The sequence below is a fragment of the Mustela putorius genome, unplaced genomic scaffold (assembly GCF_011764305.1).
Source record: "Mustela putorius furo isolate JIRA1106 unplaced genomic scaffold, ASM1176430v1.1 tig00000174_pilon_pilon_pilon, whole genome shotgun sequence".
Taxonomy (NCBI): Eukaryota; Metazoa; Chordata; class Mammalia; order Carnivora; family Mustelidae; genus Mustela; species Mustela putorius.
In genome coordinates this window covers 34269165-34333880 of record NW_025421304.1, presented here as the reverse complement: position 1 = coordinate 34333880, position 64716 = coordinate 34269165, and the positions used below count along the sequence as shown (strand labels likewise).

The 64716-nt window shown below is 40.6% G+C and overlaps 1 protein-coding gene across 1 annotated transcript; it reads right to left on the bottom strand.

Moving 5' to 3' along the window:
- Positions 1–7180: 7180 nt before the first annotated feature.
- On the bottom strand, positions 7181–45483 carry LOC101691317 (metalloproteinase inhibitor 1-like). Its single transcript, XM_045076593.1, has 5 exons — positions 45165–45483; positions 37414–37537; positions 8196–8310; positions 7849–7970; positions 7181–7560 (listed from the first exon to the last, which is right to left on the bottom strand). Exons 2-5 carry the CDS (start codon positions 37456–37458, stop codon positions 7324–7326), a joined length of 519 nt encoding a protein of 172 aa, XP_044932528.1. The 5' UTR covers positions 37459–37537; positions 45165–45483; the 3' UTR covers positions 7181–7323.
- Positions 45484–64716: the final 19233 nt, after the last annotated feature.

The window sequence follows — 64716 nt, the reverse complement described above, 5'->3', positions numbered from 1 at the left end:
AAATAATATCAATATATACGTATATGTAAATATATGTACGTATATATACTAATCTTTGTATATAAGCATGTCTATAAAATTTACGCATCTGTGTATCTGAATATATAGTAAAATAAACATGAATTCATACTGTACTCATATCTCTAAGCTTTGCCACAGGATACAATGGGTCTTTCTCCCTCTTGCTTTGCAGGGAGATTGGATGAGTTCATGGATGACACTGAGAGACCCTATTAGTGCATGGGGACAAGCAACTGATCCTTGACCTATTTGTGACCTTCTCCTGAGGCAAAAAAGCCTGGGCATTGGTTAAAATCACGGCCTGAAAAAGAACATATGTTGTATATTAGAGGCATGGCTGTAGGCCCCTGATCTGCAAGTAAGGTCTAGCTGCTGCATTATCTGCTTGGACTTGGAAATTTGCAGAAGATGGGGGGGTGTGGAAGATTAGGTCATGTCCTAATGATCATGGCCTCTCTGGTGAGAAGTGTGGGGTGAGGATATAGGAGCATGTATTATCCTGTAAGAGAAGTTCTGTAATTATTCATATTTCACAGTTGAGGAATCTGAGGAAAAGAGCTGTTGAATGAGAAGAGTTGTTGAATGAGCTATTCTGAGGTCCTACAGCCAAAAATTAATGCAGTTTGGATTTTAACCCAAGTACCTTGAGTCCAGGTACCATTAAGTTAACCTTTATGTTTCTCATGATAATTAAAGGGATACTTATCACAAGCCTCTAATATTATTTATCCACATTCTGTTAATATTATAATGTAATATCAGTAAAAACAGAAGAACTGTATGAAGGTCTTGGCCTAACTCCTTCATTGTCCTCCAGGCTCCTACCTGGCTCCCACCTTCCTGGTGGTTTCTGTATCCTCCTGGATATCAGGCCATGACTGGATGAGTCTGCTCTTAGGCACTATTATACCATTGGATTGTTTACTTGGAAGTTGATGAATCTGTTAAGAAGGCAGAGTCCCTTGCTATGGTATTTCACCATCTGGTCTTAAGGGGTGAGAATTCTCCCTGCTGTGCTGTCAAGGATGGGATCGTGGACATGGTGCAGTGGACTGCACTTTCTGTCTTTTTGAGACTTGGCTGGAGACACACACAAGTGAAATGTTATACCTAAACATGAGGGGTGCTATGCATACTCTTTGCAACCAATCAATATTCCTTTATTCTAGAGCCATTTCATCAGGAAAACACGGCTCTATGAAATCATATTTACCAGGTTAACCCTACCAACTCCTCTCCATACATACCTCCCCGTAGCAACAGAAAATTTTCCATCCTACTCTGACTGAATGTGTTTGGGTCTGACAGGTCCCAGTCAAACATCAACAGTGCAGCCACCCACCTACACCTAGTCCTCAGTGCCATATCATTTTCCCTCTTTCCTCTGAAGATGATCAAGTCTCCTGAGGAGAAATTTCAATTTACCTGCACATCTGTTGAGGAAAAAAAAAAAACACGGTTACATTCGTGAGTGGGTATTTTCCAGACAAAAATACTCTATCTAGGGTGAGCTCACACACATGAACCCTTTGTCTTCTTTGACCCCTCTGCATGGAACCCTTAATTTTGGCCAAAAGACCAGAAACACAGTCATTGTTTCTCCTTATTAACTTAGGACGCTGTGCTCCCAGAACTGCCCATCCATGGCTGATTTGCTTCCTTTCCCAAAGTATCGTGAAGGCCTAGGGCTGGGTTCACTCAAACTACAGAGGGAACACAGTATGCTGACCCTCCAAGGTTGACTTGTCTCTTCATGAGCAGTTCTGAACAACAATAAATTAAAATTGAATAGATGTAGCATGAAATATGGGTATGTATTATCAGAAGAAAGAAGGCATCTTTGATATCAACCACGAAGAAGGTAATTCTACCAATTCTACCATGAGTGACCCAAGAGTTGTTTTTTTTTTTTTTTTAAGATTTTATTTATTTATTTGACAGAGATCACAAATAGACAGAAAGGCAGGCAGAGAGGGAAGGGGAAACAGGCTCCCCACTGAGCAGAAAGCCCGATGCAGGGCTCGATCCCAGGACCCTGAGATCATGACCTGAGCCAAAGGCAGAGGCTTAACCCAATGAGCCACCCAGGCGCCCCGCCCCTCCCCACCAGCTGTTCTTTCAGGAAGTATTGCTTCCTCTCTCTCACTGTATCTTGCCCCCTCTTCCTCTTCATTTTATTCTTCTCCTTTTTTCTATCCTCATTGTCTTTCCCTTGTCCCTTATTTTCTTTGTTTTTGTTTTTGCCCCCCCCCTTTTTTTTTCTATTTGGTGAGCCTCTTCAACTTTCCTTTTCCCTATCAGCTCTACTTGCACCAAGCCTTTTTCTTCACTTACAACTCCTGACCTCCTGGTGGACAGAGACAAACCCAAATTAGTTATTAGATGGTTTGGCTTGGTATGTTGGAACAAGGTGAAAATGCGTGGCTACCATATGACATGACAGCTCAAGGGTGATTTTGAAAGAAAGAGGTGAGGAAAAAATTCTCCCAATATAAGGAATACAGGAATTGTTCTGGTCATATTGTTTTTGTGGAAAGACAAATGACCAGAAGTTTAAAGATTCCTGTATTAGTTTTCTAGGACTACCATAACAAAGTACCACAGTCTGGGTGGTTTAAACACACAAATTTTCTCACAACTACGGAGGCTAAAAGTTCAAGATCAAGCTGTGACTACTGCTAATTTCTTCTGAGGCTTGTAGATGGCTGTCTTCTCCTGTGTCTTTACATGGCCTTTCCTCTGTGTGTGTCAGTGTCCCAATATCTTTTTATAAGGATGCCAGTCGTACTGGATTAGGGCCCCCCCTAATGACAGCAGTTAATCACAGTCCCCAGATTGTGTCACATGGAGGGGAAGCTCCACCTAGAGAACTCATGGAATCACAAGTAATAAAATGATGGCTACCAATTTAATCAAACTTTTAAGGGATATGGATACACAGTGCAACTTGCACATTTCAATCATATGGTCTAAAGAATTTTTATGAGTAAATATACTATGTAATAATACCTCAATCAAGATACAGAAAAACAGCATTAAATACTCCAAATCTCTCATACCCCTTTGGAGCTAATCATTCTCTTATGCCAGCTTCAAACATTGACCTAATATCTCTCTCTCTCGACCTAATATCTGTAACTATAGATCAATTTTGTATATTTTAGAATTTAATATAAATGGAGTACTACAGAGTAATATCTGTGACAAATGGTTTCTTCCCCTCAGGACAACACATAAAATTCATCCATGTTGTTGCCTATAATAGCAGTTCTTTCCCTTTCTTGGTGGTTACTATTACATTGTATGAATGAACTAAAATTTATTATTCAATTACTGATGGAAAATGTTTATTCCCCAGGATTTTGGCCATTATGAATAAAGCTGTTATATACACTCATTACAAGTCTCTTTGTTTCTAAACAGGCTATGTTTTCATTTTTTATATAAATAATGGGGCACCTGGGTGGCCCAGAGGGTGAAGCCTCTACCTTCGGCTCAGGTCATGATCTCAGGGTGCTGGGACTGAGCCCTGCATCAGGCTCTCTGCTCAGCGGGGAGCCTGTTTCCCCCTCTGTCTCTGCCTACTTGTGATCTCTGTCTGTCAAATAAATAAATTAATAAATAAAATCTTTAAAGAAATTTATATAAATACTAAAACTGTAATCTGTTGATAAAATAATTGTCATTAACTTCATAAGAAATTATTGTACATTTTCCAAATTGGTTGCAATATCTTGTACTCTCAAGAGCAAATTGGAAGACTTCCAGTTACTTCAAATTCCTGTCAACACTTGGTATTGTCAGTTTTTTCAATTTTAGCCATTGTAATGAATATGAAATGGTTTTATAGAGGTTCTACTCATGTTTTCCAAATAATAAGTACTTTTAAGGACTTTTGGCCATTCACGTATCATGTTTTATGCAGTGTCTATTCAGATATTTTGCTCATTTGTGGTTAATTTTCCTTTTGAATAGTAAGAGATTTTTTTCCCCCTTTTATTATATTCTGGATATAGATAGTTTTTCAGATATATATGTTTTGCATTTAACTCCCTTTGCTGGGGCTTACTTATTCTCTCTCTCTCTCTTTTTTTTTTTTTTTTTGGAATTGCAGCTTTTGAAGAATTAAAGGTTTTAAATTTTAGTGAGGCACAATTTATCAGATTGTTTTCTATAGTTTTTGCTTTTGGTGCCCTACGTAAGAAACTATTGCCCATGCAACTGATAAATTTCATTTCATTTAGGTTCTCAGAGCATAAAGCTAGGACACGTATGTTACCTATGTATACACAATTGCGTATAAACATGTTTGTAATTGTGTGTGTGTGTGTGTGGCCTTACAGCCACAAAACATTCCTGTATCCATTTGGATCCCTAAGTCTGCGCCAGGTACACCATCTGTTCTACAGTGTTCTTTTTCCATAATTCTCTTCTGATTCCAAGGTCAATGGCTGGATTCCAGGGAAGGTGAGATCACACACAATTGGTGCATGGATTCTGCAGTCTCCTCTATGCCTACTAAGCACAACTATGTTTGCTTAGATTCTTGATTCTCTACCGGGAGTTCTATGTTCTTCTGAGAGTTTTAAATGGGAATACCTGCTCATTGGGAGGTTGAAATTGGGGGTCTGGATTAGGTTGGGAATGTAGATGTATAAATATCAGGCAGTGCCTTTATTCCTGACACTGCATGCAAGCTCATTCTGATTTCCAAATCTGTGCCACAAGCACCATCTCTTTTTTAAGGCTTTCTCTCCCAGGATGTACCCAGGTGTGCTTGGGAAACTGTGGGGGTCGTCTTAGGATAGAAAATAAGTGCATTTGAGTTTGAATGAGTGGGTTAAGAAAAACTCCATAAACTGGTACTCTAGTTTATAATTTTACTTTACAGGGTGTACCCCTGTACAATGTTAGTAATTCTGAAACTACTTTACATGTAAACTAGAGTTGGACAAATAAATAAATAATATAAAATGAGAGTCTACTGTCAAGAGAAAAAACATACAAATAATCAAGAGTTGAGGGCTATAATGAGCCCTGTGTTATTCTGCAGTTGTTATTAGAATGAAACTCTTGTTCATTGAAATAGGGTAAAAGTTACAACCATGTGGATATACGTAAATTAGGATGCATATATATATTTCCTGGCTCTGTCTACCGAGAAGGCCTGGAAGTAGCGACACCCCAGTGGCAATGAGTAAACCAGAACCCAGACATGGTTTTCTAAGTTACATTGTCCAACTGAGAAACAACGGGGACATGGCCAACGGAGTATACAAAGGGAAAACAGTGCCTTTTTAGTTGAGAAATGTGACAGACACCACCTTAACCAACTGACCATTGTAAGCACTACCAATGATACAATGTCAATGCTATACACCTGTGAGACAGATCCATTAGAAAAGTATCTCCTCTTTGTAGTATTCTTCTCCAATATTGACAGCCCCAGTCTAATCGGGAAAATACATCAGACAAATCCAAACTGAGGGATAGTTTCCAGAAAGCCAGTACCCTGTAAAATTGCCAGGTCATCAAAAACAAGGTTAAATTAAGAAGTTGTCACAGGAGCACCTGGGTTGCTCAGATGGTTAAGTGCCTGCCTTTGGCTCAAGTCATGATCTCCAGGTCCTGGGATCAAGCCCCATGCTGGGCTCCCAGCTCCCCGGGGAGTCTGCTTCTTTCTCTCCCTCTGCCTCTCCCCCTGCTTATGCTCTCTCTCTCAAATGAATTAATAAAATCCTTAAAAAATAAAAACAGATGTCGCAGACCAGGAACACCTGGGTGGTGCAGTCAGTTGGGCATCCAAATCTTGGTTTTGTCTCAGGTCCTAGACTGAAGGGTCTAAGACTGAGGGTCCTAAGACTGAGCTCTCCATCACGCTCTTGCTCCACACAGAGTCGGCTTGAGATTCTCTATACCACTTCCTCTGCCCCTTCCTCTGTGCTCTATCTCTGAAACAAATAAATAAATCTTAAAAAAAAAAAAAAAAAGATGTCACAGACCAGAGCAATTTCTGCAATATCCTGGATTAGATTCTGGCAGAAAAAAAGGGGAAAAGTTGTAGAAATCTGAATCAGTGTCATTTAGTTAATATTATTGTACTCACATTAAAATTTCTTAGCATTAACAAATGTACCAGTGTTGCATAAGATGTCATCATAAGAGCAAACTAGGTAAAGGGTGTATGTGAATACTTTGTACCATTTTGGTTGTTTTTTTTTTTTTTTTTTTTTTTTTTTTTTTGTAAATCCAAAATGGTTCCAAAGTTTAAAACAATTAAGTAAAATAAAATAAAATTACATAATTAAATTAAAAAATAAAACAGAGAAGACACTCTTTCTGGGAGGACTCTGAGTAACTTATAATTAATAAATTATGTTCAAAGGAAAACTTCAACCAATTCCCCCATTCATTGTTCAGACCTATTTTTTTTTAAAGACTTTATTTCTTTGAAAGAGAGAGAGAGCATGAGCTAGGGGACAGGCAGAGGGAGAGGGACAAGTAGACACCCAGTAAGCAGGAAGCCAACTTGGGGTCTGATCCCAGGACCCCGGAATCAAGACCTGAGTAGAACACAGATGCTTAACCAACTGAGCCATCTAGGCTCCCCTGCTCAGACCTAACTTTTACCATAAAGCTGTAAATCCTCTATATTATCAATGTATGTCTGCATCTTCTATTTTTAGAGTGTTTATGGTACTTTGTTTTATTTAGGGGAAGATGTTTTATTTTAAAGTAGTGGAATTTATCAATTTTCCTTCATATTTTGTACCTTTTATGATTTGAAGTCCTAAAAATATTCCCCGTTCTGTTCTTATAAAAGTTTCAAAGTTTTCCATTTTATTTTCAGAACTTTAATATGACAAGGAATGATTTTTATGTTTGCAAGAGAGTCCTGATTCTGAGGGAACAAGGAACATCCTTTCTCCTGTGATTCTTGGCTCTGCAAATCATCTGGGGGAAGGTTAAGGATACATCAGTGGAGTCTGGATCTAGCCCTTTGTTTGGGCCCCAGGCTCTTGCTTTGATAGGATGAGGAAATGTCAGAAACTGGAGAATGAGAAAGATGTGGGTCTGGCATGAAGTTTCTGAAGGAGTAAGAAAGAGAACGTGATTGAAGAACTGAGAAGATAAAGGGTATTTGTCACTAGGGTGGGGTTTATAAACTTGAGCTTTATTTTTGTTAATTTTATTGATGCATACGCTACTTACAGAAAGTAAACAAAACTGAAGTGTACAATTCGAAGGAGGTGTAGAAAAGGAACTCCATTCTGTTAACATCAGCCAGGTGAGGAAACAATACTAAAACCCTACTATGTCATTTTGAGTGAGTAGAGAGTCCTCTGGAGTTGGGGTTTGGTACTGATAGCTCTTCTGGATAGGGGTCCATTCGCAATTGCCAGTCATGGAGGGGACACACATGGAGTACTGGGAATGGTTTCCTTCCCATATTTTGTAGTCACCGTCCTTCTGTGTCCACACACACTCTCTGAAGTCAGGCTGAGGACAGTCACGCTTGCAGATGAGACAGGGCTGAATCTAAGGGTGCAGGGAGAGAGCAGACTGCCCACCTCTTGTCTCTGCCCCCCATCCTGGGCAGAGAGGGACAACAAGGCTCTGGGCACAAGGAGAATCTAAAGGAAACAGGGATGGGGGCGAGGACAGGAAGGCAACGGTGGGAAGAGGCTGGGCCAGGGCATGGAAGGAAGACGAAGGAGCAGGAATCATCCAGAAAGGGAGACTGCAAGGGATAAAGATCTGGGAACAGGGAAAGGGACAATGGCAGTGCCTGGGCTGCAGAGAAAGATCACTTAGGTGGCTACTCACTTCACATTCGCATCCTGCTCTGTACGCTGCCTCGAAACCTAGCTTCTGCTCTCTGGTGAGCCGGTACCAGAAATAGACCAGATGGCATCTTGTGAAGAACACTGTCCCTGCCCTCAGAAAGCCTGCAGTGATGGGCGAGCATGGCCCGAGTTAGCACAGCAGGTATGGACGTCCGCTGTGAAATTAGCCCAGAGGGTCTAAAACCCAAGTCAGCCATGAATGAGGGCCCAGCATTTCCCCATGGAGAAGGGGCCCGTGGGCTTTGGTGGCGCTAGCTGCAGAAGTCGGGAGGTTCCTGCGGGGGGAGGTAGCAAGGCTGAGGGCTGTATGTGGACAGGGACGCTCACCTGCAATAAGTAACAATGACTGCTGGCGGGTTCTCAAACCATAACCACAGTCCACCCAATTGATGGGTGTGTAGATCTCATGGATTCTTGGGGTGCCCCGGGGAGCCTTGAGTACCTGTGATGGGAGAGAAAGAGTAGCCACAGACTTAGGCTTTCATAGAAGCTGCAAGGCTCCAGAGACCACCCAACTCAGCAAGAGAAGACGGGGCAGTCTTGCTTATTTTGACGGAAGGAGGTAAGAAGAAAGGAGGTACAGAGTTTACCTTAATGACATTCACTCTGAAAGCTCGTTTTGTCCTGGTGTTCTTTCCTGGTCCTAGTATGTCAGCTACTATGACTGGGAGGAGGAAGAAATGGGTCAGAGGCCCACGGGTTCACTGATTTGGGTTTGGGTTTCTCCATCCAAAGTCTCATGGAGACATTGCTCAGATCACCAGAGCTCCCGGAGGGTGAGACCTCCTTGACGGAGACTTCTCTGGTGTCTCCCAGACTCACCAATGTCTGATGTGCAGTAATATGTCTGGGGGTGCTGAATTTTACAATTACAAGCACTGCAAGGTGTTGACGGGGCCAGGAGCAAAAGAAAGGCCAGTAGGAATGAAGGATCCATGGTGGGTCCTAGGGGACATAGGGCATGAATTGCAGCATGAACTTCTTCTAATCCACCCCCACCCCATCCACCTCTAGACAGAAACTCAGATGCTCACGGATGGCTGTCTGCATCCCTTCATGGTGAAGGACCAGAGAAAGTTTGGGTCTAGTTCCCATGATCCTGTGGACCAGATGCATGAAGTGTCTGCCCTGCATCTGAAATGCCTTACCTCTGGCAGTCCGAGCCAAGGGGTACCGCAGCTTCTGCAGCACACCTAGTGCCAGGAAGGATAAATAGTCATCTGTCCGCACTGCCTTTTCACCCTGCGGCATACCCACCAGGGGGGTACAATTTGATTACTGGGTGTACTAGTTAGTTAGAATCAGTTTTCTCTCAACTGCATTTCCTTTCATCCCCAGGCATACCCACCAGGCTGGTACAGATTACTGGGCACACCTGTCACTTGGAATCTCTACCTGGGTGGTTATACAAAGATCCACCAAAATGACCCAGTCCTGCAGCAGTATTTTGGGCTGAGCTGTGCCCCCCTAAAATTCACATATTGAAGTCCTAACCCCAGCCCCCATTAATGTGATTGTATTTGCAGATAGGGTCCTTGAAGAGGAACTAAAGGTCATTTGGGTGGACCCTACTTGGATATGACGGGTACCTTCCTAAAAACGGGAGATTAGGACACAGTCACACACAGAAGGCAAGAAAAGCAGAAGGTGGCCATCTATAAATTAAGGAGATAACTCTTAGAATAAAACAACCCTGATGACACCCTGATCTTGGAATTCTATGCTCCAGAACTGGGAAGAAATAAGTTTCTGTTGTCCAAGTTACTCCATCTGGGATACTCTGTTATGGCAGCCCTAGAAAACCAACAGACTCCTTTGTTTTATTATTCAAAAATATATCTGGGGTCTCTATACAACTTAAATTTGCATTAGGATTTTGAGAAAACAAAATAACCTGCAACACCAAATCTACCAAACAAAGTTCATTCAGTCATTCAACTTCTATTCCTTTCCCACAGCTGTATTCTCTGCTTACCCCCCAAACCCCATGCCTCCAATTACTATGCTGTGGCTTATCCTCCTGTTGCTCTTTTAACTGAAATACGCATGAGCACTGAACAGACCCCAGCACATCCACTGTGGCACACTACATACAGCTTTTGTCATCTTGCCATTTTTATTTTAGGGCATACCTGATGATGACAGTACAAAATTTCAAGTATATTCTAAAGCTACAGTAACAAAATATGGTCTTAGCATGAGAATACTTATACAGATACTAGAAGAAATATCTAGAAACAAACTCACACTTAAGAGGGTGAGCTGATTTCCAACAAAGAGGCCAGGGTAATACAGTAGAGAAAATGTGCCTTTTCAAGGAATTATGCCAAAACAATTGATGTTATATGGAAAATAATTAACTTTTATTCTTTCCCCAGGCCACATACAAACATTACCTTGAAATGGATCATAGACCTAAGTGTAAAAGTTTCTGCCTACAACTTCTAGAGTAAAACAAAACATTTTTGCAAACTTGGCGTAGACCAAGAATTCCCATACTAGAACAAGAGCAACAACAACAACAAAAACCCATGAAGGGTTTAAAAAATAACTTACTTAATTGAAACAAAATATTTGTTATTCAGAAGATACTGCAAGGAAAACAAAACAAACCAGACTAAGAAAAAATAGTGAATATTTTATGCAATAAAGTTGAAAAATGAAACAACTTGACATATAGCAGCGTGGTTCCATTTGCCTGGAGATGATACTCCCATGAAGGGCCACACAACGCATGAAAAGATGGAGTGTCTGGTGGAGCTCTGATTTCCTATATCCCTGGGTAGGAAAATGCGTGTGTGTGTGTGTGTGTGTGTGTGTGTGTGTGTGTGTGTCTGTGTGTCTGTGTATGTGTGTGAGAGAGAGAGAGAGACCCCAACCGTAGCCAAAATAATGCCCCTACAAAGATAACCACATCCCGATCCTTGCAACCCAGAAATGTCACACTAAATGGCAAAGGAGAATTAATGGTACAAATGGCATTAAGTTTGTTAATCAGCTCACTTAAAAATAAAGAGATTATCCTGGCTTATCAGAGTGGAGCCAGTGTAATCACAAAGATCCTTTAAATGTGGGAAAAAAAGGCTTTTTAGAAGAGTCAGTGTCAGACATTGTGATATGAGGAAGACTTGACTTGCCATTGCTGGCTTGGAAGCTGGAAAGGCACCATGAGATCAAACCTGGGGGCATCCTCTAGCATTGGGAAAAGTAAAAAATGAAAAAGAAAAAAATTCTTCTCTAGAAAAATATTAAAATATATAGAATAGAGGCGCCTGGGTGGCTCAGTGGGTTAAAGCCTCTGCCTTCAGCTCGGGTCATGATCTTAGGGTCCTGGGATCGAGCCCCACATCGGGTTCTCTGCTCGGTGAGGAGACTGCTTCCTCCTCTCTCTCTCTCTTTGCCTGCCTCTCTGCTTACTTGTGATCTCTCTCTGTCAAATAAATAAAATCTTTTTTAAAAATCTAGAATATATTCAATTATGTATTAACATTTCTGTAATGTGGTACCAATGAAGGAATGGACAGATAGGCAAACTGAATAGAAAAAAAATATATAGTCTCAGATGCATGTGCAAATTTAGCATGCGATAAAGGTGGTATTTCAGTTAAGTATGGAAAAAGATATCTTTGTAACGGAGGTATTGGGTTAACTGGATATCCATCAGGACAAAAATAAATTGTGTTCATGCATCATAGTGATACTAAGAGAAAGCCCAAATGGTCTAGAGGTCTAAATATAAAAAGCAAAATGATGGAAAGAATTGTGAAATCTAATGCCTGTTAGAATTGCTAACTGTGACTCGAATTCCAGATGCAGTTAATCAAAATGTTGTTAAACCAATTATGTGTTTTTTAACTTAAGAGGAGTAAAATGTTACATGAGAAAAATAATTGCAATTATACATGAAGAGTTAATATGCTTAATACACAGTTTCTAAAAGTAGAGAAACAGTCAATAACCCCATAGGAAAAATAGGACAATATAGACAAAACACAGAAAAAAATTGCAAATGGCCCTTACTGCAGTCCTGTTTCTAGAAATCACTTATAAAGATATATTTTTATGTCTGTATTATACAAAGCAACCTACACATTTAATACAATCCCTATTAAGATACCAACAGCATTTTTCACTAAAGTAAAACAAACCATCCTAACAATTTTAGGGAGCCATAAATGACCCCAAAGAGCCAAAGCAATCTTGAAAAAGAAAAGCAAAGTTGGGGGCATCACAATTCTGGATATCAGGTCATGTTACAAAGCTTTAGTAATCAAAACAGTATGGTACTGGTACAAAAAGAGACACATAGATCAACGGAACAGAATAAAAAATCCAGAAATAAACCCAGTTAAAGTCATTTAATCTTCTACAAAGCAAGAAAAAAATATCCAGTGGGGAAAAGTCTCTTCACAAATGCTGTTGGGAAAATTGGACAGCAGCATGCAAAAGAATGAAACTAGGCTACATTTTTACACCAAACACAAAAATAAATTCAAAATGGATTAACAGCCTGAGCGTGAGACCATAAAAATCCTAGAAGCAAGCACAGGCCGAAATTTTTTCAAATGTTTTCTTTTTTTTAAAGCCACATTGGCTATTTCCACTGAACAGAGAGCCCACTACATATACAGATACTTCTTGATGGTATCTACAAAAATGCCTGTGAGGCTTTTGACTGGAACTGATTTGGATCTAGAGATGTTTTTAAAGAAAACTGATACCAATATTGAGCCTTTCAAACCATAAGCATTTTATCTCTACTTATTATACCATTTTAAATTTCTCTCTACAATGTTTTGTAGTCTTGAGTGTGGCGCATATTTTGATAAATTTCTTATTTTTCTATTATTGTAGTGGGTATTGGTTTTTAATTTCAATCTGTATTGTTCCTGTCATATACAAACCAGTACAAGTGAATTTTGTACATTGTTCTGTCCCTGCAACCTAGCTAAATTCACTTATTGGTTAAAGAAGCTTTTCTTTAGATTTCTTTAAGAAATATTCATACAAAGTTATGTCATCCATGAGTAAAGACTGTTTTGCTTATTCCTGTTTTTTAAAATTTATTTTATTTTTTATTTATTTCTTTTCAGCATAACAGAATTCATTGTTTATGTTCCTTTCTAATCACTGTGACCTCTATTACTTTGAATTGTCTTATACAATGACTAAAACTTTTGTTACACTGAAGAATAGTAGTGATAAGAATAGAAATCTCCATCCTGTTTTTGATCTTGTGAAATCATTCAGTCTTTCACCATTAAGTATGATGTTAGTTGAAAAGTGTTATTAGGCACGCCTGGGCGGCTCAGTTGGTTGGATGACTGCCTTCGGTTCAGGTCATGATCCCAGAATCCCGGGATTGAGTTCCGCATCAGGCGCCCAGCTCCATGGGGAGTCTGCTTCTCCCTCTGACTTTCTCCTCACTCATACTCTTTCTCACTGTCTCTTTCTCAAATAAATAAATTAAAAAAAAAGATTTTATAAAAAGAAAAGTGTTATTATACCTTCTTTAATAGGTTAACAAATGTTCTCTTCTATTGGTATGCTGCTGAGAGGTATTAGCAAGAAGAACTGTTGAATTTTCCTGGATTTTTTTTCTGCATCTACTTATATAATTAGATTCTCTTTAACCATTTATTTGGTTAATGAAGTAAACCACATCACCTGGTTTTCATAAAGTTGAATAAACTTTAAGGCACATTGCTGAATTTGGTTTGCTAATATTTTCTGGTGAAATTTGTGTATATGTTCCTGAGAAATACTGATGTTAAAGAGCGTGTGTATGTGTGTGTGTGTTGTCTTTGATTTTAGTGGTATAATTTTTCACTGACAAAACGATTTATGAAAAGACTTATTTCTCTCCTCTTTCTTAAAGATTTTATAAACGAATGTGTTATTTTTGCCTTAAAAGTTTGTTAGGTTAACCAGGGAATCAAAGTTTATTTGGACTGGAAGAAAAATTCAGTGAACAATGTCAATTCCTTTATTCCTAATTTTGGTATTAAAACTTCTATTTTTTCTTTTTTAAAAGATTTTATATATTTATTTGAGAGAGAGAGAGCATGAACATGAGCTGGGGGAGGGGCAGAGGGACAAGCAGATTCTTCCAGATTTAGCAGGAAGCCCTATGTGGGGCTCAATACCAGGACCCTGAGATCATGACCTGAGCTGAAGGCAAACACTTAAACCAAGCCACCCAGGCACACTTATCTGTTCTTGTGTATATTTTGGAAATTTTTATCTTTCAGGAAATTTGTCTAATTCATCCAAACTTTCAAATTTATGAGCATAAATTTCTTTATAAAATTCCATAATTTCCTTTTTTTATATGTAAGATGTAGTGATGTCCTTTTTTCATTCCAGATAACAGTAATTTGCACATTTTCTCCTTTTACCTTGATAATGTATCCACTGAGTTGTTAATCTACTGACTTTTCAAAAGACAACTTTCTGGTTTAATCAATATTCTCAATTTTTCTACTGATTCCCATTCATTTTCTGAAAGAGGGGAAGAAAAGACCCTATTTCTGATCTTTCCAACTTATCCTAGAAATAGTGCTCCTTCTTGCTGGGTCAGTCTGTGTATTAGATCTGGCAGATTTGGACATAGAGAAGGTCTTTCAGAGAAAAAAAAAGAGAGCAGTAGCATTAACAGACATTTGCTGTGCACTCACAATGTTAGCTACCCAGTGATATGAACATTAATAAAGGAAGGCTGACTTTGTTTCTTCAACTTTATAGCATCTTTCAGTTCTCATTATGGCAATGTGAAATTGCCCAGTGGTTTTGTTCTTTTCTTTTTAAGATTTATTTATTTGAGAGAGAAAGAGAGGGAGAGAGAATTCACTCAAGCAAGGGGGAGTGGCAGAGGGAGAGGTAGAGAAGCCCACTCCTTGCTGAGTGTGGACCCCTGAGATCAGGACCTGAGTCAAACTGGGAATCAGATGCTTAACCGACTGAGATACTCAGGCACCTGGAGATTGCCCCATATTTTAAGTATTACTCTAGACTCACCTAATAATAGGTCTTTGATCACCTCATAGGCATAGCAAGTATTATCTAACCAAAGTCTATCATTGCTTGTTCCCATTTACCAGTATCTTGGATCAAAAACGAACAGGAACATAGGCTGGGCAGGAGAACTTGTCACTGTAGCATCTAATGTTTCACCCTCCAGTCTGGTTATCTAGAACTAGTTTTAGTTTTGCCATGAAATTGCTTTATGATAAGGAGCTCTTTGATTCAGCTCTTTTCTAAAAAATTAAGAATGATGTGCTACAAGTTTTTTGCTCCTACAGTGGAAATATCTGTTTCATAGCTATTAGATATATAACAATATATATACAGCAAAATTAAACCCCTTTTAACAGTCAGTAAAGCTGGTTTTGGACAGCGAAGCTCAACCTTGAGTTGGGAAACTCAGAACTTGACTATTTTGCAATATTTCACCTAGACAAGAACAATTAGTCTCAAGGAAAGGCAAAAGTACTAATTAATACATTAAAAGGTGGAGAGTTTAAGATGTTTAAAATGAATGACAAAGTTTGGTAGAATGATTGAAGGAAAACTATGAGGGAGGGATGAAAGATGCTTTGAATTAATTTTTAATTTTATATTTGCTTCATTGACTATAATAGTGTCCATACTTCATTCCTTGATTCAGGTGTTACTTATGGAGTGCCTAATACATGCCAGTCACTTAGGAAACAGAGGACAAAGACATCCTTTGACTTTAAGAACTCCAATTTACTAGAAGGTAACTTGGTTGCCTTCTAGTAGGTTGGTGGTAGGTGGCAGGTGGTAGATGTCCCAGTGCATTTGTCACATAGAAAAGATACCTTGTATGGTCTTGGGGGTAGGACAGAGCATGGGAGGAATTTATTCTAAGCCTGAAATTCAGGGAAACATGCAAAAAATAGTAAGAGAACAGGGGTTTTAATAGTTAATCACTACATTTGCTGAAATGGAAGATAAAATTGATCTTACTGGTGACAAGGAACTTGTCTTCCAATTGTTATTTTATGTATCTATAAGACAAAAACAGCAAGTAAAAAAAAAATTCAAGGTCTTGTTTCTTTATAAAAGATTTTTTTTAAACAATGAAGAACATAAAAAGGAAATCAAAGACATGGAAGGTGAAAGGTTTTGTAGGTCAAGATAACAGGGACACATGACCATGACAACCAACAACAAGTTTAAATAATTATTAATCATAATTAACATCCAAAACTTAGAAATAAAGGAAAAGATGACAACATATCCTTTTTAAAATAACACTAGGTCATCATTAAAAGAGCTCATCCAAGGATTGTTTAATTATCTCAGAGAATGCATTCTGTGTTGACTTTGTTCTTTATTATTTGATGGGAGCATTGATACTATGATTTTATATGTTCAGCTATAGATTTCTGTCTAATCAGAAATCTAAACTCCAAAGGTTTTACGTTATGGTCACAAAAAGCAGTAACCAGTTTTTCATCTATTAGCAAATTCATTTCAGCATTCCTTGAATGATTTTTTAAATTTCTGTTCCTTGAATTCTGCTTTAATCCAGGCATATCATTTGATTGATTCCTTCATTTAGTAACAAAATGAATTAAACTATTGGCACATCCTTAACATATGTTTATATAAGTTCTGCATTCAACTTTTTAAAAATTATCCCTCAACAAAAGTCATTACTACAAAAGTCCAGCAGGAATATACTGATACTGTTAGACATTATTTAATAACAGACAACTCAGAGTCCCTGTTAGAGCAAACTGAAAGCCTGATTTGCTACTGGCTTACAAACTGAATAAAAAAATCTAAAGTTCCCAGTGGGTTCCACCCCAAAGGTAAGGACCTAGAGGTAAAATGATCCACCATCACATCAATGTCAAATCTTGTTGTTAAGTGAAAAATCCATTATTTTGTTCTAGCACTATTTTTATATTTTTACACAGATAAATTTGAAGGGATCATTAATATATCTCAGAGCAGAAAGGTAAAAAATGATACAGGACTTTCATTTCCCACTTTATACAACTGTATCATTTAAATATTTGAAAATGAGCATCTATCAGCTTTAATAAAATAATTAAAACAATAAAAATATCACACATTGGAAAATGACAATTTCATATTATTTATATTAACTATTCCTACTGTAATCCTTTGTAATCATCATGGATAAATTGGAATGGAATATTCTGATTAAATGTTTTCTTCCTGGGGAACCTGGGTGGCTCAGTGGGTTAAAGCCTCTACCTTCGGTTCAGGTCATGAACCCAGGGTTCTGGGATCAAGCCTCGCATCGGGCTCTCTGCTCAGCAGGGAGCCTGCTTCCTCCTCTCTCTGCCTGCCCCTCTGCCTACTTGTGTCCTCTCTGTGTGTCAAATAAATAAAAAATATCTTTAAAAATTTTATAAAAATGTTTTCTTCCATTGGTTGAATATTTAAAGCCCTATAATAATACCACTACTGGAAGTACCCCAACCTCCCCCCATGCTCTCCCCCCAAGAAGCGCAATTCATAGAACCAACATTGTATATCACATACAAGAGATAGGTGATACATATTATCTCATTTAAACCTCAGCACTCCTTTAGAATGGATGTAACTATCCTATTTTAGAGAGAAGCTAAACAGAAGCTTAGAAAGGTTAAACCATTTAATCAAGATGAATTGGAATTTGCATCTCCAGACTTCATGGCACCCAGTTCCAAGCCTCATCTACCATTCCACACCAGCTCTGCTCTACTCTAGTGCTCATATTAAAATGTGAAAACATGAGTAATTCTCAGAACTGCCAGACTAGAATGCAAGACCACATCCATCTTATTATTCCTTTGGATAAACCCAATCTCGTCACCCAAAATTCAGAGGATGTAAATTGCACGAGGGTGATGGGTGGGTGCCTCTACTTTCATAGGTCCCTGGATCCCAGATCTGTTTCCCTGTGGAAGTAATGAAGCCAGTCAGCATCATCACTCGTCAAAGAATTAGAAAACAAGAAGGAGCACAAAATCATTTCCAAGTCACCTGCTGCCAGTTAAATAAGATTTGAATGGATTTTCTAATGTTTCAAAGTACTTCCTTGCAGACGGCTAAGAAATTCATAAAACCAGCCATGAGAGTTATATTGCCTATAAGAGTAAACAGTTATGATAGAGGAGTAAATGCCTACACCCAGAGAGCCTTTTAAGAGGAGACTGATAAGAGTTTATATATCTCAGACAGAGGGAAAGGACCCCTTTGATCATTTTCATGCAAATCCCCAACAGCTGACAGAAAGCTGCTTTAGGTTGTGCCATATTTTTCTTTTTAAAATGCATATGGAACAACTAGCTTGGAAGTAACACTTTCCTTTTGAAGATTTTTTTTTTCTTAAATTGGAAACAATTATGGGAGTTAGACTCTTCCTTTTTTTAAACAGAAATTTTCTTTGTAACTTTTTTCTCTGAGATTCCTTTAAAGGTATAGGCAACAAAACAATGCAATTAGCTTCTGGATTTGTTTATCAGAACGGTTCAGGGTTCCCTCTCCTTTTTCTACATCTTGTATGTAATCAGAAAAAGAGGCACACAACATCAGCACAGCTGCCTTCATTTCCTATTCCTTGGATTTCCATAGACACACCAAATGGTCTCCCGACTCAGCTGAAGGAGGTAGAAAGCTGCAGTTAGGGACCCTTTTGTTTGTTTGTTTGTTTAATTTTCTCTGACCTCTTTCTCTGAACAAAATCTCTTCCTGGTACTCTCTACTTCTCTCGTCATTGTGATGGGTCTTGGGTTTTCAGGTGAGGTGGGGTTCCTTATTAATTGCGTCACTCTGATGCTCCAATGATTTGAAAACAGTGATATAATGTACACAATACAGTAGTACTGTCAAATTAGGCAGGGATGTCCAAACACCTGCCTCAAGCTCCTCTCCCAGCCTAGAAGGCCCTACTCCCTTTCTTCCACCTACACTTCAAGGTACAGCGTTAGTGCTAGCTCTCGCACTGACAACCTATCATTCTCACTGGCAGACATCACAGAACTTCCTGGAACTTTTGATAAACATGATCATCAGGCCCACAGAAGACACTGGGACTGAACTGTAGTTATTTTTGGATAACTAGCTTTCATTTATTTCTTCATTAATTGAGCAATCTTTGGGGCCTTCTGAGGGACAGATGGAAGATGAAGGGCACATAGTCAATGCCCTCAAGGACCTGCCAGGTTCCTGGTGATGGAAGACACCAACGTTGAGACAGCAGTCAACAACCTCTGAGGCTCAGTTGGGTAATTCTCAAATCCAAATTGTTCCAAACTGAATTTTGTCTCCTTTCTCCCATTTCTTCGTCTAGTTAATGGCAATAGCAGTCAGTCACAAAGTGACTCAGGTCTGTCTCCATGGGGGTCACACTTTCCTCTAGCTTTTCCCTCACACCAGGCCCAAACTTTAACAACCAAGCCAGCACCCCCAGAACCCCATGAGAACTTCTGGGCCTTCACTCACACTGTCCCTTCTGCCTGAATATTTATTCTCCTTCAGTCTGGTAAAATTGGAAGGAAAGAGTCCATGAGGACTAGTACAAAATGTATGGAGAGTCTGCAGGGGATCATACAAGTTATGAATTATTATTATTGCTATTGTCCTTGCTATTGCTTCAAAAGCCAGAAAACCCAATTTAAACTGCCTTAAATAATAAATGTGCTTTGCTAACTGAAGGCAAAGGAAAGACTAGCTTCAGGTGAGACTTGGTCTAGGACTCCAGTGACCTGACTAGGATTCGAGTTCTTTCTCTTTACTGGGGCTTACAAATTTTCAGCAGTTTCTTCCCTTTCATTCCAAGATGGTTTTAGCAGTTTCTTTGGCTATATAAGTCCTGTTTAGATCCAAAAGTGTCGAAGAGAGTCTCTTTCTCAGAAGTCTCTCTGGAAATCTCATTGACTTGGGTTGGATCATGTGTCCACCCCTGAGCCAACAACTGTGGCCAGGAGAAGAGTCATTTAGAGTGGCCTAAGTCAATAAAGATTCACTCTGGCCTTGGAAGTGAAGTCAAGACTACTCAAGGCATAGCAAGTACTTTTCCAAAGAAAGTTCAGGGTGCTGCAGCTGGTGGGTGGTGGGAATGCAGAGGAAGTAATAAACAAATGTTCCTTCTAGGGCCCAAAGAATGTTTTGATGGCAGAATGTAGGTTTGGCCTTAACAATGGCAGCAATGGGGGGCACGTGGGTGGCTCAGTAGGTTGGGCCTCTGCCTTCAGCTCAGGTCATGACCTCAGGGTTCTGGGATAGAGCCCCACATCGGGCTCTCTGCTCAGCAGGGAGTCTGCTTCCCCCTTTCTCTCTGCCTGCCTCTCTGCCTACTTGTGATCTCTCTGTCGAATAAATGAATAAAATCTTAAAAAAAAAAAGAAATTTTCTAAAAATCTTTAAAAAAAAAAAAACAATGGCAGCAATGGGACGTCAGTGGGACCTTCAGATAGTTGATTATTTTCAGATTTCCTCTCCTTTAATCATCGAATAAGGTAATGATGAAGTTTTTAGAAGCAGGTAGAATGCTAAAAAATATATGGTAGTTCTTCCGGAAGGGATCAAGCCAGTGCTGTGTCTTGGCAAATGGAGAAGTCTAAGTAAATCCAACACATGAATAAATGACTGTGTATTATAGGTGTGATTAGCTGTTCTAGCATCCATCAATATGCTAGTATTAAAAACAAGACACCTGTTCATTGCTCTTTACATTTTACTTATGGCCTTTAGAGGAAATTAATCAGTAAACAGCCTTTAGACAGCAATTAAAAAGAGTTTCACCAAGAGGAAGATGATGTCAGAAGCATTATCCTTACCCACTTTATCACTGAGTTGTCCTAAGGAATGGTAGATTAGTTAATTGTCTAAATGTTATACTTAATGAAGAACAGATACATTTTAAACAAATATTTGCAATTCGAGAGACACTAGAACACCAAATTATTAGAGCTAGTGGGGACTGGACAGTGTGACCCATCTGACACATGAGAGGTGGGGTTGGGGGAAAGAAGTGGCAGGCCTGAGGACACCTAAAGAAGAGGTGGCTAAGAGAATGGTCTTCGAATAGCCAGTCTGGGGCTCCAACCTCCCCGCACATCCAGGCCTTTGTGTTTCTTTCCACCTCACATAGGTTCTGAGCCTCTAGAAGGTGTAAGTTGAAGAAGATGCTTGGGAGTTGCTGCTGCTTTAAATGGCTTTATTAAAATATAACTGATACCAAAGTCCACACATATTTAAAGGTAAGATTTGATGAGTTTGGATAGATATGTAAACATGTGAAATCATGATTCCACCTACAAGAGCTATGTAAAATAGTCAAACTCAGAGAAGCCAGTGAGATTCTTATGCAGGTACCCAGGATGGGACCACGCCGATTTTGCTGACAAAAAGGCAGTTGGCCTCAAAAGCTGACCACTAGATGGCAGAAAAAATCCATGTACCTAATATGGAGGCACCTGTTCTTAAGATTTTGGAGCTCTGAGTATCTCTGAGGAGACTAGCTCATCTGCTTGGTGAGTACAGGAGAGTTAGGGATCGGCTCACTGCCATGTCAATTCTGTAAATCTGTACCTCTCTCAAAAGTCTATTGGTTAATACCATCCTTCTTTTCATTAAAATATATTAGAGGGAAATGATATACTTTTTAAAAAAAGATTTTATTTATTTATTTGACAGACAGAGATCACAAGTAGGCAGAGAGGCAGGCAGAGAAAGAGGAGGAAGCAGGCTCCCCGCTGAGCAGAGAGCCCGATGCGGGGCTCGATTCCAGGACCCTGGGATCATGACCTGAGCTGAAGGCAGAGACTTAACCCACTGAGCCATCCAGGCGCCCCAGAAATGATATACTTTGAAAAATATTTTAGAAAAGGCTTGAATGACCATTAGATAGTATTTCCTATTGCTTACTAGAATTTTCTGCATTATAGGAGAGATTATTTGACAATACAGAGTGATGCATTTCTAATGGCTAGAGTGGCATCTGAAATATTTTTAGGTAAGCGGGAGCTCATCGGCCTCTGGAAACAGGTCAATGGAGGCAGCCAGAAACTTCTAGCAATTATAATAGAAGTCTGTATTGTTTGGCACCTACCATGTGCCAGGCACTGTGCTAAGCACTCTATATTGGTAAATTTAATATTCACAACAAACATGAAACAATGCTTATTAAATCTGTTTTACAGAAAAGCATATAGAGGTCCAGAGAGTTTAATTTGCTCAAGGTCATATAATTAGAAAAATGTGACTTAAAAAATGTACTTAGACTGCACAGAATTAACAATATGGTGCTTGATGTTAGCATCATTTAGGGCTTTATGAATCCAGATGAAAATTAATTGCCCCTTTGGCCCTGTGACTCACGTATTAAAAACATCTCATCATTGGAACACTGGAAAATGTGGTTTTGGAAAACAGTTTTAGCTGATACTCTGAGTTAGGATGAACATAAATTCCTAAGGGAGCATGTGAAATATCTAGGCTCCTCTTAGCAGTGGATTAGAGATGAGGGCTGTTCTGCTGGCTTCAGGTTGCGTGGTCCTCTGTGCAAGGGAGTAGTTAAAAAACACAACATGGCTTCTCTGAGAGCCCAGCTCAGGTCTCTCTTCCATTTTCTCCACAGGTAAAACACATCCAGCCTGATATATTTCTTGGGTGTATATCTTAATGTTCAGGAATTTTGTTTAACAAGCCAGTACCCTTGGGATAGGGTGAGCTTTGTCGGTGATGTGGTGTCCTGTGCCATGTCCTAACATTCATTACAGTTCTTAGGATTCTCAGTACAAAGTAAGAGAACCCAAATATAGCCAGCTAATCAATGGAATATTGTGCAGCCATCAGAAAGGATGAATACCCAACTTTTGTATCAACATGGACGACTAGAGGAGATTATGCTGAGTGAAATAAGTCAAGCAGAGAAAGTCAATTGTCATATGGTTTCTCTTACTTCTGGAGCATAAGGAATAACATGGAGGACATTAGAAGAAGTAAAGGAAAAGAGAATTGGGGTAAATTGGAGGGGGAAATGAAAGATGAGAAACTGTGGATTCTGAGAAACAAACTGAGGGTTATGGAGGGGAGGGAGGTAGGGTTGGATGAGCCTGGGGGTGGGTATTACGGAGGGCATGGATTGCACGGAGCACTGGGTGTGGTGCATAAACGATGAATCTTGGAACATGAAAAAAAATAAAATTAAGACATTAAAAAAATGTGACTATCAAGTCAATTTAAACACACCTCATGGCATGGAATGGAATGGAAAGCAGCTGGACGTCAAGAGGTTTGGAATTAGAAACTGGAGAGATCCTGAGATCTCTCTCTCTGTCCACCTCCAGGGCCCACTTTTATTTCTCTGTACATCTTGATCATTCTTATTCTTAGCCCCAAACTCTTCTTGCTTCTCAGTAAAAATCCTGGCCATCCCCTACAGCTCTGAGATCCCCATGTTATGTGTTCTGCTAAACAAGAAAATCTGACTTCCAAATTTCTCACGAAAATATACGATGGGCTCATACTGAGGCCATATTGGGCAAAGACTTTAATTTTTCTGTCTCAGGCCACAATACGCTTTAGAAGTTTTTTGTTTTGCTTTTCCATCATGATGGGGCTGGTCTTGCTCACTTGCAGATAAGGCTCTATCAGCTCTGCTAATATAACCTGTTCATTTCAAAGGACTTTGTAAGTTGGCTGTAATTCACATTCTCAGAATTGGGAAAATCTGTGTTTTTTGAGATAGAAGAGTTCTTTTCTTTTTCCTTTTAACTTTTGTTTTATTTTTTTTCCCCTAAAATATCAGAATGCTATTTTTCCAGGTGCCATGTGGCTCTCTGACAAAACACAGACTGCTTTAGCTGTTTTTAATGAACGTTATCGCCAGCTGCTCAGCTGTGGCAACTTTTGTTTTAAATTCTTTTTTTTTTTAAATTGTGGGAGGTGGCAGAGAGCTTGCAGTCTGCGTCACTGATGTTCTTCTGGGTACCAGGAACTCTGTGCTGCAAGAGGCGCCAGCAGCCATCCTCTCTCTAAGTGTGCACACAAGTAAAGCCTCAGGTAAAATTGCCAAGTGCCCACCACATATGTTTGGACCCCTCCTTGGGTTGCCCCTTCTCCCCCGAATGCCTGCCCTTGTGTGATGAGATGACGGTCTGCAGAACTTGTCTGGTTGCCTATGAAGTGATAAATGGGACCCAAAACTGAGGGAAAAAAGGCATCGTAGATCAAACAACTAGAGGTAGGTCCCAGATCCTCACAGAAGTCTCCAAGCTGTCTCTGCTGCCTTAGTCTCATCCCTCATCCTTTCCTGCCAAGCTTATTCAAACAGAAGATTTGGAAGAGGGGCAGGATGTGCTGTGGTTCTTCCCACTGTGCTCTCACCTTTCAGAAAGTCTCCAAGACGGTCCTTTCTGAAGGATGCAGGCTTCAGAAGACAGAGAAGCAATCTCTTTCCCTGGCAACGTATATCTGTTCATACAGGAGACTAGCTTGAAGAGCAGGAAAGAGAACTGACACAGGCAGCAGGAAGGACAGAAGACAGTGCAGTGGAACCCAGTAATCTTGAGCGGTCAAGGAGATGACAGTGTCCCATGGATCAAGAAGAGTCCACTAAGAATGAACTGGTCTAGAACCTTGTGGGCTTGACCTTAAGCCCAATAGTTATCAGGAATTCTTTCTTACACCAAAAAACAAAAGTCAGTTTCAGGTGGATTGTAGATCTAAACATGAGAACTAAAACAATGATGATTTCTTTACACAATTTAGGAGAAGGTCCCCATGACCCCGTGGCTGTCAACAGTCTCATCAACCGGACCCACTCAAGCTGTGTCAGTGCTACAGAGTGCCAGGTGTTTTACCAAATTTACATTCTACTCCTCATACAATTCTGGGAGGTAAGAGTAACTCTCCACTTTCCACATCTGAATGGCTGCCAGTTTTGAAAACTTGATGGGCATGTGACGGGAAGTCTGTTTGGAGTGCTCAACTCAGTGCGCCTCTCAGCCCACAAGCTGGCTCCAGTGATATTGCTAGTTAAAATTGGGGTTCTTTTCAAAATATCCCAAATTAAGAGAAAACAAATTGAATATTCATTAAGTGCCTAGTGTGTCAGAGACTAAACCAGATTTATACCCTTATTCTGCTCAATCCTTACAATAGTCCTGTGAGGCAAATATTAATTATGCCCATTTTTATAGCTATAGAACTGACTGAGAGAGAAGTAAAACATCCTCCCCCAGGTCACAAAGCTAGAAATCTGAGGAGCCAGGACTGGATCCAGATAGTCGCCTTCACTTACTACCCATGAAGTGAAACGATTAAGGGTTATCTGGCTTAGAAAATTTTCAGAACATATGCTTTACCCACTGTTGGCCTCCACTATGGGATGATCTTAGTTTTCTTTCCATGGAAACACAGGGTTTCCACATTCTTCCTTTTCAGAAGCCAGTCAAATGATTATTTTCCAATTATACTCAGAGATGTTTGGGGCTAGATTCACTTGGCTTTTGGACATTTTTGCTTAAGGATTTTAAACAGAATGTCCAGCTACAGGGCTAGGGCTGGTCTATGCTTGGTATTTCGGAGCAGTGATCCATGCTTCCTTTAAAAACTTTAAATTTCACTTTCATCAGATTCACAGAATTGGAAAAATATATGGAAAATGCTATGGGGCATAATATAATATTTGTTTTGTTTTTCAGGAATTTTTTTATTGTCCAAAGTTTTTTTAAACAAAAGGTTCAGAAGAAGAGAGAATATCACTGATGAAGACCATTCATCAAACTTGTTGACTCAAACCTTAATACTTTTTTTACCTTCCCCTAATTCTCCTAGATTACACACAAATTTTTCTGTGAAATCTGTTTTTCACTCAGCCTTCCCCCACCTCCGCCTCTCCACCCCTATCCTCCACAGTAAGCATTGAAGACTTAAGATGTAAATGGTAGACCTGGTATTGTTGGCTTGAAGATGGAGGGAGCCATGTGAAAGTTGTGAGAAGGAAATGAATTCTGTCCCTTTCCCCTCCTGTAACCAGGAACTTCAGCACTGAGAGTGGACCTCATGGCCAGTGTGTGGGACATCTCTGTGGGACAGGCTCGGGTGCAGTATCACAAAATAACCCAGAGATGCTGGAGCATCAGGTGAAAACAGAAATGCCCATCCTCGGAGTGGAGAGACCCACCCATGACTCCACTAGGAAATAATCATACATAATCGTAGGATAAACCCATCCATGACATTTTTAGGAAATAACCATATAACCTTATCTTGAATCTCACATTACTTAGCTGTTTGGTTAAAGTCACAAGTTAGTGTTGCTTCCCTGAGAAGTGGTTCATCCTAGATGGAGAGTCAAAGAATAATAAGGTAATGCTGGTGCTGAAATACTTATTTAGAAGGATAGGATCTAGTTGTGAGAAGTTTGGAAACGTGGGGGTGGGTGGTAATCTGCAGAATTGGTAAGGTTCAGGGGAAACACGGCAGCACAAATCTAGAGGTAAAGTATGCTCAGATCCTTCTTGGGAGGTAAACAACCAACAAGTCATAGAATATGCCCAGATGCGATTATAATGGTCATCTCTGGACCCAGAAACCTCAGGCAGCAGGACCTGGCAGAATATGTCGAGTCTATAGCGCCTGCGCCAGAGGAGGGTTTCTACTGCCAGACAACTTTTATGAGTGGGAACTGGAGTAAGTTTTGAAAAGTAATACCTAACATACCACTTGTTGGTTTACTGTACTTCTACTTGAGGAGGGGTTTGTCTCTTTAACTCTTGTTTCATGTTATTGAAGGGTTAACATAAGGTTATGTTGGTTAAATGTAAGAGCTTTATTTTTTTTACTAAAATGAATTTTATTAAATGGTAAAAATAATACCAAAGAAACAGAAAGACCTAATGGAATTAACTGTTGAAATCAGATATTCCTGGGCTTTGAAACCCTGATACGCCACTTGTTAGCTGGGTAACTGTAGTCAGAGCACCGAATTATTTTGGTTTTCAGCCTTCTTCTTTTTGAAACTGGGATAATGATATCTAACTTTCAGGGCTGTTGTGAAAAACAAATGAAAAAATAAATGCAAAACCCTAGCTTAGTTCTTGAAACAGCATGCAATCAGTAAACAATTCCGTGTGAATGAATATGGTTTCAGTCTTCTGGTTACAAATCAAGGGAGTTATATTTACTCGAGTTCTTCTTCCCTGGCTGGCACCAACCTTTCTAACCAAAACAGAACATATGGGTGCCGAGCTCAGGAAGAAACAATTTCTTGTTAACTTATTTGGTAAATGCAAGGTAATGCTGTTTTATTACCAGTAAATCCACTGCTCAGGGCTGCAAAACTTATATGAAGTTTCTTCTCTTCCCATCAGAAAATACTACAAAAATTTATATTGAGTAACAATTAGAGTTAAAAAGAGTCCATGACCATATCTTTAAAACCACCAAATAAAAGAAAACTGGGGACCCTTTGGGAGGAAAGAAAGCCCTCCCCGCTTAGCTTAGTGAACCAGATGAAACCACCAATATTCTGCCTGAATAACAAAAGTAGCTGAAGTTGCATATTCAGGTCATGAGAAAAAAAGGTGCTTCCTGGCAGTTAAAATTTAGCAAGTACTTTAAAGATAATCTAGAGATGTGTAGCTTTAGGCACGACATCAAACCGGTTTCACAAGGGACAGCTCCGGTGAAAACTCACTGTATTAGTGTTTACAAAGTGAAAGGTTACAGAGGCTGGGCCATCCCATTCCTTTAAACTCCCACTTCCCAGCGCTTAGCCCCACCCCTGGCAAGGGGGCGAGGTCTGCAAGAACTGGTGGCACTGAGCTCCATGATCAGTGGAGCAACCCAGAGAACAGGAGGCATTTCAACCAGTTCATCTCTTTATTCCAACCTATCCCTGGGGACAGTAGTATTCGTATCCACGGATAAAGGTTCTTAAATACTTTTTACATCATTTCCCTGTTTTGCTGAATCAGGATAACAACACAGAGGAGGGCTGTGGCTGCAAAGAATGGAAAATGACTCTGCACAGCTCAAAAGCAAAGGGAAGTTATTTCAAGACTATTGGGTAGCTCATCAGATTGAAGGAAGAACTGAAAATCAATCAGACACAGTATCAAAGTAGCTCTAAGAACCCAGGAGCAGGAGTGATCAGTGATCTATGGATGGCTGAGCCACACTCCCCTGGTGTGTCATTCCTCGTAAGACTCAAGTCCTGGGAAAGGGAGCTGAATTATCCTGAATGTCCAGTGGGGAGGGGGAGAGTGTAGGGCACCGCGACTGACACGACCAAAGACGTTCAGCAGTTTTGCAAAAATAAAACCAGAGCAATGTTACTTAAAGAACACGGGAAGTATTCTGGGCAGGCAAAGCTCGTCTCCGCAAGTCACATCATTCTGGCAGGTAATGATTTTACCTGGAGTAAAGCTTTCCCAGTAAATCAGTTGCTAATGATGAGTGAAGTATAACAGCAGCTAATTACCTGACCGACACCTCACTCCTCTTAGAGCTCAAGAACAGCAGGCACTTTGGCACAGATGAATTTACAAGAAGAGGAAACAGCAAGAAAGAAGAGGAAGGAGGGAAGGAAGGAAGGAGAAAGACCCAGTGGTTCACATCAAAGCTACCAGAGCCAGTGAAGGCCGGGGGGTGGGTGGGATAAGTATCTTCAGCCCTTGCATCTTCCCTGCGCACGTGTTTTACCCAGTTCCACTGTCCTGTCACATGGCACCTGGAAGAAAATGCAGGTAGAGCCTATCCCCAGAAAGAAAATCTATCTTCTAGATCAGCACTGCTTAGTATAAATAGAATGCCAAGTGTGTAAGTAATTTTAAATTTTTTTAGTGAGGTACACTAAAAGTAAAAAGTAACAGGTGTAATTACTTTTAATACCATATTTAATTTCACTACATCCAAAATATTATTAGGTCAACACAGAATCAATGCAAAATAGGAATGAGTTATGTTACCTTCCCTTCACACTGAATCTTTGAAATCTGGGGTGTACTTTACACTGATAGCACATCTCAGTTGGGACTAGCCACCAGCCAAAGCCACATGTGGCTACCATACTGGACAATGGAGGCTTACAAGATTCTGGTATTCTGGCTTTGCTTTCAAACATCAGTCACTGAATGACTATTGTACAACTCTACAGTTGTATCCGGGGTGTATGTGAAGGTGGGGTGTTTTGGTTTTCTTTCACTTAAAGCAGAAATAAAGGCAAACACACTTTATTTCCATTGCATGTTTCCCAAGCTAGGATGTTTTTTGTTCTGATTTTCAGTTGCAACTTTTTCTAGTCCTGTTCTGAGAAGAAGTCAATGTTCTGTAAAACTTCAACAATGATTTCTTGGAGACCAAAGAGAAGGCTCCTACACAGATGATGAACACGAGGCCACATGAGGCTAACTAACTTGCCCGGAAGCCTGGGTGGTGGCAGAGCTGGGATAGGAGTCTTATCTGCCTCTTCTGCAGAGTAACCCTGAGCTTGCTTCACCTTGCATCAGACCAGTTCGTGTCTGACCGGCCAATTTCACCAAATCCCCATTCCCTTGCTATTGTAGGGTCTGTAGCTTATTGCTCCCTGAATCTCCAGGTGAGGATGGAGGTGATCAAAAAGACAGGTGCCCTGCTTGAGACTCGGGGAAAGAGAAAGCTGCCTGTGTCTTTCCTGCTCAGAACCACATTAGTCTACTCTCTACAAAGGTAGATTCAGTGGCCTAATGACTAAGTGTCTGATGATGCACTTTTAAAGCTTAATTCTCTTGGTTATAGGGAAGCCATCTGAGGGGCACAGGAGGGCTTGGAGAATGACTGTTTGTTTTTTTTTAATCAGTTACTTAACATATAGTGTATTATTCGTTTCAGAGGTAGAGTTTAGTGATTCATCAGTTGCGTGTAATCCCCAGTGCTCATCACATCCAGCGCCTTCCTTAACACCGTTCACCCCATTACACCACCCCCCACCTACCTCCCTTCCAGCAACCCTCAGTTTGTTTCCTATAGTTTAGAGTTTCTTATGGTTTGTCTCCCTCTCTGATTTTGTCTTATTTTTCCTTCTCTTCCCCTAGGTTCATGTTTTGTCTCTTAAATTCTACCTATAAATGAAATTGTATGATATCTTTCTCTGACTTATTTTACTTAGCATAATACCCTCTAGTTCTCCACATCACTGCAAATGGCAAGAGTACATTCTTTTTGATGGCTGAGTAGTATTCCAGCATGTCTGTGTGCATGCACATGCAACAGCTTCTTTATCCATTCCTCTGTTGATGGACATCTGGCTCTTTCCATAGTCTGGCTATTGTGGACATTGCTGCTATAAACATTACGGTGCACGTGCCCCTCTGGATCACTATGTTTGTATCCTTTGGATAAATATCCAGTAGTGCAATTGCTGGGTCCTAGGGTAGCTCTATTTTCAACTTTCTGAGGAACCTCCATGCTGTTTTCCAGAGTGGCTGCACCATCTTGCATTCCCACCAACAGTGTAGAAGGGTTCCCCTTTCTCTGCATCCTTACTAATATTTGTTGTTTCCTGAGCTGTTAGAATTTTAGCCATTTTTACTGGTGTGACATGGTATCTCATTGTGATTTTGATTTGTACATCCCTGATACTGAGTGATGTTTAGCATTTTTTCATGTGTCTGATAGCCATTTGTATGTCTTCTTTAGAGAAGTGTCTGTTCATGTCTTCTGCCCATTTCTTGACTGGATTATGAGAATGACTCTGTTCTTGGCTCATTAGTCATACTCTTCCAACCACCGGCTGAAGTGGATCATCCACAATTTTTTTAAACTGTAGCTTTTTCTTCTTACTATGACATGCTTAATGGAGAAAATCTCGGAAAAAAAAAAAGGTCTGCATCACAAACACAAATGAAAATCACCTGTAATCCTAACAGTTGGGAAAGAAAGGCCCTAAATTTTGGAATTTTTATATATCTCCTTCTGGTATTTTTTTCAAAATATATGAATGTGACATATCTAGTTTGCAGTTTTAATGGGATTACATGGTAAAATTTGTTTTAGAACCTATTATTTTTGTCCTTCGTCTCATTGAGTCCTGTGGGTAGACAGTAGTTTCCAGTCTTTCTCCTGGGCTGCCAGGATTGTTTTACACAAGTCCTTTCTCACTGGCCTCGTGATCTAGCTGAGGCTGGACCCAGTGCCCCACGTCTGCATGGACAGAAAGCCTCCATTAGCTACTCTAACTCCTGTTGGATTCCCTAAGGAGCCATAGGATGGAGTATTCTAATAGGTTTATTTTTCAAAATATACACAAACTTGCTCTGGCCTGCCGAACAGCTCCAAATACAGCTGGAAGGATTTCAAAGGGCTGTTTGGAAGAAGGATGTTGACCACTCTGGTGCTTTGGAGGATATGTTGGAAGAGGACAACAAATGTAACACATGTGAATAGATGTGAATTCTCAGCCCAGTTTGTGGTGGGCAGACACGGTTATGTGAAATGTAGGATGCTGCCACCTCACCAGCTCACACCTGGTTCTCTCCACCCTCAATGCCCACCCCAGCAGGCCCAAGGGAGGCTTAGCTTCCCTCTCTTTAGGGGTAAGAACCTAGACTGGCCTTGAGAGGAGTTGGTTGTCCCGGTGGTGTATGTGGGGACAAGGGGCAGTGATGGTGATGCATGTCTGCTCCTGTAAGTTAGTGTTCCCATTCACTAGGTACATTGGCTAGAGCAAAGAGTTCCCCTTCTGCTGAGGGAGAGATCTTTTGTTTCCTTCTCCTAAGAATCCAGAAGCAAATGATTATCTTTTCACACTCACGAGCACCAGAAAGCAGTAAACATTTCCTTTACTAGTTCTTACGGATACTCTTGCTGACCTACTCCCCAAATTCATCATAACATGTGCCAATAACAGCAAGAGAGATGGGGGGGCAGATTTTTCCAACTGTGAACACATGAATCATGGCATCTCCATTTCCTTTACTTAAGAAATAAAATGTATTGTCTACAAATAAGGAAGATGACAGGAGTGTATGCATAGATAATTATATGAATTTAGCTCTCCATTTGTCTAGGGAAATCAGCTCTGTTTCAAAGAAGATTAAAAAACAATGCTTTCTTGGAGTACTTTTCTCCTGTTGATCACCTCCGGACTGCTGACAGTGAGGCTTGCCAATTTCTTTTTCCCAGCAACTTTGTGCTCACGTCAGGATTCTCTCCAGCAGTGTTCCTGCAGAGGTATTGACTGTTCTTTCCCTCAGTAGAAGAACAGCAAAGCCCCCCTTCAGTGAGGCCACTATGGCTCTAGAATGATCAAACATTCTGTCATTTATACACCACGTGGTTCTGGACAAGTCACATCCCCTTCAGGAGCCAGACTCCTCACGTGCAAGACGGGGAACAAGGCTGCCCACCTCCTCGGGATGTGGTGCGGTCACAAGGAGTCCTGACTGCGAGCGCAGAGAAAAGCAACGGTGTTACTGCCATCCCCTCCCCCAGAACAGAAGGGCAGTAACGGTCCCCACCACTTCCGGGCATGTGACGCCAGGCATTCCACCTGCTCGCTCTCGTTTAATCCTTGGAACATCAGAACCATGCGAGGAGGCGAGCATCGTACACTCACTTTAGGGATTCTTTTCATTAGAAATGAAAGAGCCAGAATGTGAGGTCCGACGAGTGAAGCTTCAGACCGGAGCGTCTCTAGCACTGCACCAGAATTCTTCCTTACCGGGAGGTCTTGCTGTCTGTCTGATAGATCCCAAACAAGTGTGCATGTGTGTTTGTGTGTGTGTGTGTTTGTGTGTATTTTACTACTCGGGAGTAAAATACGAGTAAACAGTATGCACAACAATATTCCTCTTTGCCCACAAGGAGACATCGGCTGCTTCCCTCTCTCCGCGTTCCAGAGCGGGCGGAAACCACGTATGGCTCTAGGCTCCCCTCGGCCTGGTGGCTGGCTCCCTTTCAGAACTGAGGAAGCCAGAGGGCTGGGTCCCTGAGCAGCCTCAGCCCTTCAGAGGCATCTGACCACTCAGTCCCTTGCTCTATGAACTCAGGTGAGGTGGCATCACCTCTGGCAAGCAGCGTCTAGCCCCGTGCCCACTCAGAGTGTAGCCCTGGGAGATAGTCCTTCTATACCTCATCAACACATGCCGCCAGTCAGCATCCCCTGCTTCCCGAAACAGCCTGTTTATTTTCATTACTTTACTAATATATGGTTCTCCCTCTGCCACAAGAATGATCTGAGAACCTTTTATTTGAATCCCTGAATTCCTTCTTGGGTTAGGTTCTGTGCTAGAAGCTGGGGGACTCAGTGGTGGCCAAACCAGGCTGCGTGAGGAGTGCCACACTCTCTGAACAGGAGAACAGACACAGTAAACGCCACATCCCAAATCAGTATTTGTAGGAGGTCTGTGTGCAGGTAAGACAAGCACAGAAGGCCGTGCAGACACAAGACCAGGGCCACGGGGATCCTCAGAGCCTCACTTTCCTCATCTTTAAAACTGGTACTGAGAATTTCTTGTCCCACTCAGAACACCAGATTGTTCTGAGAGTCAAATTATAAAATAAAGTGCTTTGTAACCTTTAACGGTCTAATAATTTTTTTTTTTGAGAGAGAGAGGGGGTGCGGGGAGAAGCAGAGAGGACGGAAAGGGCAGGGTAAGTACTGAGCGGACTCATGGCCGAGTGCCGAGCCTGACATGGGGCTGGATCTCAGGAACCTGAGGCCATGACCTAAGGTCATGAAATCAAGAGTCAGACACTTAGCTGACTGAGCCACCCACATGCTCCTTATAAATTTTCTTTTTATGCTTTTTAATAGGAATAATTATTGGGATACCTAAACTATGAAAAAGCACATTACCATTATTGATTATAAAATAATCACATTTAAGATTTTTCTACCTTCTCTACACACAGAGTAAATAATTCCACTTCCTGAATCTTCTTTGAGGATGTCACATTCTATTCAACTGTATAGATGTGAATAGAGCTGTTCCTGGACAAAACTGCTAGGCAGGTTGGGGGTGGGGGGTAAGGGGTCATATGCAGTGAGGGCCAGAGGTGGCAGGAGATTGCTCAAGAGAACATTCCTTGAGTGTCTACTATCTGTGTGCATCTCACAACTGCTTTACAAGATGAGTGTTCTTTCCCTTGTTTTCTGGTAAGGAAGCAGTTTTTAGGGTTTTCACTGACCTGTCCAGGCCGCTCAGCTAGGGGTAGTGCAGCCGCCAGCATCCGGAGCCCTGCTCTCCAGCCAGGCCCAGAAGCCTCCCAGCTTTGCTGCCCTTCTGCCCCCTGGAGGTGCTAACTGAGCTTGCACTTCCCTGGTTTTAAAAAAAATAAACTGACATTCACTGAAGGTGTTTTTGACTTAGCCATGAGTTCCCCATCCTAGTGCAGAGCTCCTTGAAAATGGAAACTCCCTTTTGTGATTGGTTTTTCATACTATGAAGCTTCTAGAAGGTGTGCAATACAAAAATTTAAACTGAACTAAATGACCCCCTCAATGTCATTTCCATTATAAAAAATGACTCCGAAATGGCACTGGCTCCCCTTGGCAGTATTTCAGATGGAGAGAAAGTCTAGAGAAGCAATTAACGGTGTGCATTCTGGAGTCTATTGGGGCACCCTCAAATCTGGCTCCCTACTCCACTGACTCATAATTCTTGCTGAGGCTGGAGCTCTTTTTTGGAAGGCATTTCTCCAAGTTCTACATCTGGCCTTGCTCTGATTCTTGGGGAGCACCATGAGGCCCAAGCTCTGCAGCCTGCCAGGACACGGGCTGGTATGTCCTCCGTGCTTTCTTTCCTCAGAAAAACCATTCAGGGCAGGGAATTAAACATGTAGCAGACGCTTTTTTTTTTTTTTTTTTTTTGGTAGCAGCAAAGTCTGGGATATATCCCCTTCTATAGCAATTAGGTTTCTTACTCGTTCACTTCGCTCTCCAGTAATATCTTACACCTTGACATGATTTCTGATGTGACATTTTCCTGTAGAGATGCAAGGTAAGATACAGATACTCACTTTGCATTTGAGAGGAAGTTGTTATGGCAGCACTTGCTGCTTGGAAGATACAGGAAAATAAGTCATCTTTGCATGATTTATTCCCAATGCCCATTAAAACAAAAAGCCCCCGATAATTCAAGTTCATATTAAATTTCTGCCATTCAGAGAAAGAACAATTTGGGCAAATAAGTGCTCATTAAAATTTATTTAGAGGGAATATTTTCCATTAGGGTGTTTCATTATTTAAGAAGAAAATAGAAGCCTGTGTAGTAATGCATAATGCTCGCACCAACATGGCATTTCAGATAAATTACATTTGGATAAAGATGAACGTGTTTGGGTTTGGAAGGCTGATTGATTCCAGCAGGTACGGTAGTCGCATAGTTATAAGCCAGGTTGAGGGAGTTACTACAGAACAAGGATGAGCCCCAAGAAATCCACCAACACACCAATACAAAATCATTCCACGCTGGTCTAATTTTTGTTCCCTTTGGAACTGAGGTTTGGGGCCTGCATGGAGGTGGAGCGGGCCCACGGGATTCACTGAGCCTGGAGTGGTAAAGGGGAAAGACAGGCAGTTTAAAGAGGAAAGAGGGAGTAGTGGGCACCTTTAAGAATATAGACTCTAACTAAGGGCATCACATTTCATTATTATGAAGGAAAAAGGATGACTTGGGCCAGATTTGGGGCTCGGCTCACCAAGGAGCAGCCGTGAAATTAACGTAACCACACGTGTCTGCAAGAGCTGCATTTTCCCACCATAACTGTGGGTTGATAACTTTCTTTCACACAGCCTCACAGCAAGTTCTCAGGATGCCCACTTTCTCCATCAAGGCCTTCTCCCCCCAGACACCTTAGAAGATTTAGCTTTTTCTCTAAATAGGTTCTGATACCAGTGTGTGTGTGTGTGGGGTGGGGGTTCCCATACCAGCAAGCAATTCTCTGGGTACCACCAGGGGGTCCTACAATTCAACTCAATTCTGACACCATCTACCTGGAGATGGCATCAGATGCCACAGGTTAGGCACTAAGTCTTATAAGACTGCCCCACTAAGCCCCCTTCAGACACCAGCTGCAAGCTCAGACTATAATCTGTATTTCCGACTCTCTATTAACTGGAGGTTCCCAAGAGCTCCTCCAGTTTGATGACTTTGCTAGAGTGATCACAGAATTCTAGAGAAATATCTTCCAGATTACCAGTTTAGTATAAACAGATGTAACTCAGGAACGGCCAGACAGAGGAGATGCAGAGGACAAGGACAAGGTGTGGGTAGTGGGCGTGGAGCCCCCATGCCCTCTCTCCAGGGGTGTCCCTCTCCCAGCACCTCCACGTGGTCACCACCCTGGAAGTTCTCTGAACCCAGGTCTGCTGGTTTTTTATGGAGGCTTCATTACATAGTATGAATGATTAAATCATCGGCATTGGTGACTGACTCAACTCCTAGTCCCTCTGTTTGCCTTGGAGGTTGGGGGGGCAGTGACTGGAAGTTTAAACCCTCAAATCATGTGGCTCCCCTGCTAACCAGCCCCCATCCTTAGGTTACCTAAGGGCTTTTCAAAAGTCACCTCCGTAATATAATAAGAGACACCTCTGGCACCCTTCGTGCAGTAAATTCCAAGAGTTTCAGGAGCTGTGAGCCAGGAACAGGCTGATGACCACACAGAGATTTCTCACCGTCCATTACGGTATCATACTCTACATCTCACATCCAGGCTTCCTCAGGGAGCCCCCTTTCTGCCTCCACCTCTTCCCCTTGTGGCATCCTCTGCACACGGCTGCCATGCTCAGCCATCTTCCTGTGGTTCCCACTACTGGACTCCCCACAAGTTTTACATTCCCTCACTCTATTTCTACCTTGCCTACCAATTCCAACTTGTGGATCCCTTCTCCTTCCTCAGCCCAAATGACCACATGCTGCTGAGCCAGAAGAAAGAGTGAACACAGCACAGGGAGGGAGGGTACCACATGATCAGCCCATGCATGGTTTTGGGACCTGGGCCAAGGAAGTCCGTTAACTGCTTTAAGCCTCAATTTCATCATTTAAGAAACAGGCATAAAAAATACCTTTCAGGGAAATTCTGGAGATAAAATGAGATAATGTGTAGGAAAAGGCAAGCAAGTTGCTACCAATTTAACAAATATTAATTAAGTAATGTTTTATGTGCTACACAGGACACAGTGTTTCCTGGTCCTTGTTTTCTTTATAACTCATTGTCTGCTGTCTGGAATGTGGCTGGCAGTCAATTAAGAGTAAGTAGCTGAGAATGACACTACCAAAAAACAAATATTTTCTTTATTCTACGTATTAAATTAAATGCTTAACTTCTTCTTTACTCAACTCTGCATATGATCAACATTTACTTAATATTCGAAGCAGGTTGCCTGCAATAGCTTATAACTTTTGAATGCCAAGGGCCAAATCAGATTCTCATACAAAGAAGCACTTGGTGAAAGCTTCTGATGGATTTCAACCTTATGTCACTTAGCATATATTAGGAGCAAGTCTCACATATCCCATTCATCAAGTGATGTCCAACATGATTAAGACATGAAATATGTACTTACCCAACTGAAATAGACAGTTGCTAGTAAGTTAAAAATTGGTATCATTCTTCTTCGTGTTATTTCCCAAATAAAGTAATTGCTGGCTAGCTTGAACTTCAAGAATAATTGCCAAGACTTATAAGACCTATAAGGTAAAAGGAATTTTAGTTCTAGACAGAGCATGTATTTTCCTTTTCTTGTTGTAATTTTTTTTTTTAGCATCATTTATCAGGTTTACCTAAGTGGCTCTGATTCCTTGGGGAACCAAAATTGATAGTAAGCTTTAGAAATGCACTCTTCAGAAGTATCGAAATAAAGCAGGAAAGAGGAAATCAAGATATTTAATTTTTCCCAAGATATTTCTGGAAAACCTGGAGTTCTAATTCCCATGCTCTTAGTTGATTACTCCTTGTATTTTTTTTAATTTTTTTTTTATTTATTTGCCAGAGAGACAGTGAGAAAGAGCATGAGAGGGGAGAAGGTCAGAAGTAGAAGCAGACTCCCTGTGGAACTAGGAGCCCGATGCAGGACTTGATCCCAGGACTCCAGGATCATGACCTGAGCCGAAGGCAGTTGTTTAACCAACTGAGCCACCCAGGTGCCCTGATTACTCCTTGTATTTACATGTTGCCATCCTAGTGAGGGCCCAGTTTTATATTCTCATGGTCTTTCACTGAAGTCAGGCTTGGGGTGGAGAATAATAATGGGGATAATCCAGGACCTGTCGTGTAGTGAAGACCAGGAGCATATTTTCAGTCATGGAGCTAAGAAATGCTTGGACTTTTGAACATCTTTAGCCCCTATATCTTCAGGTGCCAATCTCTTTACCAATATATGATTAGTTTTGATTTTTTTTAAATATTTTATTTATTTGACAGAGAGGCAGACAGTGCAACAGGGAGAAGTAGGCTCTCTGCTGAGCAGGAACCCTAATGCAGGGCTTGATCCCAGGACCCTGGGATCAGGACCTGAGCTGAAGGCTGAGACTTAACCCACTGAGCCACCCAGGTGCCCCTACTTCTGATTTTAAAGCTTTAACTTCAGAACTCAGAGTTTTATTCTCACATGAGATGCTCATTAAAGTCAAGTGTTATTTTATTCTTACGCAACTATTACTTTTGATTCAACCATAGAGCTTCACTTACATCCTTGTTCATGTTCAACTTGGTTCACCTCATTGTGAACAAAGACAGAAAGGGGGATTAACACAATAGATGAATATAAGTTTTTGTTTTTAATAAACTTCCATTTCCCTTCAATCCTGATATTTTCTAAGACTATATCTTCTTTTTTATTGTTGCATGTCTGGAAAAGAAAATACAGAGTTGGGCATTGTTCCACCCAGAACCACAGAGAAAGTATAACTTTGTATTACTTAGTAATGGTGACATTAAATAGTGTTGCTTCCCCATCACCAGTCATGTATGCTTCAAGTTCACATTCAAAATAGAAAATTTAATTGTTTATAGTTTATAGGTATCAGATACAGAACATTATCATTTCCTCAAAAAAGTTACTGTTTTTAAAATACATGATCGGGTGCCTGGGTGGCTCAGTGGGTTAAGCTGCTGCCTTCGGCTCAGGTCATGATCTCAGGGTCCTGGGATCGAGTCCCGCATCGGGCTCTCTGCTCGGCAGGGAGCCTGCTTCCTCCTCTCTCTCTCTCTCTCTCTGCCTGCCTCTCTGCCTGCCTCCCTGTCTACTTGTGATCTCTGTCAAATAAATAAAAAAAAAAAAAATTAAATACATGATCAACTAGGACATTTGGTTGAGATCCCATAAAGTCATTGCCATTTGGGTAAAGATCTATGTGTTAGGACAAAAGTATAGCAAATCCAACCTAACAAAACCTAAAAGTGGGCCTCACTAGGAGCAAAGAGATCCGCTGGTATTTTAACTCCACCTAGGATAAAAGCCAACACTCGTTAGAGGAAGATAAAATAATTTGGAGTCTCATCCATAATGTCCAGGATGCAATAAAAAAGTTACCATACATGATAAGAAGTGTCCAGTTATAAATAAAACAGTCAACAGAAGCAGACATAGAGATGATCCAGAGTTGTCAGGCAAGGGCTTTAAAAAACTGGGTACTATATAAAACAGGAGACAAAATGAATGTAAAGTTAAATATTTCAATGGAAAATTGTGATTTATAAAAAGAATCAAAACAATATCTTGAAAATAACAAAATACAGTATTTGAAATAAGGAACTCACCTAATGGGTTTAACGGCTGAATGAACACAACAGAAGACAGAATTAGTAAACTGGAATATATATCAAAGCACAGGTCAATATACATGAAGCATGAAGAACAAAGAAAAACCAAAAAAACCCCAGAAGTGAACAAAAAGGAAATGTGGGACACTGTTGATAAGTCTAATATATGTATCACTGGAAAACCAGAGAGGACTAAAGATGTGCTGAAATTGTATTTCAAGAAATAAGAGCCAAGACTTCTAAATCTGACAACAGACATTACTCCATTGATCAAGATCCTCAATTAACACCCAGCCAAATAGCTATAGAGAATACCACACTCAGGTACATTATATTTAAACTGCCAAACACCAAAGATAAAGAGAAAACCTTAAGAGTAGCTGAACTACCTGTACATTTTGTTGTTGCCCTGGTTACCTTTAGTAGTACAGCTAGGTGTGATTTTGTTGTTGCTATGGTTACCTTTTGTTTCATAGAGGTTGAGGACATGGGTAGGGATTTAGGCCTTTTGTACCATCCCATCCTCTGTCTTTCAAGTACCCAGTGATATCCATGAAGAATAAACTCCCTTTGCATCTGAAAACCTCAGGGGTTCTATACTCTTAAACTTGCCTATGCTTGGTCTTCAGCAAGCCATTAAAATTTTTAGCTGAAATCTGACCTACTAGTTTGGCTTATATGGGTGGCCCTAGTGAAGAAATTAGAATGATCTCCTTATTCAAAGTATAGTTGTGATTTCATCAAGTTCTCTTGGACTGTGGGAAGTCCAACCTATGATGGAGAAAGGAATATTTGGCCATCCTTGTCCATGGTGTTAGATCTGCTGGTCTAAACTCAGTCTCTGAACCCAGCCCTAAAGCTGGGCAATTATTGCATTTGGATGATTCCTTTTTTGGGTCCAAGCTATTGATACTTTCCTAAAACTATGTGTTTATTTTGACTTATCAAATCTTATATTCTTTAAAACTAAGTGTGATAATCTATTAAATTCCCGATGAAACTTGACGATCTGTGGGTACATGCAGAGAAAAAGGAATATTCCTAGATCCTTAACAGACACATATACTTTTAATATGAATTGCCCAAAACCACAAGTCACAGTGGCTGAAGCATGACAACTAGTCTTTCTGGAGCAAGTGCACTTTTAAGAGTTGAGGTCCAAACTTTACAGTAATTAATTTTAAAAGATCAAAAGGGGGGAAAGTACTTTTCATGGGGGAGGAGGGATCTCTTTTATCATAATACCAGAACTTGTTGGTTGCTTATTCAATAGCCATTACCTCCAATTTGCTTTTTACAAGACCCTAGGTTTTTCTTAGGTACCTACCTTTCTTGCTATGGTGAGCATCTTCATTAAGCCTATCATAGTATTAATTTCCCTTGTTAAGGACCAGTCTAAGAATGGACATGGGAAAAATTTTGACAGGGAGGTATATGTATATGGAGGAGAAGAGTGATGGGTGGTTTGCCAAGATTTTTGTTGTTGTTATTGTTGGGGATGTTGTGAAAGTAGAGCTTCTTCTTCCATTGGGTTTTGTTTGTTTTTTATGATACCTGGTATGGTAGCAGCCAATCTATGTCCTAGCACAGAAGCAAGAGAGAAATAACATAGCTGCTGCTGCTAAGACACTGTAATACTAATTAAGCAATCATATAAAAATCTAAGCAATATAAATAAATCATGAAATGACAGTGTCTATAACTTGAAAGTTATAGATTATGTGCCCACACTCTAATTTTAGTAAGTATCTTGTTTCCTTTAATAATAAATGAAAATGCATCCTTAGTGAAAAAGATAAATGTCATACAAGTTTATCAACATCAACATGGACCTTTCTCTGTACCACAATCTCCCACTGCTGGGTCCAGTCTCTCTTTACTTCCTCCCAAGTAACCACTGGCCATTGTTAAATATCCTTCTCATTGTTTTACTTTGCATTTGAGTACTAAAAGAGGCTTACAAATACACACAGACTTTTATTTTACAAAATGGAATCACAACATATGTATGTATCTTCACAGTGATTTTTCACTTAATGTCTTTAGGTTGTATTTCTGATTCACCACATACACTGTATATTTATGTACATAAAAAAGGCAATTCAGTAAGACTCCTAGAAGAGGACTTGTGCCATCAGTGGCTATACCTATTTTAATTTTGGCTGATATTAACAGATGGCTATCTAAATCAGCTTTAGCAGGTTTTGCTCTCATCAAAAGTGTGTGAGAAGAGCAAATTTTATGTTCTCTGGAAAATTTTTTAGAAAGCAGAAGACAAATCAGTAGGTTGTCTTCTGACAGGCATCAGATTTTACATTTTTTTACACCCAAATCCATTCTTAGAAATTAATCTTATAGAAATAATTACACAGGTGGATAAAAATATATAAGGATGGCAGATACAGCAATACTTATAATCTTGAATTGGAGACCACTAAATATCTGGCAACACGCAATTTGTTAAGTGAATTATGATATGAAAGACTGTGTGCTTAAGAAGAGAGACTTAAGGGGCACCTGGGTGGCTCAGTCGTTGAGTGTCTGCCTTTAGCTCAGGTCATGATCCCAGGGTCCTGGGATTGAGCCCTGCATCGGGCTCTCTGCTAGGCAGGAGGCCTGCTTCTCCCTCTCTCACTGTGTGTCTCTCTCTATCAAATAAATAAATAAAATCTTAAAAAAAAAAAAGGAGAGATTTAATATGTCACATAACCACCCAGCTCAGGGAATGTATGTTCAAAGAACATAAACCCTAAAATCCAATGCTCTTCAGTCCAGTGTCTTTGGGTAATTCCATGAACATTTACCCCACAGGTAAGGGGTTAAGATCTAGCAAACGAGGCAATAGAACACAGGATTTCAAACGTATACTCTTAAATGTTTTCTTGTAATTAAAAAAGAAAAGACAAAAAGCCCACAAACTACTTAAGCTCAGGACTTAAAAGATGAGTACCAAAATCAGCCAGTAACATTTAGGAAGAAAAATGAACTCAGATGAAAGCTATGAAAATTTTAAGTAGAAGTGAAAGCAGAAACGTTTGATAGAATACACAACACTAGAACAGGAGCTCCCAGTTCTACTCCATATTCATTCTTGTCCTCGCACACTGTAAGAGAACTTTGACTTATTTTTTTTTTTTTTTAACCCCTGATGGAGAGCTACTCAGGGTGTGTTCCTAGTGCTTCCCGGCATCTTGCTGTGGATCTATGCCTAAGTTCTGGCAGATGTGTTTACGAAGTTACCGTCAGGAAGTTCTGGGAAGGCTAAGAGAGGGGCTGGATCATTGGCAAACTGATCTTTCATTTTGTCCTTCTACTTGCTGCTGACCAGAAACATGAATCTGATCAGTAGAGCTCCACAGTCATTGTGAATAATAAGGCTCATAAGGATGGAAGCCAGATGTTAAGTTCTGGAGCATGATTATAAGTCTGGGTTATAGCAGCGTGCTGACACACCGGTCCCAAGCTGCACATCTTTGGCCTTATTTTACATGAGAAGGAAATGAACTTTCATCTTAAGATATTGCTCCTTGGCTTAGTGTAATATGCTACAAGTTCTATGTTCTATGATACAAAATACCCATTTTATTTTTTAAAAAGACTTCAATAAAAAGGGAAATCCCAGGGTCCCTGGGTGGCTCAGTGGGTTAAAGCCTCTGCCTTTGGCTCAGGTCATGATCTCAGGGTCCTGGGATCAAGTCCTGCATCGTGCTCTCTGCTCAGTAGGGAGCCTGCTTCCTCTCCTCTCTCTCCCTGCCTCTCTGCCTGCTTGTGATCTCTGTCTGTCAAATAAATAAATAAGATCTTAAAAAAAAAAAAAAAGGGAAATCCCTGGCAAACGTAATAAGCACGGAAAATGAATAGACAGTATTAATAATGAAATATAATATTCAGACACAAGAAAGCTTAAAGATTTATATTAAAGCAACTTGTACAAACTTACCATAATAAATTTGGGAAGTCTGAGAGAAACAGGTAACTTGTTATCAAAACATAAAATACCTAATTTGAATGGACACTGGGGAGGGTATGTGCTATGGTGAGTGCTGTGAAGTGTGTAAACCTGGCGATTCACAGCCCTATACCCCTGGGGCTAATAATACATTATGTTAATAAAAAATTAAAAATTTTAAAAAAACCCTAATTTGACCCAAAAAGAGAGAGAAAATTTGAACAGTCCAGTAACCACAGCCAAATTTGGTGGCAGATTCAGATGGTTCTACTGAGTTGAAGCTAAATCCACATATCGTATAATTCCTGTTATTTTAAATACTTCTAGTCCTCAGAGAAAAACTAAAGTTCCCGAATTCATAGTATAATGTATATAAAGACAGCACACAAGAGAAAATAAGATGAATTCCAATTACAAATATAGAAGCAAATATTTCAAATAAATTATTAGAGGTCTGAATCCAGCTATTCATTTATAATATTATGATATAAACAAATGGGATTAATTTCAGTAATGCAAGGACTTCAGAAATAGGAACTTCATCAACCTATTTCATTACACAACAACAAACCAAAGGATAACAATAGATGCTGAACGCTAGTCAATAAATTCTCAGCTGCACTGAATAACTACAAGGAGACTAGCGTCAGAATGAAGCCACTTAAATGCTATTTACCGAAAACAGCAAACACTATTCTAAAAGCTGTAATATTAAAGCCCTTTACTGTTAAAAACTGAAATCAGTACTAATCCCTTCTCACATTTACTCATTTAATCTTTCTGTTGGTCCTTTGAGGAAACTTATGAATGCCCCCATTTTATTTTTTAAATTTTATTTTTTCTTACTTTTTAAAAAATTTATTTTCAATGCAACAGTATTCATTGTTTTTGCACCGCACCCAGTGCTCCATGCAATCTGTGCCCTCTCCAATACCTACCACCTGGTTCCCCCAACCTCCCACCCCGGCCCCTTCAAAACCCTCAGATTGTTTTTCAGAGTCCATAGTCTCTCATGATTCACCTCCCCTTCCAATTTCCCCCAACTCCCTTCTCCTGTCTAACTCCCCATGTCCTCCATGCTATTTGTTATGCTCCACAAGTAAGTGAAACCATATGATAATTGATTCTCTCTGCTTGACTTATCTCACTCAGCATAATCTCTTCCAGTCCCATCCATGTTGCTACAAAAGTTGGGTATTCATCCTTTTTGATGGAGGCACAATACTCCATAGTGTATATGGACCACATCTTTCTTACCCATTCATCCGTTGAAGAGCATCTTGGTTCTTTGCACAGTTTGGCGACCGTGGCCATTGCTGCTATGAACATTGGGGTACACATGGCCCTTCTTTTCACGACATCTGTATCTTTGGGGTAACTACCCAGTAGTGCAATGGCAGGGTCATAGGGAAGCTCTATTTTTAATTTCTTGAGGAATCTCCACACTTTATTATTTTTTTTAATTTTATCTTTTTTATTTCTTTTAACAGATTTCATTGTTTTTGCACCACCCCAGTGCTCCATGCAATCCGTGCCCTCCTTAATACCCACCACCATTTTAAAGACAGAAAGTAGGCAGAAAGCGATGAAGGTAACCTACTCACGCTAGCTAGCAGTGATCCGGGGTCTGTACTCAGGCGATCCGGTTCCGGACTCCTTCCACATCCAAGCGGTTTATTTGGTCTCTCGCACACTCAGGCCCGCATCCCCAGCAGGCTGGCCGCAACTTCTTGGCCTGCGGCGTCACTCCTGAGCCCCTGAGGTCAGCGCTGCCCCAAGGAGGCCGAAGCTGTAGGTCTGCGAGTTTCACCCGGTTTCCGGGGTCCACACGTCCTTCACTATCAGCTTCCGCCCGCGCTCAAAGGGGACGCCACGCCCCAGGCCAGAGCACCTCACTCTGCGTGACTTCGCTCAAGGGATGCCGGGCCATGGCGCACGCGCAGGGCTCTGGGAGCGAGGTGAACCTCACGCGGTGCACGGAGGCGTCAAGCGACAGGAAGCGCACGCGCGTCCAGTCTGACATGCGCAGTGGCTTTTCCCACGTGGGGCAGATCCCTGTGTGCTTAGCAGTCGTGGTGTTAGGGCTCAGTGACAGAATTCTGAAGCTGGGAAGCGCTTTGTCATTTTTATGGCTTGCAGGTTGAGCATCGTCTTGGCCGCTCTGCTCCTCCGGGGCAGGCTTAGGCAGGAAAGGGTTCCAGGAGGGCTCACGATGGCTGCCTCTGATCCAGGAAGCCGGAATTTGTTCCTTTCCCACGGGCCACGGGAGCTCGTTCTGCTGCTGCCCAGCCTCCTGCTGCCCTCCTGGGGCTCCAGCTGCCGGCGATCTCCAACTGCTGGTGCGGGATGTACTCCAGGTGGTGGCGAGGCCAAAGAGTTGCAGCCACAGTCGAAGTTCTTGATGGCATTCCGGATCTGTTGGCAGTTCTGGGACCCGTAGCCTGAGCCTGCTGTGTCCCTCTCATGGTAAGTGTAGACCGCGCCTGGAGTGCCGTGCTTAGCTCGGGCAGGATCTTCCTCACAGGGGACTCCGCGTTTTTTCCTGGCTTTTTCCCCTGTGCCCCTGCAATGGCGAGACACCAGGAAATGTTCTCTCATATTAATTTAGTCAGTTCTCTGGTTTGGCATTTTCATATTGTATCTTTTCCCATCCTTTTACTGTTAACCTGTCTGTTCTTTATAGTGAAAGTTGGTCTTTTGTGCATGACAAATATTTCTTCCTTTTTATCCTGTTTGACCATCTCTGTCTTTTACTTGCGGTGCTTAGAGAATTTACAATTAATATTAGTATTGGTATGGATGGGTTCAAATTTCCCACTTTGCTATGTGTTTTCTGTTGGTTCTATCTATTCTTGGATCCTTCTCCCCTCTTTTCCTGTCTTCTTCTGGGTTAAAATTTTTGTTTTTCTGGGTTTTTTGTTTTGTTTTGTTTTGTTTTATTTTGTTTTGTTTTTGTCTGTTTGTTTGTTTGTTTTTAAGAGAGAGGGTGCACACTGGAGTGGGGGAAGGACAGGAAAGGCGGGGGAGAGGGAGAGAATCTTAAGCAGGCTCTGGCCAGCAGCAAACTGGGGGGGGGGGGGCTCTAGCTCCCACCCTGAGATCATGACCTGAGCCCAAATCAAGAATTGATGTTTAACTGACTTAGCCACCCAGGCACCCAATACAGTATTTTTTTTTTAATGCCAATGTTCTAATAAGCTCACCATGTTTCCAGATGAACAAACTTTTATCATTATAAAAGTTGTTTTTCCAGATGTGCAAACTATTTGCAAGAACTTCCTGAAGATAACAGTGAAGCTTTATTAGGTTGCATTCATCTTTTTTTGCACGTGCTCTCTGGGAGCAAATAGTTAACATGTTGTTGATTCACGTCTTCTCTCTTCACAGCCCAAAGCTCAGTTTAACAAAATACACAGGGGTAGGAGAATGGATAAAGTGTAACAGTTTTACACATTTGAATATTATAAAGCAGTGAAAATTAAGTAGCATTATGAATTAAAATGAAAGTGAGGAATCTCAAAAGCTGAGAAAAGCAAGTTGTTAGTCAGTATGATGAGGGAGCAGGAGGCTGGCTGAAAACAGAGCAGGGGCTGGCACCTTGCACCCCCTCTCCAACCACTCCCCTTGGTAATATGTGTGACATTTCACAGGCACCCCTGACTGCCCTAAAAGAAGAGCAAATGGTTATCTTGCAGAGATCACAGTCCTGCAAGGCAGGAGTCTCTCTTGGTTTACAAATGTCCTTGAGATTTACAACAAAGAAGTTGCCTTATCAATAGCCCAATTTCCAAAGATACATAACTCAGTTCCTCAAGCCCTAACGTCACCCTCCCCTCCATAAAAAAACCGAAGGAGATGGAGGTAGAAGGAAAAGTAAATAAAGTTAAATTTCTTTTAAGACCTAAATCTCACTAACAAGGACGTTTGATAGCAGGAATGTAACATTCCACCAGGAGACTCCCAATTGTCTTTATGTTAGTGCCTCATTAGAGGGAAAGTGGCCTTGGCTTGATAGTAACCAGGCCTTCCATATCCTGACAGTCTTCTTTATCTCAATAGCCCTTCTGAACAACCCTTTGTCCTCACCTACCCAACTCCTGTGTATATAACCAGCCACTCCTCACAACCCGGGGCAGCAGCTCTTCCTGCCCACGGGTCCTGTCCCTGTGCTTTAATAAACCACCATTTTGCACCAAAGATGTCTTTAGAATTCTTTCTTTAGTCATCAGCTCCGAACCTCACCCCACCGAACCTGACTTAGGTTCTGGGACTTCATCAAGTACTTACAGTAAGAAATCACTGATATAAATTTGAGAACACATAAATGGTAGAATTATAAATTAAAAAAAACAAAGGAATGGTGAAAACAAAGTTTGGAATAGTTACATACCCATTTTTCACCAGATGAAATAAGAGAGAGTGGGATTGGGAAGTGTGACAGTGAAAGCTTAAACAGTTCCTGCCATTTGTTAAGGTAAGTAGCCTCTTCACGGTTCTTTAGCTTATGCTTGTTTAAACTATATACATGATCTATTTTTAATTTAATTTAATTTAATTTTTATATTTTTTATATTTATTTTTATTTTTTATTTTAAAAAGTATTAATTTAAAAAGGCAAAATCTAAACTTGAATTTTACTTAAAACATACTTCATCACCCTCTTCCCTTTTCCCGTCAGCTTAACTGGCATTCAGTCACCAGTAAATCTGGGCATTTTCAAATTGCTTCCACACTCCAGCCACAGTTTTGTCTCTGCAAAATAAAGAGAAGCTGTTTTTCTGACTGCTCAAGTTCCTTAAAGAACTAAAATGCTTTGATTTTACAACTATATTTGAACTTGCCAAGGAAACCCCAAAAACCAAAATTGGAGTCCAAATCTATCATTACTCTTATTTTGATTTTTTTTTTTTCGTGGAGCAGCAGCTAATGCAATATGAACAAGAAATGAACTATTTACAATGAATGTTGAAGAAAAGAGACATGATTGTTAAATTTAAGAAAACCCCATGAGACTCTACTATAAGCTGAAAATGAGGAATTTAATAAAGTAGTGAACAAAATACATCAAGCGTGGAGTGCTAAGAAGAAAAACAAGTAACAGACGCATTAGAGGTTATCTTGAGGAGGTTATGTAGTTTAAAAGTGATCAGAGAAGGTGTGTCTGAAGAGATCTTTTAGCGAGACCCTGAATGATTAGATCTGTCTTGATGGGAGACAGAGGGTAAGTGTCAGATCCAAGCTGGAAGATACCCTCCCGGCCAGTGGTTTGTGGAGTCAGAGATGGAGGTGTTAGTTTTAAAGGACCTTCAGGACACATAACTATTTTCAGGGTAAGATTGGAAAATACTGGCTTTCCAAGCTTGCACCCGTTCTACTCATTCTGGTGCGCTGGCCCGTGGTGAACCAGAACAGGAGATAAGAATGGTCTTTGCCAATCTCAGACTTTACCTTTACTTGAGGGGTGGAACCAACCCCTCTACCTAAGTCTACCGGTTTGAGATCTGTTGGAAGCATTCTTCTCCCATAAGCAAGGTAAACAATACCAATAGCGCAGTGACCCCCAGGGGCAAACTTTTGTCCAGCAAAGCAGGTCTATTGACAACGCAGTGAGGGAGCGTGTGCGAGGTAGAGCCCCGAAGGATCTCTCCCTAAGAAAGAGCAGGGAGAATTTTATTTATTTAATTATTTTTTTAAAACGAGATTGTGCTTGCGTTCTGTGATTTTCCGGTTGGGTTAGAGGAGGTAGGAGTCATCTCTGGCCTGTTGGCTGTCATGGTGAGGTGGAAGTTGTAGAGCTGGGCTGGGCACATCTTTTGTGAAAAAATCAGTAGCCCTCAAAGAAGAGGGTCGTTATGATATCCTATAGCTGCAGCATGACCTTTGGAGAAATTTTCTTTAATGTTAACTTTGCAGTTGGCTTTATTGTGTCTGTTATCACAATCTGGTTAATGGCAGGCCTGATATTTAATACCTCAGAGAAAAAGTGTAAAATGTCCCTGACATTTTTAGGAAATCAGGCCTTGATCAATAGTGTTTTTAGCCCCATTGTGCTGGAAGTCAGCAGAATAAACCCATAGAATAGCCACAGGCGGGCTTAAGTTAGATTGACTATCTTCCATCCAAGTCAGACTGACCCCAGTTAGGAATAGAGCCTGAATTAGAATGGTTTATTTTGCTGAACGGTAAATTGAATCTAAGTACTTTTTTTAATTGAACTAAAGTATTTTTCCCCCAAAATATTACCCAATGGAAAGCAACCTAACAAACTACTTCAAATGAAAATTTAACAATCTAACTTCAAAAATTTTTAAATTTTTTGTATTGTGTGAACACATAACATTAATACCATCGTAACCATTTTTAAGTGTATGGTTTAGTAATGTTAAGTATATTTGTGTATATTTGCATATTCACAGCCAATCTGTAGAACTTTTTCATTTTTCTATATCGAAACTCTGTGTACACTGGATGTTACCTCCCCTTCCCTCTTTCCTCAGCCCTTGATAGCCACCTTTCTGTTTTCTGCTTCTGTGATTTTGACTATTTTATGTATTTCATATGAGCAGAATGTACAGTATTTGTTCTTTTGCACCTGACTACACTTAGCATAAATGTTTTCAAGGTTAATCCATGCTGAAGCCTGATAGGATTTCCTTCTTTTTAAAGACTGCATAGTATCCGAGTGTATGTAAAAACCATACATGTATGTTCTTTATCTGTTTATCTCTCAGTGAATATTTGGGTTACTTCTACCTCTTGGCTATTGGGAATAATGCTTTCACGAACATGGATGTGCAATATCTCTTCAAGATCCTGCTTGGAGTTCATTTGGGAATATATCCAGGGGGGGAATTGCTGGGTCATGGTCTTTGTAGTTTTAATTTTCTGAGGCACCTCCATACTGTTTTTTATAATGGCGCACCATCTCACATTCCCACGGATGGTGCGTCAGGGTTCCGACTTCACATCCTTGCCAATACTTATTCACGGTTCTTTTGATAATGGCCTTCCTGATGGATGTAAGGTGACATCTCGTGGTTTTGATTTACATTCCCTGTTAGTGACATTGGGCATCTTTTCACATGCTTATTGGTCACTTGTGTATCTTTGGAGAAAGATCGTTTCGAGTTCCTTGCACATTGTTTAATCAGGTTATTAACTTCTGTTATTGTTGAGTTGTACAAGTTTCTTCCGCATTCAGGATATTAACCCCTATCCAATATATGACTTGTATTTATTTTCTCATACTGTAGGTTCACTTTTCACTCTGGTTATTATTATTATTGTTATTTTTGATGTGAAGAAGTTTCTGAATTTGGTGCAGTGCCATTTGTCTGGTTTTTACTTTGTTGCTTATGCTTTTGGTGTCATATCCAAGAAGTCATTGCCCAATTCAGAGTTCTGAGGCTCTTTCCTTATGTTTTATTTTAGGAATTTGATAGATTTAGGTCTTACTTAGGAGTCTTTCATCCATTTTGAAGTAGTTTTGTGTATTACTTTATTGATGACACAAATTATTTCTTTTTATATTGCATATCTATTAGCATAGATTTATGATTAGTTTTTGTGTTTTAGCAATATTCTGCACATATTGATAAGGGATTTACTCATCTACCTTATAATACCACAGGCTTCTATATTTGTCTGTATATTTATCTGTGTAAGACCCTAATGAGAGAGTAGAAGGAGAGTGTCGTGAATTACCTGCTGGTTTTCGAGGTGGTTGGCTTCATGCTCACCTGTGGTGCGGGAACCTTTTAATTAGCTTCTGCATTTCTCACCAAGGTATTTTGTTGGTTTGTTGTTAAATCTGTGTTTCTGGGGGAAGGAGGGTGTGGGCCATCCTGTTCCGCCATCCTGCTGATGTCACTCCTCCCAGTCTGCTTTTTAAAACCAGAACCCGCCAACACTCTCCACTCGATTTAGTTGAAGATTCTTAGCACAGTTTGTAGAGATTCTGTGGTTAGAAATGTCTGGAAAAGACTTAAAGAAAGCGAACTGAGATGTACCCAAATTTATTAAGTAGAAGCTGAGCGCTTGGATCCTCCCGTCCTCCTTCTCTACAAAAATATAATGGGGGCGCCTGGGTGGCTCAGTGGGTTATGCCGCTGCCTTTGGCTCAGGTCATGATCTCAGGGTCCTGAGATCGACTACCACATCGGGCTCTCTGCTTAGCAGGGAGCCTGCTTCCTCCTCTCTCTCTCTCTGCCTGCCTCTCTGACTACTTGTGATCTCTGTCTGTCAAATAAATAAATAAAAATCTTTAAAAAAAAATATATATATATATATAATGGAAAGTATGTTCAGATTTCATTCCAGGTGCTGGGTAGAGAAGGAGGAATGGCACTATTCATGTCTATATTTTACAGAATTATAAACTGAAGTTTAAAAGATTTAAAGAAATTAACCTAGAAGAACATCTGGTGATTGACCAAGCTAGGGTTTTGATTCATGCCTGCCTGAACCCGGTCCCTTCAAGAAAACTGTTGTTGGAGAGAAACTGACAGTTTTAGACAACTATTTAGATGTTTCTGGGTCTTGTCCCCTCACACACTCCTCTTTCCTCTTTAAAGTTTGTTTTTTCTCCCTTTCTTTCCTCTGTACCTCTATCTGATGGCCCATACTCCTTTGTCGTCCAACTTCACTTAGAAGCCCAACATGGGTATGTATGAAGGAAAGATACAAGAAAGAGCTGTCCTTAGCCTTTTCCGGATTCAAAGGGGAAACAGACTTCAATTAAGAATCGGGAACTGATTGAGCTGATGCATGATTTTCAGGAGAGGAGCCTACATATTTTCTTTGTTCTGGACTTCCTTTTTTCTGTTTATAAAATGAGGGTTAGTGAGACTCACCTCCCAGTGAGAATGTCTACCCTTGAGATTGATAAAAACCCAGTGGCGACATCAAAGACATTTCAGAGAGCAACATCATTGAGCATCCCTGCAGTTTTTAATTAGAAGGTGACTGGGAATGGAGGTGTCACTGTAGAAAACGGTCTCTGGACGTCTGCTCAAGAGTTCAGTGACTAGCTTAGAAGACTAGTGGGGATTGAATATCTGGTATTGGAAGAAAAACCGCCTATTATTTTCCTCTCCTAATACGATGTTTGAGCAGCTAGAAGAAATGAGAACTAAGAGAGAGATGAGTGAAACAGAGTGCTGCTCTTGAAGGCCTTTGGCCCACAAAGGTATCATCTCGCATTTGCATCCAAACTGGAGAAAACAGTAAGACGGTAATGGGGCGGGAAGGTTTTTTTTTCTTTGTTTGCTTATTTTTGGTTTTATTTTGGTTCTGAGGTAAAATCTGGTGAAGGAATAAAATGCAGGGGAGTGAAAAAAAATTTGATTGATGTTTCTCTGGTGTTTTCGCTCTTCCTTCCTTTCCAGCCTGTAAGTGGCTGCTCCCGGAGAGAGCACTTAATGAACTATGGCAACAGATGCCTGCTCTGTTATGCAGTTCTTCAGTTTATAAAGATGGAGCAGACATGAAGAATGAATCCGATTTTTCTCTAACCAATCCAGAATTGAGAGCGCTAACAACTGCTTTGAAGGAAAGGTGAACTTCTCTGGGTAGGAGTCATATTCTGTGGGCAGCTGAAGAGGACTTGCTATCAGAGAGGTTGGTTGGCCTAGGGCAGCAAGGAGAAAGGGAGTGACCTTGGGCATTGTTGGAAATGGTAGCAAATGAACAAGGAGCACAAATGTAATGGCTAGTCTGATGTTGGAATCCTGGACGGGGAAGGCGATGAAAGGCAGACCAGTCAGGAATTTAAGAGGGAATTGTGGGAAACGCAGGAATGAAAGAGCCACAGAGGTAATGAGAAGTTCCGTGTGTCCCTGCAAGTCATACGGCTGTGCACGTGCAGAAGGCTACATGTGCTGGTGAGAGGGCCCTGGCATTTTACATGTGTCTGGCTGCAGCTTATGCCTTGCACATGGGCAGAGGTGATATCATTAGACTCAGCCGACTTATAAATTACTTGAATTATTAATACGTGTCTCATCCCACTCGCAGATTCATTGGCAAAATTTAGAAGCCTTATGGGCTCAAGGTATTTGTGCACAACCTATGATGAATCATCGGCTGACCCCTAAGCTGTGCTAACCCTGAGGAGACATGAGGAAGCCAGACTTAAAAACTAAAAACAATATTTTAAAAAAATGAGCAGAGGGGTGCCAGGGTGACTCAGTCAGTTAAGTGTCCGCCTTTGGCTCAGGTCACCATCTCAGGATCCTGGGATTGAGCCCCACATCGGGCTCCCTGCTCAACCCTCCTTCCCCATCTCCCTCTGCCTGCCACTCCCCCCCTACTTGTGCTCTGTCCCTCTCTCTCTCTGTCATATAAATGGAAATCTTAAAAAAACAAGAAAAGTGAGCAGAGACTTCATTGTCCACACAGTGCAGGTCAGACACACTCTGTAATGTTAATATGAGCATATCACTAAATAAAGAGGAAAAATTAAAAATATCCATATCAGAGGCATCATAACCCAGGTTTGTTATAAAATATTATCTGAAAGGTACAGCTCTCAACAAAATTTATGGTATATACAAATAAACAGGAAACTGTAACCCATTCATAAGGAAAAAAATTAATCAGACTCTTTTTCTGAGGGATCCCAGATTTTGGACTTAGAAGACAGACTTCAAAGTAGCTATTATATATAAGCTCATAGGGCTAACAGAAAACATGTCTGAATCCTTAAAGGAAGGTATGAGGACACTGATTGATCTAATAAGTGATCTGAATGAAAAGATAGAAGTTTTAAGAATCAAATGGAAATTCTGGAATTGCAAAAGACAGTAAAAGGAAAAATTCCCTACAGGTGCTTAGCAGTAGACACAAGATGGCAGAAGAAAGAACAAGAGAACATGAGGATAAGTCAATGAGATTTCTCTAATTTGAATAAAGGAAGGAAAAAAAATAAAGAAAAATGAGCAAATCCTCAGAGACCTGGGAGGTACCCTCAGGCAACCGCCGTAGGCGTAACGGGGATTCCAGAAGGAGAAGAGGATAGAAAGGAGTCAGAAACATCTGAATAAACAATGCCTGGTGTCTTCCCACCTTTGATGGAAAAATTTAACTTTACACGTACTTAGTAAATTTGGCACGTAGAGTTACAATATGGTCCAGTCATTCCCCTCTTAGGAATCTACCCTAGAGAAGATGTGTGTTGACACGAAGACTTTTTTTTTTTAAATTTTATTTATTTATTTGACAGACAGAGATCACAAGTAGGCCGAAAGGCAGGCAGAGACCGGGAAGCAGGCTCCCTACTGAGCAGAGAGCCCAATGCAGGGCTGGATCCCTGGACCCTGAGATCATGACCTGAGCCTAAGGCAGAGGCTTTAACCCATTGAGCCACCCAGGCGTCTCGACACAAAGACTTTTATAATTATTCATAAAAGTCTCTGATGGCTCTGGTGGGGTAACCCTGAGTAACCCAGGGCAGAGATGTTCCCTCCCAGCTCCCCACTAAGACCCAGCTGCTAGAGGGGAGGACCGCAGGGTCACCAGTGATGCCGATTTCAAATTCCGTTTTTATAGTGCCGGCTTCCTCATCTTGAATTAGAGAACAGGTATTTATACATCAGTGTTCACATCAACGAGCTTCACAAAAGGTGAAAGCTTTACTGTAATGACTGTTGACAGACCGCTCCATAAGCAGAATGTGGTATGTACATATGATGGGATACTGTTTAAGCCTTAAAAGAGAACAGAGTTTGACACGTGGGGTAACATAGATGAACCTTGAGAACATGATGCTGAGTGAAATTATCCAGATGCAAAAGGACAAATATTGTATGATTCTGCTTATGGGAGGTACTGCGAGTTGTCAGACCCAGAAACAGAGAGTAGAGTGGGATTGCCAGAGGCTGGAGGGCGGGGACATGGGGAGCTTCTGTTGAATGGTTACCCAGTTGCAGTGTGGGAACATGAAGGCGATGTGGAGGTGGAAGGTGATGATGTTTGCAGAACAACGTGAAGGTACTTAATGCTACTGAGGTGTATGCTTAAAAATGGTTAGAGTGGTAAATTTTATATATATTTTGCCACAATTAAAAAAAAAAAACCTAAGAAATAAAAAGAAGGCAGTCCTTTCTCCTGACATAATCAATTGCTCCAAAAGCCAAAACGCCCCTCAAAAAACAAGAAAGTAATCACAAGAGGATAGTTGGTTTTATTAGTATTGTGGACAAATGGAGAATAGTGTAGTAGTGTTTTTAGGGATTAAAAAGTAGCCAAATGGAAAAAAAAAAAAAGTAGCCAGATGATTTTGAGGGATCTGGAAGTGCTTTTTAGGCACCAAACTTTGTACAGATGCAACCAAAATATGTGTGTACTGTAAATACTGGAATCTGCATCTACGTATTTCCAGTGCTTTCTTTCCCTTCCTCACCAACATGGATTTACCACGCGTCCAGTAGCAAATGTGGGTCTGCATGAGATTAGCCATCATCAAGGAATGTTTGGAGTGACACACTGAGCGCCTTTCCCTGATCTGTCCCATTTACAGCTCAGGAAAGGCCAGGGAAGCAACAAGAGTATTTGCTAAAATAAGTTAGTGTGGAGTTGAATTTTATAGTTTTCCCCCAGATACTCCACATTTTCCTCTTACATCTTAAAGGAATCAGATGCGTATGGTGGAAAGAGTGTGGATTTAGGATCCCTAAAGTCGCCTCTGTATTCGTGTTGTAACCTTGAACTTCTCAAGATCAGATTCTTCATTTGTGACTTGGGGGAAATGCCACTGACCTTTCAGAGTTACTTTGAGGAGTGAATGAGATAAGGAAAGTGCCAAACCCAAGAGGCTGATGCATGGCAAAGACTGAGTAAATGCTAGTTTGTCTCCCTTCCTCTCCCTTCCCCTCTTCACAGTCGATCAAGATGTCAGAGGTGTGGGTATTCGTTTGGAAGGCTTAGTGTGGAGGGGTGGGTAAAAATGTGAGGAATAATGAATGCCAGCTGTCAGAAATGGAATCCCAGCTCAGCAATCGGGCATCTGTGTAACCTCAGGCATGTTTCTCTAATCTCTCATTTTTCTCAGGAATATAATGCAGCATATAAAATTATAAATGTACTCTACATTTTTTATGGAAACTGTGAAATAGAATTTATCAGAATGTCTGTGTTTCTAAGGCACTCTAGTAGTACGGCAAACAGAAGGTACATCTATAAGTGAAGTTGCATGTTTTATGAGTATAGACTATCAAAACGGAAAAAAAAAATATCAGTCAACCACGCTAGAGGAAAGACTAAATTAACATTCTATTCTTTCTAGAGAAAATGAGATTATAAAATTGTTGCCATGTAAGAAAACAATCAGAGTATACAGGTTACCAAAAAAAAAAAAAAAGGCAGAAAAATATTTTTTGGATGCCTACTAGGCACCTAGTTAATAAAAAAATGTTATGTGTCGGGATTTTGTAATAACAGCAGTATTTTCAGATTTTTGTCGATAATTTCTTGGTGATTTCTCATTTTAAACAAGCACACGCATTTGAGCATTATTCTGTATTTGTCATTTTATATTCTTTTTCTTAAATTGGATACCACAATTGGTTCCTAGAGTTGCCTCTTACCAGATTGTCATTCAGGCAAGTCTGTGGGGAGAGGGAGCCCAGACTCGAAGAAGTGGTTTGGGGCCATGTGAGGCAAGAGTTCCACCTGGGGGCTGGGGTCTTCTTTCTGTCACTATCCCCCAAACCTCGAGGGTTGAAAATAAATAGGAGAAAAAATAGTTCCATAACTACTCTTTGAAGTTTTATTATTTTCACATTCTGAGGCTTTTTTCATGCCAGGCGCTGTGACTACTTCCCATACATTATCTCACTTAATAACCACAGCTCTATGGGGTACATACCGTTATTATCTCAACATAATAAGTGAGGAAAATGAGGTTTGGAAAGATAAGCCCTTGCGCACAGTGTCCAGGCTAGAGACCACATTATCCAGTGTTTGGAAAGCATGACAGGAACAGAAGTTATGACAAGTCAGGAGGGCGGTGGGCATTCCCATCTATTGAAAGACGCACACAGGCTCGTTAGGTGAGGGCCGGCATGCTATTTTTCTACTTGAACCTCTGCTGTGGGTTGATGAATGCAGAGACATGGAGGCCTCTGCTGAGTCTTATGGACCTAGATTTTTCTAGTTGCTAAATAGGGACAGTGGCACTTTCGCAAGCTTCCATTTATTGCCACCGAAGAAGGCTTGTTGGGGGAAGGGGTTAGGGTTTTTTAGTTGTGATTTTAATATGAAAAAGTGCTTTCCAAAACTGGCATGTTTTTGTCATGATTAAAAGGATCTTTCTGCCTTATATCATTTTTTAAAAACTCTAAATGTGAAGGCTCAAGTCCCTTGACATTTCTATTTAATTAAAATGATTTACAAACTAAATAAACAAATAAGTGAATTAATCATACTAGCTGCAATAATAATTACCTTTTTGTGACCCAGATTGAGGTTGGTATATGTAAATGATGCAAAATTAAGAGGGGGAGTTTCACCTTTTCTTTGGACAGGGAAAATGGTGTCACAAGCCAGATACTTCATTTTCCAAATTAAATTTTCGATTATTTAATCTTTGCATAATTTATTGATATAGATGAAAACACATTTTATGATGTAGAGCCAATAAGAATTTTTCTGTAAGTTAAATGGTTTATATTAAAAATGAAGGCATGTATGTGCAAAAGAAGTGGATTTGATTGTATAAATAGTTTGGGAGACTTCAAGACATGACATTGATTGTTTGATAATTTTAAGTTCAGAAGTGGCATTTAATAGTCTTAACTCTTTACAGTTCCTTTTTCAGAACTCTTATTATGGGGACACCTGGGTGGCTCAGTCAGTTAATGTCTGCCTTTGGCCCAGAGTCCTGGGATCAAGTCCTGCATCCAGCCCCTTGCTCAGCGGGGAGCCTGCATCTCCCTCTGCCTGCCTCTTTCTCTCCCACACACTCTTTTTCTGACAAATAAATAAATAATTACATATCTTAAAAATAAAAAAGAACTCTTTTTTTTTTTTAAAGCCACCCAGTCTGGGCTATATTATAATAGTAGTCCAGACAGACATAGATAAAAACGAACGGTTCTTAATTTTAATATTTTTATTTATTTTTTAAATTTTTATTTATTTTTTATTTTTTATAAACATATAATGTATTTTTATCCCCAGGGGTACAGGTCTGTGAATCTCCAGGTTTACACACTTCACAGCACTCACCATAGCACATACCCTCCCCAATGTCCATAACCCCACCCCCCACAGCAACCCTCAGTTTGTTTTGTGAGATTAAGAGTCACTTATGGTTTGTTTCCCTCCCAATCCCATCTTGTTTCATTTATTCTTCTCCTACCCCCTTAACCCTCCCATGTTCCATCTCCACTTCCTCATATCAGGGAGATCATATGATAGTTGTCTTTCTCCGATTGACTTATTTTGCTAAGCATGATACCCTCTAGTTCCATCCACGTTGTCGCAAATGGCAAGATTTCATTTTTTGATGGCTGCATAGTATTCCATTGTGTATATATACCACATCTTCTTGATCCATTCATCTGTTGATGGAAATCTAGGTTCTTTCCATAGATTGGCTATTGTAGACATTGCTGCTATAAACATTCGGGTGCACGTGCCCCTATGGATCACAAAAAAGAACTCTTATTATGGAAAATCACACCAACTAGGAAAACAGTATTTTTAAAAAATCTCCACATAATCACTGTCTGTATTTAACAAAGATCAACCTTGTATTCATCTTTAAAAAAAAATCTATCCCCACCCCCATGTAGTTTTACTGAAGTTTGTTTGTTTTGTTTTATTTTGTTTTTTAACTGAAGTATTTTAAAATGGGTTCCATATATCATGTTAAAATGGAGTGGATAATATGGAAAGCAAAGCTAATGCATGGTCCCTGAGAGGACAGGGTTTGAAACCTGGTTTTGGAGATACTACTGTGTACTCCAGACCATGAAACCAGTACATTGTGTATATTGGCTTACAGTCAGTTTCCCAAAGCCTTGGCCTGTGCTTTTTCTAGAAAGTAACAGAACAAAAACAATCAGTGCAGATTGGAATACTTGAAGAAGGTGAATGGAGAAGCATGTGTATGTGGGGAGAGAGGGTGCACCAGTCCTGCGGAGACGGGAGGGATTACCGAAGAGGACAGTGGGACACCTCAGATTTTGAAAAAAGTAATTGCATGGTGAAATGGTACTTAAGGAAGAATAACATATAGACTGAAGCTGAGCATAGATGTGAGGAGGGGGAGGGGCACTCTTGGAGCAGTTGGGGCCGGAGGATATGGAAGATGAGAGTACCAATAGAGGGAAGTAAGAGAAAGGGGAGGCTCTTCACACATCCATTCAGTAAATATACATTCTTTTTTTTTTTTTTTTGTGACTGGAAAATACAGTCAAAACATTTAAATATAGACATTCTAATTTGGACAATATAGAAAAGTCTGAAAAAGGAAAGAGAAACTGACCATGTTTTCATTGCCTGGAGATGATGACTAGTAACATTTGTCCTTGACTCTGGTTTTATAAATAATAAGTCTTATTTTTAAGAGCAGTTTTAGGTTCAAGGAAAAATTTAGCAGAAAGTATGAAGAGTTGCTGTACATGTATCCCTGCAGCCATCCCAAATCTCAACACCTTGTACCAGAGTGAGCCTGCATTGGCATATCATTGTCACCCGAGGTCCCTAGTTTACATTAGGCTTTGCTCCTGGTGTTACGTATTCTGTGGGCTTAGGCATATGTGGAATGGCACGTATCTACCACGGTAGTGTCATATGGAATAGTTTCACTGCCATGGAGGTCTCCTGTGTCCTACCTGCTCATCTCTTCCTCCCCTGTAACTCCTGACAGAGTCACAGTGTTGGCATCGTATCGTGTGTACCCTTTTCACATTGTCTTCTTTCACGTAATAAAATGCATTTGTTTCTTCCGAGTATTTATTTTTTTAAGTATTTTTGCTTTTAAAAATTAAAAAAAATATATTTTATTTATTTGAGATAGAACGACAGTGAGAGAGAGAGTGCACAAGCAGGGGAAGGAGAAGCAGACTCCCCACCAAGCAGGGAGCCTGATGTAGGACTCAATCCCAGTACTCCAGGAGCATGACCTGAGCTGAAGGCAGATGCTTATCCGACTGAGCCACTCAGGAGCCCCCTCTATGTCTTTTTGGCTTGATAGCTCATTTCCTTTTGACATTGAATGACATTCCATTGTCTGGATGTACCACAATTTATTTACTCCTTCACCTAACTGAAGGATATCTTGGTTGCTTCCAGGTTTTGGCATTAATGAATAAAACTGCCTTAAGCATCCATGTACAGACTTTTGTGTGGACAAAAGTTTTCAGCTCCTCTGGGTATACACCAAGGAGTGTGATCTCTAGATTGTAGGGTGAAGTATGTTTAGTTTTTTAGGAAACTGTCAAGCTGTCTTCCAAAGTGTCTGTACCATTTTGAATTCCTGCTAGCAGCAGATGAAAGTTCCTTTTGCTTCCCATGCTCACAAATATTGGGTTTTGTGTTCTGGATTTTGGCCATCCTGATAGATCTGTAGTGGTATCTTTTTTTCATTTCCATTTCTCTGATGACAAATGATGTGTGGAGGACCATCTTTTTGTATGCTTATTTGCCATCTGGCTATCTTCTCTGCTGAGATACCTGTTAAGTCTTCTGCCCATTCCCACCCCCCCCAGCTGTATTGAGGTATGATTGACAGATAGAAATTGTATATATTTAAGGTATACAGTGTGATAATTTGTTATATGTATATGTTTTAAAATCCTCATCACAATCAAGCTCATTAACAAATCCATCACCTTATCTAGCTACTGGTGTTCTGAGCATGTGTTGGGAAGACTTAAGATCTATGCTTTTAGCAAATTTCAGATATGCCATACATCTTTATTAACTATAGCCACCCTGCTGTATGTTTCATTTCCAGAACTAATTCATCTTATAATTGAAAGTTTGTATCTTTTTTTTTCCTTTTTTTTAAAATGATTTAATTTATTTATTTGAGAGTGAGAGAGAGAGAGCAAGCACGAGAGGAGAGAGATCAGCGGGAGAAGCAGACTCCCTGCTGAGCAGGGAGACCGATGTGGGACTTGATCCCAGGACTCCAGGATCATGACCTGAGCCAAAGGTAGTCGCTCAACCAACTGAGCCACCCAGGCGCCCCGAAAGTTTGTATCTTTTAACCAACATCCTCCCACTTCCGCTGCTCCCAGAGATCCTGGCAACCACCATTCTGCTCTCGGTTTCTGTGAGTTCATTCTGTAGAGAGCAGGGATCATAGTGGATAGGCAGCTAACATAGCCCATGGCAGATAAGAGATCATCCTTCTGGGCATTTAGATAAGAGTAAGAACTATCCATTATGTATCTTCCATTTTCATATTTCTTCAAGAGAATGCCTGACAATTGGTATCTGGTCTTTAGCTATAGGTTGAATATATAAATGGATGAACAATTGCTTGGTCTTTGATAACTTGTAATTTGGACTGAAAATTACTCAACCCACTAGAAATAGAAAATCAGGAAGGATAGTGTGAATACCCTGAAATTTTGTGCCCAGAGAAAATTTTCAGTTATAACTGAAGAGGATCTGAAGTATCATATTAACTAAATTTTCCAGCTTTTACGTACGTGTGAAAGCTTCGGAAGTATCAGAGATTTAGTTTCCCTTAGCACTGCTTGAGCCTCAGATGCAGACACAAATGGGCTCCTTACCATCTTCCCACTTAACCATTAACACTAAGCAAGGGCATGTTTCAGTCTCCTTCCCGGAAATGCTGCTGTAGCAGGACAAAAGCTTCAGGAATAAAAAAGGTTTAATCAGGGAGTGCTTTGCAGTATAGTTATTGGCGTTGTGTCTTAGAACAAAGCTTTCCCATAATGGGTCTTGGTGCATGAGGGCGTGGGTAATTTTCTTGATATGTGAATCTGAGCTTGGTATATATTAGCAGTTGATTTTGCATGAAACATCCAGGTAATATACAATGACTTTTTTCTGTTACAGAAAACTTGGGATCTTAATGGGTAAGAATTTGAAATTCTTTGAGAACTATGGGGGACTAGACATTCACTATCAGTATATGATTTAGATATTAAATGTCAATGTAAAACCCTCGTAATCTCATAATCATGATACTTGCTGCTAACGTTTTGCTAGATTTCCTTACTAGATCTAACTTCATGTCATTTAATAAATGCATGTTCATTGTATGAAATAAAAGTGGCACAGAAGGTAGATATCAGTTGCTTCCTGAAACCCCAAGGCTTGTTCTTCAGAATTGACTAGTGCTACTGGTTTATAGCCAATTTTTGCAGATATTTTAGCATGCTTAGTTTTAAAGCTTAGAAAGCATTCACCACTGCACTTCGTCTTGTTCCATGAGAAGAGGAACAGTGGGATTTTACTTAACACAGAGAGACTGTACTAAGGGTCATAATAGATAATACATTTGACTTGAATATGAAAATCTTCCAGCTCAGCCAAAGAACCGCTTTGCGCCCAGGTCTGTGTGCTCATCTCTGGGCTGTTCATTTAAGTTCTTGGTGCCATTTATTGCTTTAAAAAGAGATGATAATACGTTTGGAATGTATAATTCAATTATTTCATGAATATTTATTTATAGCACAGCTACAATATGCTTGTTGTAGTGGTGGGTACTCAGAGGACTATGGAAAGGGTACTGAGCAGAGTTCGTGTGTAATGCAAAGGAAAGAGTGCAAATTTGGCGACCGGTTGTTCCAGTGACCTAGTTTTTTTTGTTTGTTTGTTTGTTTGTTTTAAAGATTTTATTTATTTATTTGACAGAGAAAGAGAGAGAATGAGATCACAAGTAGGCGGAGAGGCAGGCAAAGAGAGAGGAGGAAGCAAGCTCCCCGCTGAGCAGAGAGCCCGACGCGTGCGCAGGCCTAGATCCCAGGACCCTGAGACCATGACCTGAGCTGAAGGCAGAGGCTTAACCCACTGAGCCACCCAGGCGCCCCCCAGTGACCTAGTTTTAATATAACGATGTGCCTAGTACCTAGTGACAGTGCCCCCCATACTGAGATCACAAATATGCAAGTTCAGTAGGACTCTCATCTCTGCTCCATGCAGCATTTTTGGAGAGGCTTGGCTGAGGGATGGAGGTTATGCTTAGAAGATGGCTCACACACATGATTGGCAAGGTGGTCGTGGCTGTGAGCTGTGAGCTCTGCTGGGGCTCAGGGTCTGTGACCTTGCTGCTTCTCTGCATGGCCTTCCCCACAAACTTAGCTGTAGCATGGTAGCTGGTTTCCAAGAGTGAGCATTTCAAGAGATAGAATAGCTGCCAGTTCCTGACTTCTTTGGCCTGGAAACTGGACAGTGTCACTCCTACCACAGTCTCTTAATCAGACTGGCACAGAACCAGATTCAAGTCCAGAAGACTTAGACCCATATCTCAACAGGAGGTGTGTTAAAGGGATCTGAGGTTAGGTTGTGCCATTTCTGTGTGTGTGTGTGTGTGTATGCTATATGCATATGGCTAAACTGATTGATTAGGCTCAGAGTGAGCCAGTGGCTCCAGTAGGTCTATCATATTCTTTTAATGTGACAGTGCCCCCCATACTGAGATCACAAATATGCAAGTTCAGTAGGACTCTCATCTCTGCTCCATGCAGCATTTTTGGAACCAAGACAGAGCATTCCTCCCCAGTTCTTCCGCTGTTGTTGGTGACAATGGTAAAAGCCCGTGGCCCTGCCATCACTCTTTACCACGTAAAAAGAGCTTGTCTGCAACAGGTTTTGAACTTCTTTCTTTTTTAAAATTTAAATTCAGTTAGCCAACATATAGAACATCATTAGTTTTTGGTGTAGTGACTAATGATTCATTAGTTGAATATAACTCCCAGCACTCATCATATCATGTGCTCTCCTTAATGCCCATCACCCAGTTACCCTGTCCCACCTACCTCCCTTTCTACAAATCTCAGTTTGTTTCCTAGAGTCTAGAGTCTCTCTTGGTCTGTCTCCCTCTCTGATTTCTTCCCATTCCGTTTTTCCTCTCTTCCCCTATGATCTTCTGTGCTATTTCTTATATCCACATATGAGTGAAACCATATGATAATTGTCTTTCTTTGCTTGACTTATTTCACTTAGCATAAT

Excerpts from the sequence above, each read along its gene's own strand:
- LOC101691317 (XM_045076593.1), bottom strand. The coding sequence starts at position 37,458 with ATGATACCAATTTTTAACTTACTAGCAACTGTCTATTTCAGTTGG. Across the intron at positions 8,311-37,413 it reads CAACTGTCTATTTCAGTTGG|GTACTCAAGGCTCCCCGGGG; the intron begins GTAAGTACATAT and ends CTCCCATCACAG. Across the intron at positions 7,971-8,195 it reads GTCATTGTTACTTATTGCAG|GCTTTCTGAGGGCAGGGACA; the intron begins GTGAGCGTCCCT and ends CCATCACTGCAG.